The sequence below is a fragment of the Diabrotica virgifera genome, chromosome 6 (genome assembly GCF_917563875.1).
Source record: "Diabrotica virgifera virgifera chromosome 6, PGI_DIABVI_V3a".
Classification (NCBI taxonomy): domain Eukaryota; kingdom Metazoa; phylum Arthropoda; class Insecta; order Coleoptera; family Chrysomelidae; genus Diabrotica; species Diabrotica virgifera.
In genome coordinates, this window is record NC_065448.1 from 174,786,556 (window position 1) to 174,858,644 (window position 72,089).

At 32.9% G+C, this 72,089-nt stretch overlaps 1 protein-coding gene across 3 annotated transcripts; it reads right to left on the bottom strand.

Annotated features, from left to right (window-relative positions):
* Window positions 1-2,258: 2,258 nt before the first annotated feature.
* On the bottom strand, window positions 2,259-44,882 carry LOC114329912 (zinc finger protein 883-like). Of its 3 annotated transcripts, none has more exons than XM_028279188.2 (4): window positions 44,358-44,872; window positions 14,058-14,417; window positions 9,769-9,935; window positions 2,259-2,482 (listed from the first exon to the last, which is right to left on the bottom strand). In XM_028279188.2, the coding sequence occupies exons 1-4, from the start codon at window positions 44,584-44,586 to the stop codon at window positions 2,318-2,320; spliced, it is 921 nt and encodes a 306-aa protein (XP_028134989.1). In that variant the 5' UTR covers window positions 44,587-44,872; the 3' UTR covers window positions 2,259-2,317. The 3 variants fall into 3 exon arrangements, with proteins under 3 accessions (XP_028134989.1, XP_028134990.1, XP_028134987.2); XM_028279189.2 differs by lacking the exon at window positions 44,358-44,872 and adding an exon at window positions 18,977-19,119; XM_028279186.2 differs by lacking the exons at window positions 2,259-2,482; window positions 9,769-9,935; window positions 14,058-14,417 and adding an exon at window positions 28,051-35,235 and having other exon boundaries at window positions 44,358-44,657; window positions 44,715-44,882.
* Between the last annotated feature and the right edge of the window lie 27,207 nt (window positions 44,883-72,089).

A 72,089-nucleotide genomic window follows, 5' to 3' on the forward strand; every position in this document is an offset into this window, starting at 1 on the left:
AACCACGTTTTTAGACGGATTTTCCCAAATAACTCAAAAACTAATTATTTTATTGAAAAAAATATTGTTATCAAAAATGTAGCGTATAAAAAAACAAAAAATTGTAAATTCATGAAGTCTATAGACCTAGTAAAAGCAAAATTGAAGCTCCTGAAAAATACATTCTTATTCGTCAAATTCCAAATCTAATATGTCAACGTGAAATAACCAAAAAATGAAGCACTTTTCGGGGAAAACTCATTAAAACTTATTATGACTTCTAAAGATCAGTTTTTTGCCTTATTTCAAGAACCTACCTGAAATACCTACCTACCTTGCACACAGGCGCCAGTAGCCCTTACGGGGGCCCTGGGTAAGCCCATATTTCGAAGGCCTCTATTTGTTTCATTAATGCTGCGGTCATTGTCGTACCTACTCCATTCCATATAACAAAACCAGAAATACATAAGATTTGAGAAGTCGGATTTTGAGAGGTAGGGTGAGGCAATTAGAGGTAAAAATTTTCCTCATGCGAATGAAAACATATTAGGATGACTCTGGATGACTCGAAAGAAAAGTACTCAGGCGAATCTATGAAGCGATGAAAGACAATGGAGTGTGGAGAAGGCGATACGACTTCGAACTTTATGGAATATGCCAGGAATCAGATATCGTAAAATACATTAAGGTGAGACGTCTGAGGTGGGTAGAGCATGTAATGCGGATGTATCATTAGTAGATAATATCAATTAAATCATCAATCAAGCAGATAAATCATGAGCCAAATAAGAAAGAGGAAACAAAAAGATATACAAGGAAGCACAGAATAATGCAAAAGGTATGTCAAGGTTATCACGGGAAAAGTTTATTAGTTACATTGAAAATGATTTACTGTAAGTCAAACTTTTGCTTGCAAAATGATATTGCCGTCATTAAAATATTCTTTTATTGGGTTATGGTTTTTTAAAATCTTTAGTTAGCCGATGATAGGTGGAAATGTGCTCGAATAGACTCATGGTACACTACACTCATTAAAAACATTTATGCGAACAGGCCACATTCCACATCAAAATCAATGAAGACGAAAAAACCGAAAAAATACGCCTTGGTAAAGGTATTAGACAAGGTGGTACTATTTCACCAAAACTTTGGCATTGGAAAATGTATTCAAACACCTCGACTGGGACGAAAACGGTCTAAACATTGATGGTGTACGTTTGAGTCATTTGAGGTTTGCGGACGACATAGTATTATTCAGTACAGATATCAAGGAACTGGAGCAAATGATGAAGGAATTAAAGCAGCAGTCAAATAAAATAGGTCTCAAAATGAATCTTCAGAAAACAAAAATAATGAGTAATGTACAAACTAATCTTGTTATTGACAACGTCAGTCTTGAAAATGTAGACCACTATATATATCTTGGACATATCATTAAAATCGACAAAGAAAACCAAATAGCCGAAATAAAAAGACGCATACAATTGTCTTGGGCAGCTTTCGGCAAGTTAAGCTTTATCTTGAAGAATAAAGATATACCAATGTCACAGTATAAAGAGGGACAGTAGAACCACTCTCCGAAAAATTGGAAGTAAAATCTGTAGTTGCGCATGGCGACCGCGCAATTTTCTTAGTCGCTTTTGCCCCACTCTCGCATTGCTAGTCGCATAGAAACGTCCCGCATCCACCACTGGTGAATTATCAATTGCGTACTGCCGGTATTACTTCTTGAGATCAAAGTGCCGACAGAGAAGTGGTTTTACTGTCCCTCTTTATACTGTGCCAATGTGTCTAAAACGTAAAGTTTACGACAAATGTATCTTGCCTGTAACTACATATGGACTGGAGACCATGGTCTTTACAAGGAAAACCTTAGAGCAGCTTAGTATAACCCAAAGAGCGATGTAGAGGGCCATGCTAGGGATTATTTTGAGAGACAGAATTCGAAATATCGACATTCGTGAAGGAACAAAGATTACTGATGTCACAGAACGTATAGCAAGGCTCAAGTAGAAATGGGTCGGACATGTTGCCCGAGATAATCCCTAAAAATTGACACAGAGACTAACAAACTGGAGACCAAGAGAGAACAGGCGAGAAGTAGGCAGACCGCATAAGAGGTAGGCAGATGATATCAAATAAGTCGCGGGCAAGCAGTGGATGAGAATTGCCAAGAGTAGAAATCGATGGAAGCAAATGGAAGAGGCCTATGTCCAGCAGTGGACGAACACAGGCTGAAGAAGAGGGCGGAAATGGTAAGGTTAAAATATTTAACAATGTTGCTCGGTTATTAACTGTTTAATATGTAAAATATTGCTTTTACGTTTTAAGACATGAGTCAATTAAAATCAGGAAAAGTATCAATATATGTTAAAATTCTAGCAGTTTCTTCGTTAAATGATTCTTCGCGTTTTTTCCTATTTAACAAAATGAGAGTTGGAGCTACTGTAGTTGTAGTGGTTGTAGACATCATGTATTTTGTTTTTAATGCTTGTACCAGTTTCTAAAACAAAGACTTAGGTAAGTATAAAATATTGTAAGATTACTGTTGAGGATTTAGCACATTTCGATAATTTAAAGTAATATCAGTGCACAGGGAATAACCACAAGGCATTATTAAACATTAAAAAACTCAAAAAAATGTGTTGAATATCTTTAGACACATTCCAATCAAAAAACAACATTCGAGACCTAGACATAGCAGGAGCGTAAATCTACGGCAAATCTGACAATGACAGTCTCAAGTTTTAATTCCCTAATTACTTAAAGTAAGTAAAATATATGTTTAAAAACAAAAAATGTAGATCTTTGAAACACACTCAGTGATCAAAAGATCCAAGGTTAATGGTTTAACGACCACTCGTACGAAATCAAACAGGTGAAATAGAGAATGTGGAAAAATCCTGCCCCCCTACAACTCTCAACGACAATATCAAGTAGTGTTTGCAGATCTTCTTGCGTAGAAGCTAGGAGTACTGTATCGTCCGCATATCGCAAATTATTGATGACTTCACCGTTCACAAGTATTCCTTCTTGTTTTTTAGAAAGTGTATTTCTGAAAATTCTTTCGAAGTAAACGTTGAAAAGCAGGGATGACAAGAGGCATCCCTGCCGTACTCCTCTTTTAATATTAAGAGCCTGTGATTCCACACCATCTACTAAAACTGATGTTGTTTGATTCCAATATAAATTTGCAATTATTCGAACATCTCTGCCGTCCAATTAGAACATTGGCTTGGACGGCAGAGATGTATGGCAGAGATGATTACTTCTTAGTAAGAATAAATTTTGTAGTAAGAAGAAGGGGAAAATAAGAACAAGTTTAGACATCAAGAAAAAGCATTTTGAAACATGAGATCATCAAAGAAAAGGATGAACACTTTTTAGCCTTCTATCGTTCATTTTTGGACATAGACCCCTACCAACTACTTTCATCGGTATCTATCCTGAGCAACATACTTCCAATTTGTTCTGGTTATTCTGTTTAAGTCATCTAGCAATCTCATCTGTGATCTTTCTCTTGGGCGTCTGCCTTTGTAAGATCTCCAATGTTGTATTGTGGCTTTCCAGAGTTATAAAATGTAAGTATTTTACCGTAAAATATGTTCTGAAGACTCTGAAAAGAAGAAACCTAGGTCAGCCGAGGGTGGTGGCCCCCGAATCGAATTAATTCTAATATCTGTCTTTTTTTATTTTATTTTACTCATATTTGAGTACTAAGGATGCAGAATTCTGTTGGAATTTTATTTAGATAAGCTGGCAGGTGATGAATGTATATTGTAGATTCTCCCATTGTCCGCTATTTATCGGCCGGTATACTTTATAAATTTTAAAAAGCTCAGGCTTAAAAATGGTCACCCAGGAGTCTGCATTCCGATAGAGAATTTTCACTTTCTCTACAAAAATTAAATGTATGGACTGATATTTTTGATGATCGTCTCCGTCTGGTGGGACAATGTTTTCACCTGCCCATCTGACTGGCGAAATGTATTTACAATTACTGGGAGATATATTATATTATTGAAAATTATTAATACTCTGGGCTAATTAGCGAAATACAAGGAAACGTTATTTACCAGCAATTTTATTGCTGGAATCGAATCTTATGATTGTATATATTAATAATATAGGTATGCAAAGTCCGCAGATAATGTGCTACTTTTTTTATAAACAAAATCGCGCCCGAAAATCGTGTTTTTTTTTCAATTTTTGCTCTATAACTCCAAAGATTTTAACTTTACACCAAAAACACTCAAATAAAAATTCACCGTAATTAAATTCTGCATAGAGAGGTGTTTTTCCCGATTTACTTCGACGAAAATTTTCCCCGGAAATTGCGGGGTTTTCCAACAAAATCTTTAATTTTCAACTAAAATTTTAGATAAGTAATTGTTTATCAATAATTAAATAACTTGGTAATATAAAAGCTCTTTTCGTATAGATAACAATTCCAGAAGCCGATGGAAATTGAATCAACAGTTTAGCAACAATTAAATTGTTAATTAAAAATTTACGGTCGCTATAAAAACTACAATAATTATGATACATAAGAATAACTATGATTTTTCTATAAAAAGAAACTGTACCTATCTAATGTACGTTACAGAATTGAAATTGGACTATTAAAGCGGCCTCAGGAATATTTTAAATTTATAAACAATTTTTTGGCATACAAACATTTAAAATATCTCGGGAAATATTAAATTAAGTTAAATCATGAAAACGGTATTGGAAAAAAAGCGGCAGGACGCTTCTTTAGAAAAAACGTTTAATTGTGATAAGTGGTTAATGAAATACAACCGGTCAAAATTGACCGGCATTTACGGTAAAGATATAAACAATAGGATCATAATTTTCGAACCATCACCTTTTTAGTTTTGGCCTCTTTCTCCACACCAATTTTCATATCTTTGAAATACTCATACCATATATTATTATCATAAAAACTATTAGGTCTGGATCCCGCGTATGAAAAAAAAGTTGATTAATAGCAAGCTGAAAATTTGTTAATAGCTAAGGGTGTCTAGTCGGAGAAACTTTGATATATGGGAACACTGAAACAGGGGCAGTTTTAATTGTGGAACAGGTTAAAAATTTGGAACGGTCACACCACGAAAACGGCACATTTATTTTGTCCGACAGAACAGACTTAAACTCTCCGAACAGAGATTAAACTCTCATGCAAAAATCAGACTGCTATTTATCACCTGTCATAATTCCTGTCATTTGACATATTCTACATGTTCCACTCATTAAAACGCCCATTTGCAGGGCCCCCGTTACCATATGTGCAAAGTGTGCAATTCACACGGGCGCCATCGTTTAGGGGCGCCAAAACCCAGGGTCAAAAATTGAAAAAAAATTGCAAAAAAAAATTAAGTTTAAAACAAAAGTTAAGAAATCAAATAGAATTAGGTATAAATACACACGAAACATATTTAAATTAAGTGACAGCGATCTTTTAAAACGTTGTTTTGTTCTTCAAGAACGACTGACAGAGCAGGATAATAAGGATATATACTTCAATCATTTGTTTTGAAATAGGGGTTTTTCAACGCTTCTCATTTGTTTCGAGCTTGTGTCGTATGTTGTATACTAATATTATACACGGATTACACGACATATGACAGAAGCTTGAAACAAATGAAAAGCGTTGAAAACTACTAAGCGTTAAAGTTATTTTCATTACTTAATTATACTGACCACCTAAAAATTTTACAATATATAATATTGTATATAGTATTTGCAGACAATTTAATCTCCAGCCTTTCAAACGTATGCATTTCACTAAGAATTCTTTTGACATTGCTTGTATCTGTATGCTTCAAGATCAATGCTTCAAGAAATATTGCCTGGGCTAGCAATATTAACAATTGAACAAGAAATTTTTGATGGTATAAATTTTAGCGATGTAATTAATGAATTTTCAACAGCAAAGTGTCGGAAAATATCGCTACTACAATAATTAATATTAATAGCTATTTTTTATTGTTCTATATAGTAATAAATTATTATAATATAATATATTACTATATAGGTATTTATAATATTATAATATATAATAGCCCAGTATATGAACGTGGAATACGGCGATACCGTGTAATTTTCAGGGTCACCACCGAATTGCATGAAAATTTGGATTTAGGTTGTACTTCCCTTCACTTCAAAGTTGTACTTGTGTCGTGGGCGTGGGTTGCCTTTGCTTGAGGGAAAAAGTTTCCCCTTCCCGGGGCTTAAAAAATATAGGTTTAAAATAAGCCCGGAAATGGATAAATTGACTAATTTTAAGTAACTTTTGCTCTATAGAGTTTTGTAACTACATCAATATTTTTCAAGTTATTTGCAAGTAAAAATGTTTATTTTGCAACAAAAAAAGCACGTTTTTAGACCGTTTTTCGCAAATAACTCAAAAACTAAGTATTTTATCGAAAAACATGTAGCTCATAGAAAAAACGAAGAAAATGGTATATTCATGAAGTCTATGGACCTAGTAAAACCAAAATTTAAGCTCATGAAAAATACGGTCTTATTCGTCAAATTCCAAATCGAATATTTCTAGGTAAAATATCCTAAAAATGAAGCACTTTTCGAGGAAAACTCATTAAAACTTATTATGAGTTCTAAAGTTCAGTTTGTTGTCTTATTTCAAGCTCCTACCAAGATACCTACCTACCTTCAAAGAAATAAATAAATAAACATGAACCAAAATGCCTTAAGGGGTGCCAAAATCCTTTTTGCACACAGGCGCCAGTAGCCCTTACGGGGGCTCTGCCCATTTGGTGATAAATAGCAGTCTGATTTTTGCATGAGAGTTTAATATTTGTTCGAAGAATTTAAGTCTGTTCTGTCGGACAAAATACAAGTGCCGTTTTCGTGGTCTGGCCGTTCCAAATTTTTAACCTGTTCCACAATTAAAACTTCCCCTGTTCCAGTGTTCCCATATATCAAAGTTTGTCCGACTAGACACCCTTAAGCTATTAACAAATTTTCAGCTTACTATTAATCAACTTTTTTTTCATACGCGGGATCCAGACCTATATCGATATTACGAGTGAAAATTGCCAAAAATAGCAAAATTTCAATCAAAAATTAGGTTAAAGAAAATGTAATCTCAAAGTTCAAAATCGGTATACGATAAAAACATGCATTTTCTCGGCTTCCCATGGAGCAATTTTCTTCATTTTTTTTGTTCCCAAGTAACTCGAGTAGGGCCATCTAAGTAACGAATTATTAAATGTCAAACTTGCTTTTGTTTTGTTATAATAGATTAATTTATTTATAAGAAAAGAAAACTACATATTTTTTCCAGTTGTAGCCATTTTTAGGTAAACTTACTACATGTGTACCTTTTACCGTTAAAAACACAAATATTCTCATTTCAAAGCTGTAAAATTATTTAAAAAATCTTTATTTAAACAAATTAAAATTTTTTGTTATAATCAATAAATTAATTTATTACAAGAAAATAAAAGCAAGTTTGACATTTAATAATGCGTTAGTTATATGGCTCTACTCGAGTTACTTGGGAACAAAAAAAGAATGAAGAGAATTGCTCCATGGGAAGCCGAGAAAATGCATTTTTTTATCGTATACCGATTTTGAACTTTGAGATTACATTTTCTTTAACCTAATTTTTTATTGAAATTTTGCTATTTTTGGCAATTTTCACTCGTAATATCGATAGTTTTTATGATAATAATATATGTTATGAGTATTTCAAGGATATGGAAATTGGTGTGGAGAAAGAGGCCAAAACTAAAAAGGTGATGGTTCGAAAATTATGATCCTATTGTTTATATCTTTGCCGTAAATGCCGGTCAACTTTGACCGGTTGTATCTCAGGAACCACTTATCACAATTAAACGTTTTTTCTTTTAAAAGAAGCGTTCTGCCGTTTTTTTCAATACCGTTTTTATGATTTAATTTAATTTAATATTTCCCGAGATATTTTAATTGTTTATATGCCAAAAAATTGTTTATAATTTTAAAATATTCCTGAGGCCGCTTAAATAGTCCAATTTCAATTCTATAAAGTACATTAGATAGACACAGTGTCTTTTTATACAAAAATCACAGTTATTATGTGTCATAATTATGGTGGTTATTAAAGCGACCGTAAATTTTTATTTAACAATTTAATTGTTGCTAAACTGTTAATTCAATTTCCATCGGCTTCTGGAATTTTTATCTATACGAAAAGAGCTTTTATATTACCAAGTTATTTAATTATTGATAAACAATTACTTATCTAAAATTTTGGTTGAAAATTAAAGATTTGTTGGAAAAACCCGCAATTTCCGGGGAAAATTTTCGTCGAAGTAAATCGAGAAAAACATGTCTCTATGCAGAATTTTATTACGGTGAATTTTTATTTAAGTGTTTTTGGTGTAAAGTTAAAATCTTTGGAGTTATAGAGCAAAAATTGAAAAAACACGATTTACGGACATACAACACACTATCTGCGGACTTTGCATACCTATATTATTAATATACAGGGTGTCCAGAAACTCTACCGACAAACGAATACAGGAGATTCCTCAGATAATTTTAAGACAATTTAACCCAACTCACTTTTTGAACTCACTATTTGAAGATGGCGTCTGGTAATTAGTTTTTCTTAAATATCTCCGGAACGCTTTTATTTAGAAAAACAAAAATTGGTATGCTTATTTATCTTCCAGAGATAAATCGATTCCATCCATTGCGAATTTCTAGTACCGGTCATAGGCGTCCGTTTTGGGTAGGGCAACGGTTACTTTATCGCATAACTTTTTTGTCTTTAACTTTTAAGTATTTTTGACTCTGGATTATTAAATTGTGAGGTATTCTTGTACTAAAAGCTACTCATGTTTTAAGTCGATAGGACACATCGTTTTCTAGAAAAATCGATTTGAAAATTTTTCGTTTTTTAAAATTAAAAAAAAAAACTATTTAGAAAAACGAAAACTTGCACGTTTAATTATATTCCAGAGATGAATCGATTTCATTAATTGCGAATTTCTAGTATCGGTCGTATGCGTCGGTTTTGGGTAGGTCAACCGTTATTTTATCTCATAAGCATTTTTGACACTAGATTATTAAGGTTGAGGTATTCTAGTAGTAAAAGTAGCTCTTGATTTAATTTGGTAAAATACACCGTTTTTTTTAATTTTTTTTCATTTTTTTTCATTTTTTTTCAAATTCAAGAGACGAAAAATTTTCAAATCGATTTTTCTAGAAAACAGTGTGTCCTACCGACTTAAATCAAGAGTACCTTTTAGTACTATAATACCTCACAATTTAATAATCCAAAGTGAAAAATGCTTAAAATTTAAAGACAAAAAAGTTATGCGATAAAATAATCGTTAACCTACCCAAAACGGACGCGTATGACCGGTACTATAAATTCGCAATATATGGAATCGATTTATCTCTGGAAGATAAATATGTGTACCAATTTTTTTCTAACTAGAAGCATTCTGGGGGTATTTAAGAAAAACTAATTACCAGACGCCATCTTCAAATAGCTCTAGCTCCCTTAAGAAGCATTTTCGGACCAGGTGAATTTGGTTAAATTGTCTTAAAATTAGCTAAGGAATCCCCTGTCTTCCTTTGTCGGTAAAGTTTCTGGACACCCTCTATACAATCATAAGATTCGATTCCAGCAATAAAATTGCTGGTAAATAACTTTTCCCAAAAATGGCCTATTCTCCGATAATCTGCCCAGACTATAACAATATGTAACGTTTACGATTAAAAGAACCAAGATTATATTCTGGCGTTGATTTTATAGGCTGAAAAAATACTTACAATAACCAACTTGATTAAAAACACCGCAAAAGTGAGAAAGCTAATAGTCATCAGTGCCCCTTCGTTGGAAGGAAATTCCATTTCGTGGTCATCTTTATATCCCCTGGCTTGTCGATCAGTCTGCGGTCTATTATTCCGCGGTTTCCATAATTTTGTAATTTGGTAGTCTAAAAATATCAACAAGAAACACAATCATTATTTGAATTAAATGTTTTACCAACTGAAAATAAATAAATCTAATGAAAGACAGTTAATATAGTCGAACCCGCTTATTACAGTACCGGTTATAGGAATATCCCGGTTTATGGAATATAAATTCGATGTCCCGAAACGTTTCCATTTACCCTTTAATAAATTTATCCGTTTATTGGAATATTGTTTAGTAAACTAATACCGCATAATAGAATAATTTTTTCAGGTCAACGAATAAATTTTTACTTACAATTTCCTAAAAATTTAAAATTTGCTTGGTATAATGGTTTGTCGATAAGAGCTTCGAAAGCCTGCTGCTTTGTATATTATTGCGGTTTGTCAGGAACCTAATAAACACTTTATTACTGTGTTATGAGTAAACGCTCCTTTCCCACAGAAAATTTAATCGTTCGCCGACAAGGTCATAAACTAATTTCAGTTGTCTACAAATTTCTATAGGGACATATTGTCACCCACTTGGCTGTTTTTAGAAACAGCATTTTTCTATAAGATTATTTATTACCAATAGTTGACCGTTTGTTCGAAAGTCTTTTCTAAAACTCAATTCCAATTTATTTTCTAATCGTTTCGTAATTATTTTAGTAAATAGATCATAAATTTTTATTGACATAAAAAGACCTAAAACCATATTATGCATATACATATTGACGTAGTATGTACTGTTATAACGTATTATTTCAGCTTGCCACCAATGATCGGTTATTAGAATATCCCGGTTATAAGAATATTTTTGCTTGGCACGAAGGCTATTCCAATAAGCGGGTTCGACTGTATTTCATTCTGTTTCATTCTTTTGAGATCTTCAGAGAGGCCTATGGTCTGCCCTGAATCAAATAGAAAACGAACTGTTTTACTAAGCAAAACTAGAGACAATAATTTGCTTTTATACTGTGTGGTCTAATCTAATAAAAACAACTAGAAGTTTTAGATCTGAAAATGTAAAGACTTCTACTTTAAAACCAAGTTCTGGTGACAACAAAAATTCGTGCCTTGTAAAATTTGCAACTTAAACGAACTTTACGAACGAATAAAAGCAGACTAGGGGGAATCTAAGATTGCATTTCACAGCCCGTCTATTTATCTAGGTAAAATTCCATCGAATCTTGCTTCCTTGTACTCAGACAGGAGTAAAACTAATAGAAAATGAAAGACAGCTAAAATTTCATTGTTTCACAGGCGACCATCATCCTCTTACGTACGTTTCACTCTTTTTAATTCTTCAGAAAGGCCTATGGTCTGCTCTGAATTAAAAAGAAAACTGTCTTACTAACAAAATTATAAACAATAATTTGCTTTTAGACGCTGCGTAGCGACTTCTAATTATTAAAACATTTATTTATAAGTTTTATAGTCCATTAAAATGTTAAATATTTTCGGCCATACCTTGCATTTGTTAGAGGAGTCAATTTTATTTTTTTAATGTGTAGGGGGGATCAGTAGAAGCTTAAGTTCAAGTTTTTGGGGTCGCCACCCTTGTCCCCCGGCCGCCATATTGGGAAACGGGTGGAAAGGGGTTTCGCACTATATCTCATAAACTACCAACCCTACGAAAAATCTAATAAAACATAAAATGTAGCAAATTAAATTTTCTACAATTTTGTTTCTTTTTTATCGTCAAGGGACCAACAAAGAAGATATAAACAAAAATAAGTAAAACTTTTTTAACAAGTTTCCTTTTGGAGGTTATAACTTTTTTTCAGTTTATTTTACAATAAAATAACATTTTAGCAATTTTGTAGAGGGTTTTTCAGTAAACAATTTCCACTATAAAGGTGTCTAATTCTATTTATTTATCTAGGTTTTAGAGCGCTCCAAACTTGACCAGATTCTCGAATGCTCATAAGGATACAACAACAACAAAATGTTAGGCTTACTTTTTTATCTATATCTATGTTTTTTTATTTATACAATGTATTATGATTTTAACATTCCTATGCTATTATTAATCTATTTTTGACCTTTCTCCCCACTATAAAACTCAAAACCATAAGCATAAATAGAAAAGGCTCAAGAAGTTGTTTGAGGACAAATTCGCTGGTACAGAAGAAGAATGACGCAACCGCAAAATGCAAAATTCTTCAAAAAAACGATTTTTAAATATTTAAAATAGGGATTAAATAAAGAGTAATCGTCCAGGAGCATCGGTATAGCGTTTGTTTTTTGACAACGATGGCTTTTATTTTCATCGATATTGGTTCGAATTGCATTATCTTAATTTAATCGCCCCATTTTCAACCCTATCTACAGTTGCGTCATTATGCATCTTCAACAAGGTCTAACATAGCGCGTATTTCAGTAACGACGCAACTATCCTATAGTGGCTCAGCACATTTCTACAGTTTGGTCTTTTTGTATCATCTTTACATAGTATTTTAGAAGTTAATTGCGCAATAAACAGGAATTGACAAAATTTGCAATTACATCAATTTTCTTCCGTACCGGACTGAATATCTGCCTTCTATTACTTTTATTATTATAATTTATCCTAGGTGGCACAGCAGTCGGTTCCCTCTACTTAACTTATCCTTACAGTTGTGCTACCTATTTGGCCACGTGCAGTCGTATTAAAAATTGTGAAAAGTATTTTGAGTTTTGAAGATAATACTATCGAGAGTCTTGTGGGTGAAATTTATATTTTTGTGATTAGATAAGTATTTTGTGTTTTTTGTAAGAGCGCATCATGTGTGGTGGTTATTTTATTTGTAAGAAACCTCTGGGAAAAATTATTTGTCAGTGGGAAAGTCGAACCATCTTTACTCACTGTTGTCGGCGAACGTTTTTCGTCTATATGGCGGAAATAAAGACGATTCTCTGGAAACCCTGAGATACAAACGATTCGCTAAAACAGTGACAAAAATGCATTTAATCTCTTCTCATTTCCTCCAACACAAGATGCAGTCCGTTTCCAGACTCCGAGTGTATCACCAGATTCAGTCATGGCTCGGTAAACATTGTAATCCAGAAAATTGGGGCTGGAAAAAGCATGGAAAATTTTGGATACCAATCCAAACTTCCAAGCCTCCAGTACCCCCGAGCTTATGAAATTCATCTTTAGCAGATGCAATGGAAACTGGAAGTGCATGTGGTTGCCGCAAAGCAGAGTTCAAATATTCAGCAGTGTGCCTCTATTATGGTGGTGAAAGTTGCAGCAACATCGTGGACATATCAACATTAATTATTGAAGAAAATTAATTGGTAGATGAATTACCGACAATGACGCCAACTCTAACTCTCATTATACCTCAAAAATTCACCTCGGATACTGATTCAGATCTTGACTTGCAGCCTGGACCATCGAAAAAAATGAAAAAAATAGTAACTACGATAGATCTTTTCAACATATAATAATAAATAATACTATTTTGTCTAGGGATTAGGTCTGTGGATTAAGCCTTTTGGTGATGCCACACAAAAAACGCGCCTCCAGACTCTACCTCATAGGTGGCCGGGAAAAAGGTCAAAAATAGCCTAATAATAGCATAATAATGTTAAAATCATAATAAATAAATAGATAGAAAAGTAAGCCAAAGGTTTTGTTTTTATTGTATTCCTATGAGAATTTGAGAATCTGGTCAAGTTTGGAGCGCTGTAAAACCAAATTAAAAATAAAATTAAACAACTTTATAGTGGAAATTATTCGTTGAAAAATTCTCTACAAAATCGGTATGATGTTATTTTATTGTAAAATGAACGAAAAAAAGTTATAAACTCCAAAAAGAAACGTCTTACAAAATTTTTCTCTTATTTTTGTTTATAACTTTTTTGTTGGTCACTTAACGATAAAAAGTAATACATATAAAATTGTAGAAAATTTAATTTTCTACATTTTATGTATAATTAAATTTTCTGTATGGTTGCTAGTTTAGGAGATACAGTGCGAAAGCCCTTTGCACCCATTTTTCCAAGATGGCGGCCGGGGGACAAGGGCGGCGACTCCAAAAACTTGAACTTAAGCTTCTACTGAATCCCCCTACACATTAAAAAAATAAAATTGACTTCTCTAAGAAATGCAACCCTAAATGTAACATTTCAATGGGCTATTAATAAAAATAAATAAATAAATAAATGTAACTTACATAAATTACTTAATAAAGTGTTCCTTAAATGTTTTAGAACACTCATTTTGCTTTCACGTGCAGTCAGTTTTAGCAAATTCTTCTGAGTCATTTGCAGAAATGTGAAAAATCCATTGTAAGGTATTTCGTTTATTGGTTCTTCGTTATATCTAATTTTATCATCACTGACATCAATGTCTGCATCGATGAAAGAACTGTTAGGGTATATATCTAAACCTTCAAAATAATTGTTGTCCTCGACAAATTCTTTTCTCTTCATCTCATGGTATGCAGGTGTTGTAGTTGGGTACGATTTTGAAAATGGAGTTCTCATTACTGCTTCCATACTTGATGGAGTAGTAGTTTTATACAATTTGTGCTCTAAAATAATTTATAATATTTTTATTAAATAATGATGGTGTAGCTAATACGCATTTAAAAGGGATGAACTACCTTTTCTGCCATGAAAAGAGTTTGTACTCCTCTGGCAGTATGACATTTTTGGTGTGTTTGTTGCTCATCAGATACTAATATGCCGAAGACAAACGCAAATATGTATATACCTTGGATGGAATAACAGAGAAACTACAAGTTAACATTACACTAAAAAAATTTATAAGATATGAAGAACTGAACAACCGAGGTAAAACATGTAATAAATCTATCTAGGTATATCCTGTTAATAACAATCAATAACAACAAATACGCGGACGACACAATGATGGTACACTTGAGTCCGCGAATCTTTACCCTTGCGTCATCATTTAAAACATACGAAATAAGTCAGAAATTTACTAAACGCAACAGCAAGTGACAGAAAGTGGGTATTACACAATTTATAAAAAAATTCAATAGCATATTTTCTTTTTGTTATTTTATTCACTTTGGCGGAACATTATACACAAGCATTCCTTGACTGAGTCAATGAAGTTAGCTTTGTACGTTGTCAAAATTAATCGTAAAATAACATAAATTTACCATAAAATTTCAAAGTCCAATATAAAATTAGTTGTGAAAACAACTGTTTGTATACTATAAAAAACTTCAAAATGCAAAAATTCAACAAAATAACAGCAAAAATTCAACAAACTAACAGCCACAAAAGTAAACAAACCAAAACGTCAGAAATTGCACTTAAAATATGTAAAATCAATCGTCTTTTCTTATACCTATCTCTTTTCAATTTACTGAGTCTAGATCGTTCATAAAAATAACATGTGCTTTTACTGAATAACAGCGTTAGCTGGTTTGTGATTTTGTCATTAGTTTCATGCATGGAAGAGAATGATGCTAGACAAAAAGTATGTGTTTTATCTCGCCAGGTATTAATGACGCACGGGTAAAGACTCGTGGACTCAACTGTACTGTACTGTTGAGTCCACGAGTCTTTACCCGTGCGTCATTAATACCTGGCGAGATAAAACACATAATTTTTATCTAGCATCATTCTCTTTCACGCATGAAACTAATGACAAACCAGCTGTCGCCTGTTATTAAGTAAAAACACATTTTTATGAACGATCTAGACTCAGTGCATTGAAAAGAGATAGGTACAAAGAAAGACGATTTTAATTTTTCTTTTAATATGTTTTAAGTGCAATTTCTGACGTTTTGGTTTGTTTACTTTTGTGGCTATCAGTTTGTTGAATTTTTTGCTGATATTTTGTCGAATTTTTGCATTTTGAAGATTTTTATAGCATACCTACAAACAGTTGTTTTCACAACTAATTTTATATTGGAGTTAGAATTTTTATGATAAGTTTATGTTATTTTACGACAAATTTTGACAACGTACAATACTTGACACAGTTAAGGAATGCTTGTGTTTAATGTTCCGCCAAAGTGAATAAAATAACAAAAAGAAAATATGTTATTAGTTTTTTTTTATAAATTGTTTATTTATTTATTATTCAATGATAATAAAAGAATTTATTAAGCTACTTCAAACGCAGCTGTAATTATGCACCAAAATTTTAAATCAAAACTTAAATTTGACATTCTATTTATTTGATAACGTCAAATTTTATACTAAGTATAACCCGTAATCGGAATAATACCCACTTTCTGTCACTTTCGTATGTTTTAAATGACGACGCACGGGCAAAGACTCGTGGACTCAACTGTATACACTGACTGTTATGAAGCCCCCCAGAAGTAAATAAATAGGATCACAGAAGTAAGGAATAGATGGAGACTTTCACTAAATATAGAGAAAGTACGATCTGCATTTCAAAAAATGGCTAATCTATTCAAATGTCATAATTTATCAATAGCCATAAAAATCAGGTTACTACGATCTTCCCTATACTGTTTTAGGGAGTTGAGTCCTGGATAGACGTTACATATGTACAAAAAAATTTAGGCTTTCAGCTAGTGGCGTTATCGTCGAATCCTGAAGATATATTATACCGACCACGTTAATAATCAAAACGTCTTATTAAGAATGCCAAAAAAGCTGTTAACCACGATAAAAACAGCCAAAATCGAATACCTCGGTCACAGCATGAGGAAAATATGGATTGCTGTAACTAATTTTACAGGGAAAAGTAGGTATAGAAAAAAACGATGACAACCACAAATATTTTCAGAGCAGCATTGTGCAAAATTCAGATTGCCATGATGGTCGCCAACATCCGAAACGGATAGGCACTACAAGCAGAAGAATTCAGGTATTCAATAAAAGCAAATAAATCAGTAAAACAATAAATTAAGTTAATAACAAATTAATTTAAATAACAAAACTCTATGATACACTTAAGGATTACCACCCAATAAAAATTTGTCGAATCCTTGCTATAAAACAGTAAATTCTGTCACGCTTGAAGGAGATAAGAGTCGATATACAAGACAAAATAATCAGTGGCGGCTTGTCCTATGAGGCAGTGCCTCACCAGTAGGTATATCAATCGACTATTTACGTTATTTCGTTATTTCATAATCAGTTTTTTAAATATAATTTAGCTTTTTGAAATTTCCTAAATAACTTTATCGGTCCGGCCCTGACTCTTTATCTTTGTTCCATCTTCCATTTGCCAGTATTATATGCATCATGCATCTCATTCCAACTTTCTCAAATCATTACAGACGAGGCATGCTTCATAAACCTCCTTGTCTAGCATACTACCATTTCTTAAAATGGGACAGTAAAAGCGGCAAAATTTGAAAAATGTGCCACCAATTCTGGGAACGAAATTCATCTATCCATGAGGCATGCTTCAAACATGTGTGTTTTTAGTTACATATGAAGTTAGGTACTTGACCTTGCTTCCCTTATTTGCTATGGACGCTTGTATTGTAGTATTGTAAAGTAGTTTTAGATATAGTTTTATATTAGTTTAGAAGTTTAGATTATGTTTAGAAGATTTTATCAATGTCATAGGTACTGGCTGTGTGGCATTTATCAATGCCAGTTAAATCAATAAATAAAAAAATTAGAAATCATGCTTTCTTTTATAATGATTTATTTTCTTATAAGCACGCTTTTTATAAAAAAAAAAACATAAAATAAAATACCAAAAAAACGATGTTTAACCCGTAGTTTACTTAACATAAAAATCAATCTTATAATGTAACAGTAATTTGCTTACTTGCTTGTTTGTATTTCCCTATATTCAATACATTTACAATATAAGATTGGTTCTAAAATGAAATTATCACGTGTTTATGGGTATATTGTTTGCGTACAATAATTTCATTTTGGCAACTGATTAATATTAACAGAATCAGTTGTCCGTTTGTTGTCATGTAGTATGTAATGTAAAGTTTTCTTAATATGGCTGTACAACGCTGATGAGACCAAGGAAGGGCGAAACATCTGATTCATATTGGTTTGATATGTGGTATTATAGTAATTATTTTTAGCTAAAAAACAGCTCCTATGAGTGTAAACCTGTTGTAGGCTTAGAGCTTTCGTTGCTATTCTTTTGCGAATAAAATTTTTATTTAATATTTTAATATCGTTTGCAAGCATTGAATAAAATAAAAACGGCGCCGTTCTGTAGACACCCTAGCGAGGGTTCGGCAAATAATCCCCGGACAAAAAATCCCCACAAAAATCCCCGGACAAATAATCCCCGGACAAAAAATCCCCACAAAAAATCCCGGACAAATAATCTCCACAAATTTTTTTGGACAATGGCAATGTTTTGAACATAGTTATTCAAATCAGAGTGTGCAAAAGATTTAAGCAAATAATATTGGAACATGATTCTCACAGCATTACCTCATTCCCCATATCTTCCACGATTTTTTAAAAAACTCTCTTTTGTTACGAAAAATTTGAAGTTTTTGATATGGAATTGGAATTCAAAATAACTCTATACACTGAGGCTGAAAGCATCTGATTCGATCGCATTCACGGGAAAACTTTTAGAGAACTAATCGGCAGCCAATATTTCTTAAGGATTTTCTGTCCGGAATTTTTTGTGGGGATATTTTGTCTAAATAATTAGTGGAGATTATTTGCCCGGAATTTTTTTGTGGGGATTTTTTGTCCGGAGATTATTTGTCCGGCGATTTTTTGTCCGCGGATTATTTGTCTGGGGATTTTTGTCCAGGGATAATTTGTGGGGATTTTTTGTCCGGGATTATTTGTCCTAGCTTCGTCCTAGCGTTATGACGTCACAAAATCGACCTTCCGGTCATTAAAGAAAAGCTAATCATCATAATAAAATTCCTCAGGTATAGTGTACCTCACCACCTTCTACTGTCACTAGCCGCCCCTGAAAATAATGATATTACCCAGGATAACAGCCTGTCCCCGACCGCTTAATCTATACGCTATCACTTGTGTATATGTCGATGTTCATTTTGAAAAATGTCATTTAAAAAAATTAATAAATTCTTAAAATATTTACGATTATTAACCATGATAACAAAAGAAGAAACCTACATTGTTGATTTTTAGAATTTTCAATGAAAATATAACAATTTAAACTTACGTGAATGATTACGTTTTGAAGCAATTGACGAAATCTCCACCCACTCCCCCTTCGCAGAATTTAGCAAAAATAAAACAAGAAACCGAAGCATTGTCAACTGCATCTGAACACATTACTGCATCTGAACACATTACTGCGTATACGATCTGAATTTAGATAAAAAATAAATTACGAATCCAGTTACAAAGAGGCAGAGCAGAAAAAACTGACGGAACTAATTTGTGTGATTTCAATTAACTGGGGAACATTATCGTGATGACACTTAAATATAAAATAAAAGGTATATGTATGATGTTGATATACTTACCTACTATTTTCAAATGGTATTTTAAACAATTGAAAAGCAACTGATAGTCCATGGACTCACAGTTTGCTTCGTATTTTGTTTTGTCTTCATTTATTTTTAGACCGATGTTTAATGTAGCTTCTTCAAAGCTCGAGAAAATATCCTTAACTTCTAATGTTGATTTGTCACTGCATCTAAGTCCTCGGCAAAAGCGAGTATGATTTTTGCTCCCCGATTAGTTATGTCTGGTTTGATTTTTAGATACATTTTTCGCATGACATATTCTAAGGCCAGGTTAAACGACAATGGGGACAACGGATTTCCGTGTCACAGCCCAGAATTTACGCAGAAAGCATTTGATATTTTCCGCCCTATTCTAACTTGTGCTAAGGAGTTACACACATTTGTGTTACCGCAGTTAATTTCTTGGTTACGCCGAGCTCGATCATTGCCTTCCATAATGTTGCACGATTAATTGAATCATAAGCCTGTTTGAAATCTATAACGATCTGATGCAGGTCCTGATTATACTCCAATATAGACGAAGAGCTAGAGCCGAAAAATCATCGTCATAAGTAATATGGAGTTTTTCCTGTGAAATGTGTCCATTGTATATTGACAATTATGACCCCTTTCAGGCTGACACCTCAGTGGATACAGGAAGTAGCAATAAGGGATGAAAGAGGAAAGTGCAGTCATTAAAGGTTTTCACCTCCTATTTTGTTAAACCTCCATCGATTTGCATGAAAATTGGTGACTAGTTAGAGCATACCTCAAGTAATAAAACTGATTTGGTGCCAACTTACACTTTTACCCTGGTAATGAATACCACCCCTTCCCGCGGGTGAAAACAATTTTATTAAAAATAACCCCACAAATCGATAGAGGGACAAATTTTAAGTAAAATTGGTTATATCATGTTATTAAAATAAATCAATACTTTTTGAGTTATTAAAGATCAAAGATTTGTCTATTTAAGAGCATATGCGTGAAGTTGCGGATGATAAAAAGAACATATTAATTAATTGTATGTTAGTAAAATATTATTTTTATATTATTTCTATATTTAATTGAATTTTTTTTATCAATATAAACTGAATACGTCCAGAAACTGGGGGTGTCCAATAATGGGTACATTTGACTTATTCGAATACACTTTTCCTAAATTTATAATATCGAAATAATATAAAAATAATATTTTAGTAACATACAATTAATTAATATGTTCTTTTTATAATCCGTAACTTCACGCATGTGCTCTTAAACAGACAAATCTTTGATCTTTAATAACTCAAAAAGTATTGATTTATTTTAATAACATGATATAACAAATTTTATTTATAATTTGTCCCTCTATCGATTTGTGGGGTTATTTTTAATAAAATAGTTTTCACCCCCGAGAAGGGGTGGTATCCACCCCCAGGGTAAAAGGGTAAGTTGGCATCAAATCATTTTTATTTCTTGGGGTATGCTCTAACTAGTCACCAATTTTCATGCAAATCGATGGAGGTTTAACAAAATAGGAGATGAAAACCTTTAAAGACTACACTAACTTTCCCCTTTCATCCCTTATTGCTACTTCCTGTATCCACTGAGGTGTCAGCCTGAAAGGGGTCATAATTATCAATACACAATAGGCACATTTCACATGCCAAACTCCATATTACTTATGACGATGATTTTTCGGCTGTAGCTCTTAGACTAATACTTTTCAAGCATTTGTGTTATTGTAAATATTTGATCAATGGTCGATCTTCCATGCCTGAAACCACACTGGTAGTCACCAACTATTTCTTCGGCGTATGGTAATAATCTTTTTAATACCGAAGCCAATATTTTATAGGTAGTGTTGATCAGTGAGATCTCTCTGTAATTCATGCATGATTCCTTTTTTTCTTTCTTGTGTAGGTACAATAATACTACCTACCACACTAAAACGAGTTAACCCCAAAGATGTCACTTTTGAGAAAGGGGCAAAACGGTGGTTGCTTCATATTAAGATATTTAATATTTAAAAGTGCAAATTATTGAGCAGAAATCTTGAGATCTCAAAAAATCTCCAAGGGACTCAATTATTATTTTGAAAATGGATTTTATCTGTTTTGCCTCCAAAAGTTCGATTTTTTACATTTTGCCTCTCAGTTTATGGAGTTTATCCGTTTTGCTTTAATTTGAAAGTAATATCAACTAGTTAAGAATAAGTGAGTTAAAAAATATATTGTATGATGATTTCTGTTACGTAGGGACGTCCACGAGTTACTTCACGCAAAGATCCCTGGTTCGAAATCAAATTAAAGAAAATAACTTTCGTTTACAGAAAGTTACCCCTATTAAAAATACGCAAGTGTAGCTTAAAATAAAGTTTTTATTTGGATGTTATCCGAAGAATGTTACAAACTCGACTGACTTAAAAACATAATATCCAATATCTACACATTCCTTAAAACTGCAATACATTCTTATCGTTTCAATCTCAAGTGGGCAGGCTAGTAAGCCCATCATCCCTTCACCTTAAAACAACGAAAAACAAACCATATGGCTCGCCGTATGTATAAAGCAGAAATATCTTTTAAACACGGACACTGCCATATTTTATAATGACTCGACATTCTCCCACCTTGGGGAATTTGACAAAATTTCTCAAAAAATACAGAGTCACGAAAAATTACAATAAAATATCAAATAAAGTAAAAAGTAAAATATATCAAAAACAAACAGAGTCATGAAAAAATCAAGTCAAGAAAATGTCACTTGAATCTTACAGGAGTTTTAACTACCCGGCCACTTCGCGTACATCTTTCATTTAGATCGGGTGCTCTGCTTTTTGTCACTCCCGCACTTATTTCACTTGATTCTTCCTCAGCCTGGAGCTGACAACCGTTCTCTTGAGGCACTGTCTTTGGAGCCGCATCCCGTAGGGTAATGCCCTGGATATTCTCGCCAGCAGTAACTGCCTCCACGACTTCCACTGGGTAAAGCCTTTGCAACGGTCTCAGAAGTTGGCCTTGTGCTGTCGCAAGACGAACTAACCGCACCTGATTATCTCTACCGGGTAAAAGTCCAATAACTTTTCCTAAAGGCCACTGAAGACGCTTGATGTTTTCGTTGCCTACTAAAACGACATCCCCGATAGACACTTTAGACACTTTCGTCTTCTTCGTTCCCGCTTTGAGTTGAGCCAGATATTCAGCACGAAATCTTTTTCGCAAATGACTTCTCAACTCTTGCAAACGGCGTATTTTGCGTGTGAGAGAATTCTGCTCTAGCAAATCACAATCCGGCAACTCGTAACTGACTTGCTCACGTAAAAACATACCTGGCGTCAACGCGGCTAACTCAGTAGGATCATCCGAAATATACGTCAATGGCCGCGAGTTGACTATACTCTCACAATCACACAACAATGTCAATAAGTCTTCATAATTGAGAGACGCTCGACCCAAAACTTTTCGCAAAAGTCCTTTCACAATACCTATTAATCGCTCCCAAAATCCACCCCACCATGCAGCTGTAGGGGGGTTGAAACGCCACTTAATACGTTGTGTAGAACTATATTCCGCGATCATGTTCCAGTCCAATTGCTTAAGCGCGTTCTCAAGTCCCGTAAAATTCGTTCCATTGTCACTATAAACCGTTCTCGGGCGTCCACGCCTGGCAACAAAGCGACGGAAAGCTTGAATAAATGCATTTGTTGACAAGGAGGTAACGAGTTCCAGATGAACTGCGCGATAAACGGCACAAGTGAACAAACAAATCCATGCCTTCTCGCCCGATTTCAAGTAAAGAGGCCCAGCTAAGTCCACCCCGGAAATCTCAAACACTGCAGCATCTCGAACTCTATCGGCCGGCAATGAAGGCGTTTGTACTTCGAACGATTTCCCATCTTGTCTCTTGCACACACCACATTCTTTTAAAATGGACCGCACAATCCGTCTACCCCCCAAAGTCCAATATTTTTCGCGGAGCAAACTAAGCAGTCCCTGTGTACCAACGTGACAAGAGTTTTTGTGTAAGCTCAAAATCAACTTGCGCACTATAAAATGTTCACCCGGAAGTAAGATAGGCAGACGAAAATCTTCCGTGTCAATTCTCTCGGTAACGCGAGTTTTTAAACGTATAAGTCCAAATTCATCGACAAACGTGTTTAGCGAGGAAATTCGTTTCGTATCTGAACCGAACGCTTCTTTCTGCACTAACTTCAACACAAACATTTCGGCTTTGTCGATTTCCTCCGCTACCAATTCGCCTGTAAGTTTTCCATTTGAATTTCTCGTATTGTAACAAAATCGTAGCGTCCAAGCCATCATTCTTAACAGTTTTGTGTACTGAGAAAAGTAACGCAGGTGCCAATCGTCGGACGTCATATTCAATAGTGACGAAATGGCTTTTTTCTTTTTCTCAGTGCCGACTTCTTCTTCATCAACCTCTACTTTTTGTTGGGGCCAATAATTTTCGTTTCTGTACAACCATTCCGGGCCCTCCCACCATCGAGATTCGAACAATTGCCGAACACCACAGCCTCTTGATGGAAGATCGGCAGGGTTGAGAGAACCAGGCACATATTTCCAACACTCAGCATTGGCTAAATTTCTAATCTCCTGAACTCTATTAAAAACAAAAACAGACCAGTCATCCTTACGTTGAATCCAAGAAAGAACCGTAGTGGAATCACTCCAAAAATAAGACTCAACATGCTGAGAAAATTGTCTTTTGACTGACTGATAAAGTCTAGCACCAATAGTGGCTGCCAACAGTTCCAATCTAGGTATAGAAATCTTCTTCAAAGGAGCCACACGACTCTTAGCTGCTATAAGAAAAATCGAAACACCATCATTCCGAAGAACTCTCAAAAACACTACGGCTGCATAAGCTTTCTTACTTGCATCTGAAAAGGTGTGCAAACTCCAATGGTCAGCTTCAATGGGCCCAGCCTGGATCCAACGTGGAATCTCAATACTCGACAGTTCAGGAAGATGAGTAACCCATTGACAAAATTCCTCAGCCATGTCATTCTCGACTGGTGCATCCCATCCCAGGCGCTTTTCCCAAAGTTTCTGCAGCAACAGTTTAGGGAACAGAGATACTGGACATGTAAAACCAATAGGGTCAAATATACTCTGAGCTACAGAAAGCATCAGTCTCTTAGTTATGGGTTCTTTTCCGACCACTCCCTGAAAAATTTCACCATTGATTTTTAGTGTGTCTCTTGAGGAGTCCCAGAGAAGACCAAGAACAGGGACAACTGTTTTTGTACTACCAGAAGACTTCCACCCTCTCAAATCCATCTTAGCTTCCTCCATGATGGCAGTTGCTTCTGATACGAACTTTCTCAACTCATTCTCATCAGTAACACTAGTCACACAATTATTCTCTTCGGGATTATTTACTATTTCGATCACACCCTCGTTCAACCACTCATTGAATATTAAATTATACGATTCAAACAAATTTGACTTTTTCAACTTATTTAAAGTAGTATCTAACCTTCTTCTAGCGACAACTAAATTATCTGAAATTAAAGGATGCTTGTTCAACCAAGGTAACATAACCTCATACCTACCTTCGTTGTCACATCGGATAGTCTCATAGAAAAAATTCTTAGCCTCCTTGGCCGCTACCTCTCGTGTCAATTTTTCTACAGGATCGGTTATCCCAATAATATCAAGCTCCCAGAGTTTCGCCACAGAAGAACTATCAACAAACAACGCAATCGACATCATAGATGTGCTGAAATTAGAAGCAACTGCCGGCACCTTGCCCATAAGAGTCCAACCTAACAAAGTTTCAACTGCTACAAGACCACACTGTAACTGATATTTCCTTCCTGTATACAATTTGCCTACAACATCAGCTCCTAACAAAATCTCAATTGGTGCTATATGTCCGACATCGCTGAGCGAAATATTCATGTCACTAAGTTCCTCAACCCAAGGGCCGTGATAAACAGGAGAGACATCTGCACAAATTTTTGGTTGATCTAAGGCATCAAATGAACAAGAGTAAGCTCCTTCACTCGCAGTTACCTTGTATAATTTATGTCGTTGTTCAGAAGTACTTTTACCGCCAAATAACGTATGTACGATATTTTCCGTTCCTTTAGCAGAAAAACCCATTTCTTGTGCGGTACGCTGTAAAATATATGTTCTCTGCGATCCAGTGTCAATAAGTGCCCTTACTTGTTTAGTACCATGTGCACTTCTTATGTTTACTCGCAGAGTTTGTAAAAAAACCTGTGTATTATTCAAATTCGCAAGCGTCTGATCCTCAGTCCTATTTTCTTCCGAGCGGCTGATACTTGAGGTCGATGTATCAATTTTGTTAACAGGTAAATCAGGACACATCAAAACAACATGGGATTTACAACACAAAATACAATTCAAACGTGCTCTACAGTTCTTCGAAGAATGTCGCACCTTCAAACATCGAAAACAGGCTTTCTTCTCTGACAATGTTCGTCGTTTCTGTTCCATAGACAATTTTTGTGCTTTAAAACAATTGATACTGTCATGCTGTCCTTCGCAAAAAATACACCTGTCAACCTCATAATTTACCAACCCAGCCGCGGTCGCTGATGGCTGATCAGTTCCTTGCTTTGGTAATTTTATATTCTTCTTTTCAACCAGGTTATTGGATTTACATTTATTTTCAGTCGATAAACCAAAACCTTCCATTGCTAAATTAATTTTTTGTTCATTTTGAACTTCATTTTGTAGAAAACTCATTAGCCCACTTAATCTTGTCTCCAAAGTTGAAACTTCTGCATATTCTTCGACATTGTGCATGGATACGGAACCAGAAGGCCTTAAAAACTGTGAAGATCTATGCCATAGTCTGATCATATCCTCCGGTAAACATGACTCAATAAGGGGATACAATATTGCCGCATATTTGTCAGCAGTTATGCCTAAGGTCTCAAGTGAACGAAGTTGACTCTCTATCATATCATATAGTGCAGAAACATTACAAGAACTACTAGAAACTCGACTCAAAATTAACTTTAAGAGTTCCCTAATATATACTTCAATCTGGAGATCCTCTCTGCCAAACCTAGACTTCAAACTCTTTATAATTTTTGAGTAATTATCGGCTACTGCAGGAAAACTCTCCACTAAACGTCTGGCCTTACTACCGTCTACAGTGGCTTGTCTCAAATAAGCTATTTTGTCGTTTAAATCAATCGATGGATCATCATGCACTACTCTGAACTGCGACCAAAATGGAAGCCAATCTATCAAGTCCCCAGAATATTTCTTGAATTCGATTGGAGGTAATTTAAAACTGCGCTTACCTTTTAGTGATGACTCTGAACTTACTAAACTGGGTCTGTCTTCAAATTTGTACTTCAGTTCATAGTAGCGTGTGCTGTATCTATCCTTTGCCTCCATCTCACTGATTAATTCTGCTTCGGAAGCCTTTTCGACCATAGCTTCAAATACCGCACTTTCCACGACACAAAGCTCATTGTACTTAACTTGTAAAAGTTCCCACTGTACTTACACTAGTTTGTTGCCAGGGTCGAGTGTCCACCGTTTCAGATAACAAATTGTCCAAAACATTAGCAGCTGTCGTAAAAACAGTACGAAGCACTGTTCGGCGTTTTGTTTCTAATTCTAATGCCATATTTCTCGCTTACAAGGGTAAAAACTTCGGCCGAGCCTCACGACAAACGAATTTATTCGCCGGAAAAAAGTTTACACTAAATAAGCGGAAACAACTAACTTTTAAGCACACCCGTATATATTTAAGTCCTTATCGCGGTCGCCAAAATGTTACGTAGGGATGTCCACGAGTTACTTCACGCAAAGATCCCTGGTTCGAAATCAAATTAAAGAAAATAACTTTCGTTTACAGAAAGTTACCCCTATTAAAAATACGCAAGTGTAGCTTAAAATAAAGTTTTTATTTGGATGTTATCCGAAGAATGTTACAAACTCGACTGACTTAAAAACATAATATCCAATATCTACACATTCCTTAAAACTGCAATACATTCTTATCGTTTCAATCTCAAGTGGGCAGGCTAGTAAGCCCATCATCCCTTCACCTTAAAACAACGAAAAACAAACCATATGGCTCGCCGTATGTATAAAGCAGAAATATCTTTTAAACACGGACACTGCCATATTTTATAATGACTCGACAATTTCATTACATTCTTAATAAAAATAGAAAAAAAAACATTTTAGACACAATTCTGGCGCTTCTTCAGTTATACCACATAAATCTGCTTCCACTTCTACACAAATTTCACTACGTTCTTCACAAGAAGCAAAAAATTTGACGAAAAACTTTAAGCATGGATTAGATTGCCAATCAGACCCAAAATGCAATTCAATAAGCCTTTTAACATCAGATAATTTTTTCTTGTTTACTAAGGTAGAATTAGCCATTTTTGAAGGATTAATGTTTGAAAGGTTTTCTTTCCTTTGCATAATGGATCTGAAATTACCAATGGAGTGGTAATAAAACTCTTCTGCTTGGATGAGAATCGTGTGCTGGGATTTTGCTACTCGCTTGAATTCGAACTTTTTTGCAGGCTGAAATTTAAAGTGCCATTAATAAATAGGTTTAAAATGATCTACAGTCGGAAAAATGAAAGAATACCCATGAACGAACATATAAAACACGCTGTATTTTTCTGTCACCGTGTCACAAAGAAAATAATAATTATTACATGTACCTTCTTGCGCTGGCCAATTATTTGTATGACACGGTGACAGGAAAATACAGCGTGTTTTATATGTTCGTTCATGGGTATTATTTCATTTCTCCTACTGTACTGCCTCCTGCTTCCAATCAAAAATATCTATATCAATACCTAGTCGTTTTATTGTAGCATACCTTTCAATTATTTTAATATAGCCATCTGGAGTCTCGATAATTTCTCTTTTCTTGAACTCTCTTTCGCAAAGACCGAATAAATGGTCTGGTAGTACAAAAGAATGGCCTCGTACTGAAAATATCAATTCTATCTCTTCAACGTTCTTAGGAGCGAATAGCCGCCATATGCATAGCATAGCAATCATAGTTTTCAGTACAACTTCAGTCCATACATAGCTAAAGCAATTATTAATTTGGAGACATTTTGCAATGAGAACTACCAACAATAGAAAAATTGAAAAGGTAAAGTTGACGTCGACAGTAAGTCTCCTGTTCTGGAATTTTGGGACTGAGCAAACTTTTCTGGTAATCGAATGAGAGCGTAAGAGTTTCCTTGTCTTCTACTTTTAGTAAGACAAAAAAGCTTTAGCTCTTTTTTGTGAATAGCTTGGGTGTTGGGTAGCTTCTAAAGATGCGGTTTGCCGAGGATCGGTCGTTTGCTTTATTTTTTCTGAAATTTCCAGACACGTCGAGCATACATCGACCCTATAGGTCAGTGTTTTTCAATCTGTGGGTCGCGACCCCTAGGGGGGTCGCCGACTGAAAGAAAAAGTTGAGGTTCTTACCCAAAAAAAAAAAAACACAATTTAAGTGGGAAGGATGTGCGTGTTTATTTTTCAAAAGTTTATCAAATAATTGTGGTGCTATTTTTGAAACGTTAAATAATATAATAATTTTTTAATAAGTCTATTTCTCTTTTTAGTTTTATTGTCTGCCATTGATGAAAATGTCCGTTCACACAAATATGAAGTGGCGAATTTCACTAATAATTTAAGAGCTTCCCTTACCAGCCTGTTGCCGGAGCAAATTGGTGTTTCACATTTCATTTAAAAAGGTTGACACTTTTACGTTAATCACGCGAATAAAATTTCATTTTAAGCATTCATTCATTAATCTAGATTTAGCATCAGCAGCTAAATCTAGAGGACCTTCTTTCATTTTTGTTGTACAATCAGTCTTTTCAGTTTAAAATACATCTACGCCTATTGTCAGCTTTAGAGTGCAAGTCTGAAAAGTATGTCAAAAGTTGTTCTTGTAAATTATGCAATCTCTGTATCATGCAAGGGATGTGAGCTGATACGGCAAAACTTTGGTCTGTTGCATTATCTTCAACAATCTTCTGAACACATAAAAAAGATTCAAACATTTTGTTTTGCAGAAAGGTTGACCACAAACAAAGTTTTACGTGAAGTTATTTTACTTTATCTTTAGCTGTTAAAATATTTCCGTTCCTTGGAGGTTCTTGTTCAAATTGTTCAGGTTGTTAAAAAGATCTGCCAGAAATGCTAATTTCAAGAGCCAATAGGGTCAGAAAAACGATAAATCTTGTAAGAACATTAACAATTCAGCTCTCAGTTCCAGAACTCTTGTCAATATCTTTCTTTTGGATAGCCACATGAACTTTGTGTGATAAACGAGATTTTGATGAATCGAGCCCATATCTTCACAAACAATTCTGAATAGCGGGGTAATTTTTTCTACCTTCTTGAGTACGTCATTTAAATCAGAAAGTACTACCTTAGCAGCTAGAGCCTGTCGATGAAGAAAGCATTGTGTCGAGGTGTGTTGGCATTATCGATTTTATTTTGCAAGGAACCCGCTATTTTTGTACTCGTAGCTTTAGCGCCATCGCTACAAATAGCGATACATTTTTGCCAATTAATATTGTAGTCGCAAGTGCTTTCTAAAAACATATCGTACAAACACTGGCCAGTAATATTTGCAGGAAGTGCTTTGCAAAGTAAGATTTTTTCCGTGATAGTCATCTGAGTCAAAGCGCACAAATACTACAAACTGTGCACAGTCAAACTGCAATGCAAAATGTTGGCTGTTCATTAATTTTTGGCCCTCGTAAATAATGGACAAATGTTGTTCTAAAGCTATTTCCTTGTGGCATTTTTGTAATCAACTACTCTGAATTACAGGTATAAATGTACCAAAATAGGAAAAAATCATTACCTAACGTATGTACTTTTAATTAAATTATTTCTTTGGCTTTCTATGGACACCAGGGGGTCGCCAGAATATTTCAACCTGTACCAATATTACCAGGTAATAAAGGGGTCGCGAAATTAAAAAGATTGAAAGACACTGCTATAGGTGAACCAAAGCCCAAATTAAACTTATGCACAAATATTTGGCGAAAGTAAAAATTTTTCACTTTCAAATTCTCGTCGGCTTAAACGTTGTACCTACATATTTGCTAACTTTTCTATATTCGAATCAAAGGAAAGGTAACTTCGACGAGTAATGCTACCGACAATATTGCGAATCTAAACCCTTTATTAAATAGCTGATGTATTTTATAACACCTTGTTGTCTCTCATTGAATTAGTTAGAAATACAGTCACCACCTTTTTTTTCCTGAGCAACATTTTGATTGTTCCAATCAATAAAGTTATTAATATTGACCGCAAAACACCTCTCAGCACTTGGTTAGAAAAAATTTGTAAAGAAATCGACTGTATTCTCTATATTAAAATAGAATACTAACTACTGGCTGATATATACTTCCATAGTAACGCCACCTCACATGGGTCGAAAGCATGCTTGTGATTCGTTGCGGTGGACTTTACCTGTTTTGGTCTTTAAGCGGGCGGGATTTATCTGATATGTTTCCAAAGTAACTTTTAGTTGATTGAAATTTATTGGAATAAATTTGTTTTGACGGTAAATAAAGTGTTGTACCTATCGAATGGACTATGGGAAATTAGTTAAGCTCAATATCTCATTTTCGACGAAAAGTGGATTTACCGCGTTTTGCTTCTAAGCTCCTTACTTATAAGGTTCTCCTCAGTAAGCATTCTCAAATGCTTCGATGATATACTCTTATCGCGACGAGATTCGGTACGCTGTTGCAGGGTTCCTTCCACACTTAACTTCGCGATGAGGTTCGATACAGCATTCAGAAAGGTCTGTATGCACCTTAATGAATCTCAGGACTACCTATATACAACGTTTTTCCCCAGTGTGTATTTTCATATGCTTTTTCAAATTACTTTTCTCAGAACACTGCTTAACTGCTTAAGACAAATTTCGCACTTATAAGGTTCTTCCCCAGTATGGATTCTCGAATGCCTTGTCAAACTTTCTGCTGTAGTAAACCTCTTAAAACAAATTTCACACTCATGAGGTTTTTCTCCAGGGTATAATTTTACAAGTGTCTTCAAATTACTTTTCTCAGAAAACTGCTTAAGACAAATTTCACACTTACAAGGTTTTTTTCCAGTATGCGTTTTCAAATTAGTTGCTATAGTAAATCGCTTAAAACAAATTCACAACCATAAGGTTTTTCTCCAGTGTGTAATTTTACGCGCGTTTTCCAATAACTTCGCTCAGAAAACTTATTATTTAATATGCTCTACAGACCTTGTAGGCCTAGGGCTTTACAATTTTACAATTACAATTGTATCTACAATTTTACATATTAGACGTGACAGTATATACTAATGTTTATACATAATTTTATTGATTATGTAAAAATTGCTGCACTGTGGTTCTCCACTATCCTATTTTTCGCCTTATCTTTCCAGTCTATAATTTTCGTAGGTCCTATATCTTCCTGAAACTTTTCGTGCCATATTTTTCTTGGTCTACCTCGTCTCCTTGTCCCTATTGGTCTTCTTAGCAGTACCTTCTTTGGCATTCTTACCCTATCCATTCTCTCGATATGACCTGCCCACCTGATTCTTTGTGCCTTTATGTATCTTGTTATACTTGGTTCCTTGTAAAGCATCCTTAATTCTTGATTGGTTCTTCTTTGCCAAGTCTTCCGTGTTTTTACCCCCGAAAATAGCTCTCAGTACCTTTCGTTCCCACATCTCTATCATTTCTTCTTGTTTTATTTAGCACCCTGGTCTCACATCCATAGGTGGCTATTGCCTTTATTACGGTTTGGTATATTCTGGTTTTCGTCTTTCTCGATACGTAGGTACTTAATAATTTTCTTAAACTGCCGATTTTTCGGTTACTTGTTGCTATCCTGTGCTTTAGTTCATTTTGCTCGTGTCCTGTTTCGTCTATTATGACACACATATGTAAGTGCTTTAATATTTTAAATGTATACTCCTTTCCATCAAATGCTATTAACTTTAACATATCTTCAGGTTCTCTTTCTGTGTTTCCTAGCAACATATATTTCGTTTTTTTTTTCATTTATTTCTAGGACGAATTTTTTGGCTCCTCTCACTAATCTTCTCATAATTTTCTTTAATTCGTTATTTGTTTTTGCTAGCAGCGTAAGGTCGTCGGCGTAGGTCATGCAATGATGCTCGTTACAATAGATCGTTTCGTTCGTTTCTATTCTACTGTTCCTTACAATAACTTCCAAAACCAGATAAAATAACACTGTCGATAGAGGGCAACCTTGTCTAAGTCCCTTTTTAACCACAAACTCTTCCGATTTGTGACTATTCCGCACTACTTCGTTGCTTGTCATATTTAAGGTAATTCTTATTAGCTTGATTAGTTTTTCTGGTATTTTCAGTTGTCTTACTGTTTCATGTATTTTTTCTATCAATTTTATCATAAATCTGTTTAAAATCTATAAATAGAGCATACAAAACCATTTTATGTTCGTAGCAAGTTGTTTGGATTTCTTTATTTCGTAGCAAGTTTCGTTATTTCTAAAGCCTGCTTTGTATTCTCCTATTAGTTTCTCTGCGTATACCTCTAATCTTTCTCTCACAATACTAGCAAATATCTTATTCGCTGTGAGCCGATGAGTAGAGAGGATTAAATTGTTTTCGCCAGCGTTGTTAGTGGCAGTTTTATGCATGTAACTTAAACAATTTTAGCAGAAAAGTACAAGTTTCAAACCACGAGAGAGCGCTACCAGCGACACTAATAGCCAATAAAAACAAAGGTAACCTTTAAATAATTCACATAAACATCTTTTTCCCTATGGCCTCTTGCGTAAGCAGTCATCCAGTCGCAGTAACTTATATATTAAATATTATACTTAATTATAATGAATAAAATAAAAAAGCTTAATTACTTTTACCATTAATTCTGTGTATTCGTTCAGTAATCAATTTACAATAATATTTCAGTTCATAATTTGTGTTTTTCTACATAAATATCTATTTTTCTCGTTTTGTCGTATTTCACATACCTACACCAATTTTACCAGTAAAATATAAATTTGAAACCGCGAGAGAGCGCTACCAGCAAAACTCATAGCGAATAGCACACGTCCAGCAGAGCAATACCCCTGTAATTTTTTACCATCGTTGTATCCCCTTTTTTATGTAATGGGATTATCCAATCTCTGGTCCACTCTTCAGGAAGCTTTTCTTCTATCCATATAAGTTCTATCAGTTCATACACCTTTTCCTGTAGTTTTCTTCCCCCTGCTTTTAGCATTATTCCATCTTTTTCTGGCCGAATACTTTTGTCACTGCGCACTCTAAGTTCCGCCTTTTCACGAGAACTATCATAGTTCCAACCATGATACTATAAATAACAGTTATTTATAGTATCATGGTTCCAAAATAATGTTGGACAGTACATACCTTTTAGAATTTCAGGGGCTATATACAAGGTTTTCAACCAGTGTGTATTTTCATATGCTTTTTTAAATTACTTTTCTCAGAACACGTCTTAAGACAAATTTCGCACTTATAAGGTTTTTCCCCAGTATGCATTCTCAAATGCCTTGTCAAACTTTCTGCTGCAGTAAACCTCTTAAAACAAATGTCACACTTGTGAGGCTTTTCCCCAGTATGCGTTCTCAAATGCCTTTTCAAATTATTTGCTGCAGCAAACCTCTTAAAACAAATTTCGCACTCATGAGGTTTTTCTCCAGAGTGTAATTTTACATGCGTTTTCAAATGACTCCGCTCAGAAAACTGCTTAAGACAAATTTCACACTTGTAAGGTTTTTCTCCAGTATGCGTTTTCAAATGCCTTTTCAAGATTTCTACTACAGTAAACTGCTTGAAACAAATTTCACACTCATAAGGTGTTTCTCCAGTGTGTAATTTTATGTGGATTTTCAAATGACTTTGCTCAGAAAACTGTTTAAGACATATTTCACACTTATACGGTTTTTCTCCAGTATGCGTTTTCAAATGCCTTTTTAGATTAGTTACTATAGTAAAGCGCTTAAAACAAATTTCACAACCGTAAGGTTTTTCTCCAGTGTGTAATTTTACGTGCGTTTTCAAATGACTCCGCTCGGAAAATTGCTTAAGACAAATTTTGCACTTATAAGGTTTTTCTCCAGTATGCATTCTCAAATGCCTTTTCAAACTGTCTGCTTCAGCAAACAGCTTAAAACAAATTTCACACTCATACGGTTTTTCTCCTGCGTGTAATTTTACATGCTTTTTTAAATTACTTTGCTCAGAAAACGGCTTTAGACAAATTTTACACTTATAAGGTTTTTCCCCAGTATGCATTCTCAAATGCTTTTTCAAACTCTCTGCTACAGTAAACTGCTTAGAACAAATTTCACACCCGTAGGGTTTTTCCCCAGTGTGTATTTTTAAATGCTTTTTCAAGTAGCTTTGCTGAGTAAACTGTCTGAGACAAATTTTACACTTATAAGGCTTTTCTCCAGTGTGTATTTTTACATGCATTTTCAAAGAGCTTTGATACGCAAACTGCAAGAGACAAATTTCACACTTATAAGGTTTTGCTCCAGTATGCGTTGTCAAATGCCGTTTCAAATTATTTGGTATAGCAAACCACTTAAAACAAATTTCACACCCGTAAGATTTTTCTCCAGTGTGTAATTTTATATGTGTTTTCAAATGACTTCGCTCAGAAAACTGCCTATGACAAATTTCACACTTATAAGGTTTTACTCCGGTATGCGTTTTCAAATGCCTTTTCATATTAGCTGCTACAGTAAAGCGCTTAAAACAAATTTCACACTCATGCTGTTTTTCCCCAGTGTGTGTTCCTAAATGTATTTCCAAAGAACATGCTTCAATAAATGGCTTAAAACAAATATCACAGTTGTAATGTCCTTGTCCAATCTGAGGTTGGTTTAATGTTTGTTCAGGTTGTCGACTCACATGTTCTTCATAGCACGAATGGTCAGGTGATGCATTCATAGTTTCCATTCTATTCTCCCTCTGGAGAAAATCTACAATATAAAGAAATCCATAAAAATTTGTTTCTACTGCAAGTAAATAGTTATTTTCCTAACTAGTGCGGAAACTGATACTTTCACGCACGACACTGCCGTTGACCTGAACGACGCGACAGAGGAGTTCGGGCAAGCAGTCGAGTGCGGGGAAGACACTTTCCGCATGAGTTAGGAACAATATTTTTTCTAGAGCCGTAGGTTTGAAAAAAAGCCACAAAAATAGAGTTGTATCAATTTTTATTTAGAAGTGAAAATACACAAATTAATTCTTTGACAAGGTTGTCAAAACCAAACTTTAAATATAATGGGTTACCACGACGACGATATTGGTTTCCATGACGACGATTCAAAACCATTGTACAGTCCGTCTAATTTACTTACCGTTGCACAATATTATCTACGTTAGAGATCTAAGTTGACATTGTTGCCCAATTGCAAAAAATTGTTGAATTCATTTTAAATCAAATACATCACACAATTTTTGCGGAAGTGGATTATACAGCAAAACAAATTAATATTCAATGTAAATAAATAAAAACTTTAGAAATAGAAAACAAGAATTAAGTTATAATCTTACGTTAAAGTACATAATAAAAACAGTAAATATAATGAAACAAATACTTATAGTAAATAATATAAACAAATATGAAGTGTCATCACCGCAACTGTCAAATAAATGTTACCAATTTATGCCAAAATATCACCTTCGTTCGATTATAGTTACAGTGTATTCCGAACAAATGTGCTTCATAAAAACGCTTTATTATTGTGTATTTCTTTAAGTTAACATTAATAGAAATCTTTAAATATTATTTCTACGCGTATATAATATATGTCTAGTGGCTGTAATGCCAGTGTACTCGGCAAAGCGATTCTAAAATAAAACCTACCGCCTAAATATTTCGTGTTGGTATCATGTGATGTCACTGGCTATGACGCGGATGACGTGCAACAGTGAATAAATTAGATGGAGTATAATTGTCTACTGATCTGACTTTTAAATATTATGTCAACATAATTTTATTTAATCGAATTATCAGTAGTAATTGCACAAGATCTCTAAAATTATTGAATTTTTCCCGAGTGACACTTTGACAGTTTTACGTCAAAGCGTCAGAAATTACGTCAAAGTGTCACGAGGGCAAAAATTAGATATTAATTTTAGAGATCGAGTGCAGTTTGTTGCGATTATTTCATGAATAAAACTGTTGAAAACCAAAATTTAATTGTAATTTATTTATGTAAGTACAAATTAGTACAATTAAACACACAGTACATCACTTTTATAATTTTTAAAACATTAATTGTCATTAATGTCACTGAATGTATTTTTTCGTAGCAACCAAGGGCATCTGACGTAATATACTTGACGCCAGAACATTATCAAAAATTATCAGTTTAATTTTTATTTCTGTAGCTTTCTATTGGTCAGAATCTCCTATGAATGAAATAATCGCGCTAATTTCATTAAAACATGAACACAATAAGATAAATTTGAAATAAATTAGTAAATAATATTTAAATATTAGTTTATTGCATGTATTATAATATATTATAATGCCATATTACAAGGTATTTTACCTGCCCGCACGCCGTGCGGGAAAATTTACTTTCACGCACGCCGTGCGGGAAAGTGCAACTTTCGGAAACGAAATGCGTGCGTGAAAGTGGCTCTTTTAGCACGGCCGTAGATAAAAATAATTTAGAAACTACAAAACAGAATAAAAAGTAAAAAAGTAAATCAATGTTATGGTTTAATCTGAAAATGCTACGAAATGACTAATAAATATATCGGATAACTATTTTCTCAAATAAGCAGTATTTTTTAACCAAATTTAGTTTTTGAGTTCACTATTTTGAATGTCAGGTTAGTATAAATCATCATTAAGTTATCAGAGGTAAGATCGTATCTCAATGATCTAATAACATTATTGATTATTCGTCAGACAACGAAGTTTAACTACTGTATTATACATATTTTCATAATTTTAGAGAGTTGAATATAACAAAAACAGCAAACCTCAAAAGTGCACACAAAACTCGATTCCTTTTTTAAATCAGGATTACCCAAGTGTGTAGATATATATCAAACAGCAATGTCACTTCACTATGAATGTCCGGAGACAATTAAATAGAATTTTGTATTTTTCATTTATATCTAAATACATTGTAGGATATATTTTTAAAAGAAAGTTTTTTGATTTATTTGAAACCTATTTTTATACAGGGTGTCTGCGTAACTTGGAACCATATGGGAAACTTGTTTAGTATCAATTTTACGAAAAAAAGTCATTCTTTATAAAGTGCTCTGCATAGTCTAAAACCTAAGATGCAATCATCAGATATCAAATTTTGTCAACAGTATACACGGTATGTCAAAAAATATGAATTTCGCTCAAGAGCAAAGTACCTTTATATTTCAAAATATCAAAAAATTTTATTATGAAAAGTTATTTGTAATTAAAAACCATATTCAAATGTGCAATAACAGCCTTCTACTTGAAAAAAAAAATCTGAAATTTTCCTAAATTACCAATTTCGAACATAATTTTTATTTATTAGACATTAATAACTCCTTTACTAATAATTTTAGGAAAAAAAGTTATTCTTCATAAAAATCTGTGCATGGTCTAAACCTCAAGATGCAACCATCAGTTATCCAAGTTTGTTAATTTTATACGAGGTGTGTCAAATAATATGAATTTAGAAAGAATTTCTAGACCATGCAGAGATTTTTATGAAGAATAACTTTTTTTCCTAAAATTATTAATAAAAGAGTTATTACCTGTCTAATAAATAAAAATGATGTTCGGAATGGGTAATTTAGGAAAATTTCAGAATTTTTTTTTCAAGTAGAAGGCTGTTATTGCATATTTGAATATGGTTTTTAATTACAAATAACTTTTCATAATAAAATTTTTTGATATTTTGAAATATAAAGGTAGTTTGCTCTTGAGCGAAATTCATATTTTTTGACATACCTCGTATACTGTTGACAAAATTTAATATCTGATGATTGTATCTTAGGTTTTAGACTATGCAGAGCGCTTTATAAAGAATGCTGTTTTTTCGTAAAATTGATATTAAAAAAGTTTCCCATATGGTTCCAAGTTACGCAGACACCCGACCCCCAATTAGTCCGTTATATCGAGGTTTTATTGTACTAAATTTTTTCTATAACTACATCGACGATTGCAGGAGAGCAAAAAAACTTGCTGCTTAGTACATGTTTTTACTTTCTCAGTATATATTTAATTACTACTTTGCTAATATGCCAAAATATACTTTTCAACAGAAAAGAAAGAAGAGAAATAAAAAACATGTACGAAGCAGTAAAGTTTTTTCCCTCTCCCGAAAATCGTAGATTTTGACTTATGAGGATTCAATATTTAACGGTCAATATATACTTAACTGCTCAATTCATGGAAAACTATAAGGGCCCCAAGCAGCTTTAGTCTCAAATCAATCCATAAACAAACATATAAAATCTGTTTTATCACCCTATAACTTTTACTTGGTAAAACATGTCGATGGCTTAAAGCAGGGGTTGGCAACCTTTTTTGGATGGCGGGCCCTGTTCAAAATAAAATTTATTATAATATTCAAATGTACCCTAAATAGTCTTGGACAAAGGCCTCCCCATGAGTTCTCCACTTCCCTCTGTTTTGTGCTATTTAGTGCCAGTTTCTCCTCTGTGCTCGTGTTGTCTCCAACTTATAATGTTTCTCGTCCACATTTCGTTGTTTTGTCATGCCACGTGTCCTACACGTCCCGTCAGCGCAATTTTTCCAATTACATCTTCCACGTTCGTCCTGTTTCACACGTTCTTATTTTCAACTATGTTCTTTCAGAGATACTCCTAACATAGCTCGTTTGAAGGACCTCTAATCTATATTCTATACAACTATTTTCATTTTTCATCTGTTTTAAGGCATTTATAACCTCCTGGTTAGTAATTTTGGTAGTGTTTTTGATCCTACATTTATTATTTCCATACTGTGGTTTCCATATCTGCTTTTGCTACGCTGGACGAGTATAATTCTTTATAAATAGTAATCTTCAACAATATTTATATCTTATTTTTGTCGTTAATAGTGATTACACTTTTATCATTTCTCTGGTGTAGGTATTTGTTGTCAGTCATTACTATTTAGTGTTTTTAACCTTTCCATACTCTTGTTTTTCTCTATATTTTCGATTTGTTTGGTATTGTTGTCTCAGATGTCTTGTTTTATTCTTTTTATTAAGTTCCTTATATTCTAGTATTAGTATTATTCAATTTAGAGTCAGATGGTACCCTGGGCATAATGTAATATCTTGTGCATACTTGTTTAATTGAATAATTATGGTCAATGTTTCCATGACTGATTAAGTTTAAAGGGCTTTTACTCAAATATTTTCATTTTGGTGGTTAGCATGTCAGCATCTTGTCAGCACTGTTGATGATCTGTTATCAGATTGAAAACTAGTTCTGCTTGTGATGTAGCCCTTTTTAGGGAATTTAAAAAATATAACTTATATAAAGGATTTTACTTCTTTTTTGTAATATATGGTATACAGTCAGCTACAGGAAAACCTTTTTCCTTGTGGATTTATTTTTAATGGCTAAAAGGGAAACATTAGAGAGTCGATCTTGCCCTGCCGAATTTCGCAAGTAATTTTTTAGTCGTTTTAGAGTTGAAAAACTACTTTCTACAGAGGCACTACCTCCAAATAAGCTTTGTTCAAAGAAGTTGTTTTTAAAAACATTAGTAACTCACTGGCCTTATTTTTTGTGTCAATATCCTTAGTCTCATATAAAGCTGTTAGTTCCGAAAGTAATGAATTAAGTCCAAATATTGTCCATAAAGACGCATCAAAGATTTTGTTTGTTTTTCAGGAAAATGTGTTTTTTTTTAATGTCTTAAAATTGCACAGCTGAAGAAAGTCTCTGTCATCAAAATTCTTAAACCTATTTTCCATTTGCTAGCATATTTGATATAAAATCTGATAGTATACTCGGCAGTAGCACGATTCGACTATTCAACATCTTCAACAGTATCAGTGCATATGCGTTTCCTTTTAGGCTCAAAACTTCTTGCCACCATGTTATTCCAGCATTTTTCAAAGGCATCTCTCTCTTTTTGTTAATAACATCTTTAAATTCGCTATTTTTTTACACCGAAACCAATTTGGTTTATCTTGCATTGCAATACATTAAATAAATTATCTTAGAATAGAAATATTTCTGAAAAAAGCAAAGTGAAAAAATTAAAATTAAAATAATAGTATCCCACTTTTCACATATTCACCATTCTCCAAAACACTAATACATATTTATAATATATTTATATAAATATTTAGTACAGTGGAACCCCGATAACCCGGAAGTCCGGCTAACCTGGACCGATTTACATCAGACAAAACAAACATTTTTTCACTTTGACTGAGTCTTTTACCAAGAAATAAACAATTAATACTGTAGGTATACAACTGTATGTAATTTAGATGTACTGTGCATATGTATTTCATGTTTTTGCAATTAAAAGTAATGTGTATTTGTTTATTATTTATATGTATTTTACTAATTTTTACCCTATTCTCCGGCTAACCCAGGTTTTTGGATAAACCGGATCGGCCACGGTTCAGTATTAATCTGATTTATCGAGGTTCCACTGTATTTATGTTATAACACAAATAATTCTATATATTTATTTATACAAATAATTCAATAAAATCAATTTTCATAACTCCACAAAATCAGTCGACAAATGCTGTCATTGGCAAATGCTGGTAAATCCCATTTAAATTCACGAAAACATCTTCATGTATGCAATTGACAAAACTGCTTATAAGCGATAGATATGCTTGAAATTTGAACTCGCCATTCAGCATGTAACCCCGGTGATTTTTACATAGGCTGGAGAGAAGCAAAATTGAAATCAGATTATATGCTGACTTAACTCCGAATACCACCATAGAAATACGATCATTATCATGGGTCTGCGTATGGAAGGAAAGCTAGATAATATGCAGCATGCAGCCCTGCTTACTAGTATTTCATTGCTTTATTATAGGCACCTATTTACTTACTGTATGACAAAAATAGAGTAACATACGTTTGTCTATTCTTATTACTTGTCCTTTTTTTAATAATCTCAATTACTCAGTTGGTACAGTACAGAGGCGTAGCTACCGCCGTATCAGCCGTATCAATTATACGGGGCCTCCGACATTCAGGGGCCCCAGCGCGGCATGTCGAAACAAAATTCCATTTACAAAAATTGAACAAAGTGTTCTACAATTATTTCACTATTAAAACGCTTTGAAACACTGGTTTATGTTGTTTGGATATCAACATTTTGGTGTAGTGGATTCTTTATCTACTCGTGTACCTCTATAAATCTTATTTATCTATTACCTATTCTCTGCCCATAAGAACAGAGCTTTTTTGTTTTCAAGCTACCTTTCATTGTCAATTTCGTTGACTGTGTGTGAGTTATTGTATAATGTACAATGTATTTGCAATTTTTGTAATCGCTTTATCTTTGAATATTTGAAACAGTATGTATTGTTTGGGTATATTTTCGTATAATCTGTTTTTTATCTATAATTGTATTTATGTATATTTACACTTCTCCAAGAAATTAACGCACCACCTTAAAAATTGGTCATTCGTAATGTCTCATATTTCCTAAACCTGTTTTCCGATTTAAGTAATTTTTTAATATTAGGTCTGGATCCCGCGTATGAAAAAAAAGTTGATTAATAGCAAGCTGAAAATTTGTTAATAACTTAAGGGTGTCTAGTCCGACAAACTTTGATATATGGTAACACTGGAACAGGGGAAGTTTTAATTGTGGAACAGGTTAAAAATTTGGAACGGCCACACCACGAAAACGGCACATGTATTTTGTCCGACAGAACAGACTTAAACTCTTCGAACAGAGATTAAACTCTCATGCAAAAATCAGACTGCTATTTATCACCAAATGGGCGTTTTAATGAGTGGAACATGTAGAATATGTCAAATGACAGGAATTATGACAGGTGATAAATAGCAGTCTGATTTTTGCATGAGAGTTTAATCTCTGTTCGGAAAGTTTAAGTCTGTTCTGTCGGACAAAATAAATGTGCCGTTTTCGTGGTGTGACCGTTCCAAAATTTTAACCTGTTCCACAATTAAAACTTCCCCTGTTCCAGTGTTACCATATATCAAAGTTTGTCGGACTAGACACCCTTAAGTTATTAACAAATTTTCAGCTTGCTATTAATCAACTTTTTTTTCATACGCGGGATCCAGACCTAATATTAAAAAATTACTTACATCGGAAAACAGGTTTAGGAAATATGAGACATTACGAATGACCAATTTTTAAGGTGGTACGTTATTAATTTCTTGGAGAAGTGTAAATATACATAAATACAATTATAGATAAAAAACAGATTATACGAAAATATACCCAAACAATACATACTGTTTCAAATATTCAAAGATAAAGCGATTACAAAAATTGCAAATACATTGTACATTATACAATAACTCACACACAGTCAACGAAATTGACAATGAAAGGTAGCTTGAAAACAAAAAAGCTCTGTTCTTATGGGCAGAGAATAGGTAATAGATAAATAAGATTTATAGAGGTACACGAGTAGATAAAGAATCCACTACACCAAAATGTTGATATCCAAACAACATAAACCAGTGTTTCAAAGCGTTTTAATTAATAGTGAAATAATTGTAGAACACTTTGTTCAATTTTTGTAAATGGAATTTTGTTTCGACATGCCGCGCTGGGGCCCCTGAATGTCGCTTGAAAAAATTATGCAATAATCATTTTTGTTCGAACTGACTTGCTCGTCGAACAAAACTGTCGAGCAAGAACGCAATTTATGGGCCGCTTTAGAGTTTGCCATACTTATTTAAAAACACCCTGTATTGACGAAAAACAAGACTAGTTGTTAAAGTACCTAACTTTTTTATTATCCAACATAAGAATGAATAAATCAAAAGCGAATCAACCAAAAAACAGAATATTAATAAAACATGAGTTTATAATTATGTAGTTGGGTTTTAATTTCAGTATTTTATAAATGCTAAAATATTCCACAGGTTAACGTGAACTTTGAGAGAGAAAATCAAAGTTTGATTGGTACACCCCGTATTCAATAACAATTTACCTGTCTAGCAACAATATTATTACAGCGATATTGTTAAAGAATAATACATTAAAAAAATCATTTAAATCTAACAACAGGTTTAGGAAATTCGAGACATCAAAATGGCCCATTTTTAAGTTGATGCTCTAAATTTCTTGGATAAGTGTATTTTCCCGCCACTCGCCTTTATACCATAAGAACAGAGTGTCTTTGTTTAAGCTCATTTTCAATATCCATTGATCCTTAGATTGAAAAAACTGAATCTGTTTTCAAACAATGAGTCTCGACAATTATTAAAATCTATTTTTCTACTTTGGTTTATTAGAGTTTCTTCGGTTTATTATTATCTATATTTGGGTGCTATACGCAGAACTTATTAGTTCCTACGGTTGCATTATGTAGTGGGCAATTTATTTAAATTTTGCAATATATTTTTTTGTTTTAGGTATTTCATTATCTTTTACTTATTTTCTGTATTTGTTTTTTTTTCGAATTTTTCGAATAAAACATATTTCTATTCTATTCTATACAAGCGTTTTTGCTTCTTTTGTCGCGGGGAAAAGGGCCCCGCGACAAATTTTGATATGGGGCCTCCGTGGGGCCAGCTACGCCACTGGTACAGTATTACTATGGAAATCAAGGGACACAATGCTTCCATGTACCGCACGCCCCTGCCAGAAAAGCACCATACATTTTAACGGTTTGGCATGGCCACTAATAAGAGCAGACTTATGCAGATTTCATATGGTTGTCAAAATTAATGGACTTAATTACTGGACAAAATTAATGGATACAGATTTCATTTTCACAATTTTAGCAAAATCTAGTTCACTATAAAAGAGAGCTGTACATAGCTTTTGTATAATGATAAATTGAATCTTTTGGACCTATGTATTTTTCATATTAAGCTGATATATAGTTAATAAAAAGGTTTTTAGTTGGAAAAATTACTTTAGTTATTTTATCTACCTACTCACTTTTTTTATCTAGGTGTATTGGTTCAAATGATATAACTGTATCTTCATCTTGTCCTGTTTCAGTTTTTACAGGATGGTCAGTAAATTCTAAAGGATCATATGTATCATTTTTACTTTCTCCTTTGGGTTCTTTCACAAACTCAGTGTTAAAGATATCCAGAATAACATCACTATCACTTATCTCATTATTTTCTATTTCTATTTTACAGCTCTTCTCGTCAACTTCCATTTTTTGTTCAATGGAATCACTAGGGTGTTAGGGGTGAAGTTTATTATTACATAGTCCAGGTAAATGGCCACCTTAAATTTAAGATGAAATTAGAAACATTTATCATGTATGACTAGTATTCTAGTCACTTTAACATGCTGTAAAAATCACTGCATTTCAATGTATATCTTTTGTATAATTCTCATTTAAAATTTCCTGTTTTGGTGTTTTGACATTATTATATTTTTTTGATCTTTAAATTTTAAATCCATATCCATATTGTATTGTCACTGTCACCTGTCACTCTGTCACATCACACGTCACTGTCTTTAAACGTCATGTCACTTCTCTATCCATGTTGCCAGATTTTCAAAAAATATTGTTTCTTGAAAAATTTTGTAAAAATATAAAGTATGTCCCTAGTTGGAAGCATATGGAAAACTTTTTTTAATATTAGTTTTACGAAAAAAAGTTAATCTTCATAAAAATCTCTGCATGGTCTATAACCTAAGATTCAATCATCCGATATCAAATTTTATGAATATTATACGAGGTATGTAATAAAATATGAATTTCACTCAAGACTAAAGTTTTTTTTGTGTGACAGTGGGAATCGTCTAAAGACCGTAAACAAGAACCTGTCGGCTCCATTGATCAGGGGACAGAAATATCGGTCGGAAAATGATAGGGGTAATACTTCACACTATACTAAGAAAAGTAATGAGGAATTCATTCAAAACAGTAGGAAATTTGAGTTGCACTGAGAAACAAAGTAATAATTAAAACTATAGCGTTTTTAAGTTGATCTATTTATAGTCCAGTAAAATAAAATTTCACTACATGTAAATCAAAATGTAAATTCGTACAGGTTGAAACAAATTTTATATCAAAGTTTAGGTGGGTACAAAAGATATTTTCAAAAAAGTATCCAAATCACACAAGGGGATCATTGTTTAACCTTTAACTACCCGCGCATCAAGTTATGACATAACTACACGCGTGGCGTACTTTATACGCCACAAGAAAATACACAATAACAGCGGATTTGTTTATTTTTTTTTTTTTTTAAAAAATACACTTAGTTGTTTGTTATTATAAACCTTATTTGGCATCAGTGAAGAGTTCCTTCTCAGTAAGCCAATTGGGATTTATAACTGGAATTACGGAATAACTGGATTCCATGATAAATAAAATTGCTAATAAAAAATTTTTTGAAATGTGATTTTTTACGGGAGAAAAAGTATTGTTTATAAAGAAAAATATATTTTGTGCCATAATGACTAAAAAACAATTGAAATATGTACTTACATTACTACTATTACTACTTATATTACTACTACTATATGTACTTATATTAATATAATCGTGGCGCATATTGTGCACCACCGGAAACAACAAATAATAAACTGTAAATTACGATCTTCCCAGAACGCCGATTATAACGAAACTAAAACCAAATTGTAAAGCACATTCCACTGATAGGTTAGAGACATAAACAAGGTCAAAAATTAAATTTTTAAATATGTTTGCAGTAGAATTCTTATATCTGGCGTACAAAATACGCCAGCGCGTGTAGTTAAAGGTTAAATAATTAAAAAGGGGTCATTTTTGCAAAAAAATTACTTTTTTAACTGCTGAGGTCATTCAATTACTGATGAAGGTCTATAGGATTGTTTTCTGCAAAGTTGAAGGATCAATCTATCACATAAGACTTACTAAATTAAATTTGACCTCCTATTTATTTAAATAATTATACATAAAACTTTAAAAACAAATATTAAAAAATTATTTTTAGCGTTTTAAATAAGCACTATAAAATATCTTATTTTACAGAAGAAGTTGCGCTATGTTATGAGTATTAATCAAAAAAAATTGGTCCAAAAATATTTAATATTTTTTGAGATATTGAATTTGTTTATTAAATGTTACTCTATTTTCAATTGCAAAAACGCGGTTATTGCCAAAGAAATATTCACCTGTATTAAATCTTATTATTTTTATTTTTATGTATATTTTCGATAAATGTAGTGATTAATTCAAATTTCAATTAAACTTCCCCCTAAAATGGCATTTGAAAATTATTCAAATTTGTTTATAATTTGTTTTTTTTTTAATAACTTCGCGAGGATTAAATATTTTGAAACGCCGTTTCGATAATTGGGTTCCTGGGAATTTTTCACTAATTAACAAAATTTTTTGTCTTTTTTTCCTCTTCTTTTTTTTTTCTTGGAGTTACATTACTACGGGCCCTTTTAGGGTTAAGTTTTATTAAGAATGTCGAATCTCTAAGTTGTAGATTCTAGACCTAAAAATATTAAGATTGGTCTAAAATCACTTAACCCGCCATTACACGCGCTATGAGGGAATACCTCACCATATTTGTTTATAACCAATAAAATCGTCTTAACTAATACTATACCCTTGAGCACCCAGGAATGCCTTTAGCATCCTTCATGAGAGGGTATGAAAAAGTTATAGAATATTTCAGGCGGTCAGTGTGCTCTGTGATACTTGAAAGAAGTGACATCCCTCTTCAAGTTAGGGAATTCCTCACTGCGCGTGCAATCACGGTGAAATCACGTTTCTGTTATCTCAAAGAAACTTTTAGGTTTTTGTTTAATATTTGGGTAGGTTTAATTAAAATATTATTGTTTAGGTTAGGTTAGGAACAGTGCCTCACCGAGGGCGTGGGTTTGGGGGGTTAAAATCCCTCCCAGAGCATATAGAAATATATATATATATATATATATATATATAAAAGAAAGTAGGAAAATGTAACTTGTCTTTCACAAATAATACAAAAAAACTTTCGGTACCCAAGCCAACCCCCCCAGAGGATAATTCTAGGGGCGCCACTGGTTAAGAACCCATTTTTAAATTTACCTATTCTAATTGAGAAATAAGCCACAATTTAACTTTAAAAATTGATTTTATTGACGTTTCGAAATCCACCTCGGACGTCGTTACCAAAATACAAAATATTAATAGTTAATCACATAAATGCCACAAAGAAATAGCTTCAGAACAGTTGTTAATTTTAATTTGTACTTTTAGTAAAATGAATTCGCGTAAAGAACGTCAATTACTTCAGTGGCTTCCTGAAATTGAAAATAAGGAAAACTTGCTTTTGATCTATATTATTTTTACTTTTGTTTTGTTAAATTAATAAAAAAAAGGTTTACGAGTCCTTCTTTAATATGTGAGTACAACCCATTTTACAGTTATACATGTTGACATTCATTCTTCCTCGAAATATGTCGAATTGATGTAGGTGAGGGCGACGCTCATACGCGTGCAACCACGTCACAATTGAAGACGCGTGTAACGGCGGGTTAAATAAAATGTGGCTGCTTACTGAGTTACATGGTGTTTTATTTAAAAATTTAAAAATTATTTTTACCAAGTACTTTCAAACTATTTGACGTATCCTTATTTTACTTGGCAGAAAGTGTGGGTACTATACAGTCTACTAAATTGTGATAAATAAAAGTTTCTAGCTACTACCAGAGGCGTACGACAGGGGATAGTTAATGGTTGACCCTTCCCAAATTCTACGGCACTGATTACTATTTTAGTGAAATTTTTCGATTTTCCAATACTTTCTATGTAAATAATATACTCTTTACTGGTAACGATTAAGTCATTAGTTTGCGAGATATTGGACGTTCAAAATGAAACGGCATAGTTATTTTGATTCATTCATTCATTCATTTTAAACTTCCAATATCTCTCAAACTGATGACTTTATCGATACCAATAAAGTTATTTACACACAAAGTATTGGATAATCGAAAAATTTCGCTAAAATAGTAATTCACTCAGTGGCGTAGAATTTGGGAAGGGTCAATCATTCGCTATCCCCTATCGTACGCCTCTGGCACTAGCTAGAAACGTTTATTAATCACAATTTAGTAGGGTGTATAATAGCCACACTTTCTGCCAAGTATGATAAGGATACGTTAAATAGTTTTAAAGTACTCGGTAACAATAATTTTTAAATTTTTAAATAAAACACCCTGTAACTCAGTAAGTAGCCACATTTTATTTAAGAGATTTTAGTTAAATCTTAATATTTTTAGGTCTAGAATCTACATTTCAGAGATTCGACCTTAATAAAATTTAACCCTAAAAGGGCCCGTAGTAATATAACTCCAACGAAAAAAAGAAGAAAAACGACAAAAAAATTTTGTTAGTTAGTAAAAAAATATCAGGCACTCAATTATCGGAACGGCATTTTAAAATACTTAATCCCCGCGACGTTATTAAAAAAAACAAATTATAAACAAATTTGAATAATTTTCAAATGCCATTTTAGGGGGGAGTTTAATTGAAATTTGAATTTATCAATACATTTACCGAAAACATACATAAAAATAAAAATAATGAGATCTTAAGCAGGTGAATATTTCTTTGGCAACAACCGCGTTTTTGCAATTGAAAATATAGTAACATTTAATAAACAAATTCAATATCTCAAAAACTATTAAATATTTTTTGACCAATTTTTTTTTTGCTTAATACTGGTAACATAGCGCAACTTAGTCTGTAAAATAAGATATTTTATAGTACTTATTTGAAACGCTAAAAATAATTTTTTGCAAATTTGTTTTTTAAGTTTTATATACAATTATTTAAATAAATAGGGGGTCAAATTTAATTTAGTAAGTCTTATGTGAAATATTTACCCTTCACCTTTGCAGAAAAAAATCCCATATACCTTTAATAAGAAGTGAATTATCTCAGCAGTTAAATAAGTATTTTTTTTGCAAAAATGACCCCTTTTTAATTATTTAAACAATGATCCCCTTGTATGATTTGGAAACTTTCTTGAAAATATCTTTTGTACCCACCTAAACTTTGATATAAAATTTGTTTTAACCTGTACGAATTTACATTTTGACTTTTTTTTTATTTTATTAGGCTATTAATATGAATTGTATTTTTTTCTGTAAAATTTAATATAACCATATATCAATTTTGTACTCCTAAGTAAAAAGGTTTTAAGTTAAAAATATCGATTTTGACTAAGTTTTGTAAACTTATGTAAACGTGATGGTTTTCTAATGCTTAGTTAAATTTAATAGTTAATTTCAAAATAGAGCTGAAAATTTCTATCGATTTCTATTACTTTTTTTTCGTACTTGTCAATATATATCGACCCAAGACCGTTGTACCTGATTTTTAACCCAAGACCTTTTTACTTAGTACATAATTATACTTTCAAATTTTCTATTAACTTTGTCTTAGGTTGATAACTTTTTTCGTTTCCTTTTGAGAAATTTCTTTGAATGTCTATTGACCTCCAACTCTGCGGCTGAGGCTAGAATGACTTTATTCACCTTCGCTTCGATTTCTGTCTGTGCGCATCTGAGGTTTCTGGAAACTCTGGTTGTACTGTACCAAATTCAATTCGCCTGGATATATAACAATTATCCTATCACATCTAGCATCTAATACCAGTGAATTAATTTATAAGCTGACAACAATATCGAAGAAGAGGTAAGAGAACAAATATAAAGCCAGTAGAGCGGCCGGATGCCTAAACGACACAATTTGCAAAAACAAACACGTAAGAGTGCAAACAAAAGGCCCGAATATATAAGTTAGTTATTAGGACAGTTATGACTTATACGGCCGAAACAAGACCAGATACAAGCAAAACATAAAAACATCTGGAGACCAACGAAATGAAGATCTTAAGAAAGATTGCTGGAAAAGGAATACAGCACAGGGTAAGACGTGAAGAAGTCAGACGCATATGTGGGGTAGACAATATAAATACCTTTGTAAAGAACAGAAAAGAAGAGTGGAATCAACATATAAGCAGGATGTTTGAATTAAGGATAGTAAGAATAGCCAGGGACAAGTCACCGTTAGGCAGAAGTATAAGACGCCCAAGGAAAAGCTGGAATGACAATTTAGGGAAAGAATGAAATGCACCGTTGAAGAAAAACAGGCAGTGCTGCCTGTATAAAAGAAAGAAGACATCAGATCTAGCATCTAGCCACCTTAACCTGTTTCTTATTTTGTTTCCAATAGGATCCACACCCAATTTTTTCGTATATACTCATTCCTAACATTATCTTTTCTAGTAATTCGCTAGTTCTAGTTATTAATAACTACGGGTTTAACACGGAACTTAACCTAACCCTAATGAAGCTCTGCTTTCGCACAAAATTTTCCAGTTTCAGCTGCATTCGCTCTCTCTAATTGTTACCGTCTGATACATCTCTTGTACCACTCTGACATATTCAGCCGGCAGCACTCCTTTCCTACTTAGTACCAATAGGTTTCTGGTAACTTTGCTATATACCTTCTCAAGATTAATAAACACTATATGTGCAAGTCTTTCTCTTCCACTCATAAGTTTTTCCCTCAGCTGTCATAAAAAAAATTATGTTGTGGACCTGCCTTGCATAAATTCAAAATGACTTTTATTTCTAGAACCGTACACTAAATTTTGTTAGATTTCAAATGTACGATAACAAAAACATATTTTGAATAGGGTGCTAATACAAATACTTAATGATCTGAACAAAATTAAGCAAATGTTTGTTTACTGGAAATACAAAAATACTATTGCAAATTAAATAAAACACTAAATAGCTATGTTTAAATTGTCTTTATTATTTATTAAAAATCTGGGAAGAAATAATTTTAATAGATGTACGTATTTAATCGAATCACATAAATGTTTGAATATGAATGAAAATGAATCACATAGTGTTTAAAAAGAACTTCTCTCCTTATCCTCCGAGCGTTTAGCTGCTACGATTTATCGGTACTAAAAAGAGAATTATTTGTTATTTGTTCACGATCTAGTGGGACATCCTAGTACGAACCACACACAGCACACCCCACACAGCATACGCCATATGGCGGTAAATTCAAAAGGGCTGTAAAATTAACTTGGATTGGGAACTCATTTTAATGTAACCTTAAAACCAATATAACCTTAAAATAACAAAAGAAAACAAAATCCTTATCCTATATGATAATACTTATTATATCGTTGATTGATAAAAGTATATCTGTATGTATTTATCAATCAACGTTTATAATAATTCGTATACTATTTGGATTTTCTTGTGATATTTTGAGGTTATATTTATTTTCCATTACATTAAAATGCCAAAGTGGTTAAAAAATTAAACAATAAAACATAAAATACAATCTTTATTTATAAAAATGTTTATATGTATGTTTATAAAATATGTTTGTTATCAATTATCAATGTAAAAACTTAAACACAACTACCTTATTACACATATATTTACACAATATTATTATTTATTCATCAGTTTAAACCACACCAAAATTGAATACATTTGGAATAAAACACAACTGCTGTAATTCACTTTACACTTTTTGTTGCTGGATGCACTATTTTGCACTATTTAACGCTATTTATGAAAAAATAAAACAAATATGGTGTCGTATTTTTCTCAAGGAAATGAAAACTGACAAAGAAAGTGACAGAATACTGAACGAACGACGTGCAGAAACCTGCAGAAATGAGACTAGTGGTGCCATCCCGTGCAAGGGCGCAAACTAGCAAACGTGCGTTGACCTTGAATATCCCTGTTGCATTGCTATGTGGGGTCTGCTGTGGAACCACACAAGAAAATCCACCTTTGCGTGGAGCCATCACAATGAGAGTTTATTTTAACAATACATAGATATGTTTAATAGTATTATCCTTTTTTCTACAATTAGAAAAGACTAAACAACACAATAATTTTACAAATACATTCACATTATTTGTTAGGTTCAACAAACAGTTGTTAGGGGTTAGGTTGAGAAATAAGAAAGGTACATGAAACATGGCGGATCGTACATGCGCAAAGAAATTTGGATCGTGAAATAGTCGATGCTTTCGCTTCTTGTACCGTACCAGCAGGTGAATCGTACCTGGCTGGCGTGTGTTGGATTCAGAGTAAACGGAGTGCTTCCGAACGCAGTTCCCCTTCTGGGGGCTCTGCCTCCTGATGCATCCGTATTACAATGCCTACCAACCAAACCCACTCTCGGCTTACGCGCGTGACACGTCTTACCAGACCGTTCTCTCGCGCGCGCGGCGTCCCTTTTTCTACTCTTTTTTTTCTCTCTGTTGCTTATATTGCTTTTATTTAAGCTGTTGTCTCTCTCTCTTTCTATGGTCTCTTTTCTTTTAATGATTTTTGTCACAGCCTCTATCACTTCTTTAAACTACCTTTCCACCCTTGTCACTATGGCCATAAAATTGTTTGCTCCTAAAGGCCCCGTCTCACCAAGGTTCATAAATAGACAGGTTGCATGGTAACTTTCCACCAATCAGCGTCGAGAATCTAATGGCGGGAGTGACGTCACCCAGAATGCTGCATTCAAATTCATTCTCTTCACTCATTGAAATGAACTCGGAAAGTAGGAATGTATTGAAAATGTGTATATTTAAAAAAAAATACGTTTGGATTTTTAATGACTACATATTTATTTCATATATTCTTTAAAAAATGTGGTAGATACCTGTGTAGAGTTACAAAAATCATAGAATATAATTGCAATTAAATATATGAAGTAGAATATTCTTGTTCTCATGATCATTTTTCAGTGCGTCACAGTTTTTCGATTTCTCTCTAATGCATTAAGTTAGATGAGACGGAAAAAGCGGTAGCTCCGTGATTAAACACAAAAATAATGCAGCATTACAATGGTTATATACATAAGATGTCTATTCCTAACCTACGTTTGATTCGTTGATATTTAGAATGCGCGTTTTTTCTAGCCAATCAAATACACGTATTACGAACATTTGACGAAAACTTCGTCCATTTTGGCCATTTTTTAGAAGTGTCAAAGAGTCAAGTGACGGTTATTATTCAGGTCAGTATTTTGTGTACCTGTCATTTTGAAATCTCGAATTCGACTTCACTTGTGTTTCACAACGTCTTTGTGCATTATTTTGTATTTTGGTTTAGAATTTAGTTCGTTAAAAGTTAGTCATTGACGTGAGGAGACTAGAGACATTCGAGATGTACCGAAGAGTGCTAAATATCTCATGAGTAGATAGAATAGCCAACGTGGAGGTAATGAGACTTACGCATAAGGAACGAGAACTAACAAATAAGAAGAAAACTGAGATATATGGGACATGTGATGAGAGATGTATATCTAATACTCCAGGTCATTATGCAAGAAAAATGTATGTCCAGGTATGGTTTGGATGTAATAACAATGAATTATTTAGAGCCGCTGTTTCAGAAATAAAGATCTCTCTGATGATTGCTAACTTTTGAAGCGGAGACAGCACCTAGAGAAGAAGATAAAAACACAGTTTATGGATAGTTTTGTGTCATTTTTTAATGTTTCCATATTTATAAATTTAATTAACAATATTGTTTACTTTTTAATTCTATTCCCCTTTATAAAAAATACCTACATGTTAACATATTGTGTAAAAATCAAATCTACTAAATTACTAATTCCACAAGCTTTTCACCTATGGCTAAGTACGATTGTGGCATCTGTCAGATTCGTCAATAATTACATGAAATAAGTCTCGACACAGCCAATACAGTATATGACGTAATAATTAATGACGCACTGAAAAATGATCATGAGAACAAGAATAGCATTACTACTTAATTAAAGCAGAAGGAGATTCTTTCTCGTGTATATATGGGACTAAATCATTCAAATATCCTAGGTATATTAATAATGGGTTGAATACAATTTACTTTTTTAAATGATTTTGAGTAGGTATATAATAATTTTGAATTGGGGATAATGCATGTAGTACATTATTATAAATTCTTCCTAACATGTATACCATGGTGAAAAAGAGATTCAACTAAAGATTTATGTATCAAAATTAGTAGTTTTTCCCTTAAGTTTAACATAGGAGCATCTGATTACGTTAGGTACTGGATTATAATATCTAAAATTATTAAAACATGATTCCATTCAATAGGTACCTGTGAAGTTTTACATTAACAGTAAATTATAAAAAAAATACAATTTCAGTGCAATAAAGGGAATTTTTCCCATTTTATATAGGTATTCATTTAGTTTATAATTGTTTATTCAAACGATCTTCAGATGGCTGCAATATTGGTTATAATTTGATATGAAACAATTACATATAATAGATCTATTATCTATAGACTTAATTAGATATATTGTTCAATAAGTCTAAGCAGATTGTAGCCTACATAGATGATGTAAACTTGATGTGAAGAACCGCAAGAGACATTACAGAACTGTAATGTCTCTATACAAGAATGTCCTTTACTATACAATACAGCAGAAAGAAAATCCAGTAAGTAAGTAGGTACTTAATACAACCACATTAAAATGTATCTTAACACTTGTAAAAGAGTTTTGGGTGTAAGTTATTATACTAAAAACACTTAATGATATCTATAGATACATTATATCTCAAGATATAAACACAAATTAAAACACTAACGATATTTAATAACAAAATATAGCCTCCAAACCACGTACCCTATTATGTTTACAAACAATTCGTAAAATTGATCGTCTGGGTGACGTCACGATGACAATATTTCATTTGTCAATGTCAAAGTTACCATACAACCTATGGTATAGGGACCTTGCCGTCTCACCATCAAATAATTGACAGTTATTTGATCAAACTTGACAGTTAGTGACACAAACTATACATACTAACTGTCACTTTGTGTCACTAACTGTCAAGTTTGATCAAATAACTGTCAATTATTTGATGGTGAGACGGGGCCTTAAGATGCCTACTTTTGCGTATAGCTCCGCTCTTTCGTCATTAAACTTTCTGCATTCAAACACGCAGTGTTCTGCTGTGTCGCTTACTCCACAATCTACGCAACTATCATCTTTTGCCTTGCCTATCCTCTCAACTTATGCTCTAAACTCTAAACGATCCGTGTCCTGTAAGGAATTGCGTGAAGAAATAGTTCGTACTTTTATATTTGCACTTCACCCACTCCTTCACGTCAGGGATCAGAGTCCTTGTCCATGCAGCCCCCCGCTCGCTTTCTGCCACTTTGTAATGGTTTCTCTCCTTTCTTCTGTCTTCTCTTCGTTAGTCTTGCCGTATGTTTTGGCTCTCTCTTTTACCTGCAGGTGTATTGGTGGTACCCCAGTTATACCTTGTAGGGCTACCGTCGAGGTCGTTCTGTAGGCACACACGACCCTTATTAGGGCTTTTCTTTGGGCTTTCTCAAGATGTTTTTGTACTTTTTTTTTGTTTATTACTTGATGCCACGCCGGTGCCGCATATAGGATTGTGGAATGTACCACTTCCATTAGGACCCTTCTTTTCCCCGTACCTGGGCCTCTTATATTTAGGCATGATTATTTACTCAAGAGTAAAGTAGCTTTATTTTTCACAATATTGAAAATTATTATTATGAAAAGTTGTTTGGAATTAAGAACTATATTCTAATATGCAATTTCATCCTTCTAATTGAAAAAAGAATTTGAAAATTGTTCTTTAATTATGGATAAAAAATATTATAGCCTTCGTGCCAAGAAAAAGTAATCTTATAACCAGGATATTCTAATAACCGATCATTTGTGGCTAGTAGAAACATTTCGGGACCTCAAATTTCTATTCCTTAAACCAGGATATTCCTACAACCGGTATTCTAATAAGCGGGCCCGACTCTATTTTCAGTTATTTCAATTATGATAAGTCTTTTATTATTAATTTTACGAAAAACAGTTATTCTTTATAAAATGTTCTGCATGGTCTAAAACCTCAAATACAACCATCTTATATACCGAGAGAAAAAAATTCTTGACATAAAGAAACTTTATTAATATTTAAGAAAGATCGACTTGGCATATTGCCTAAGAAATATATCTTTGTATGTAAGTATCTTTGTATAATTTTCTAAAATATTTCAAATAAATTCTACTATAGCCAAAGAAATATATCTTAAACATGATTGAACTATCACTTTCTGGCAAACTTCAAACCCATTTATCAGAAAGAAATTACACTTGATGTTAATTAATTTTATTAATCATAAAAATATATTTTCTACACATTACAAAACTATTCTTTCTGAGCAATAATATTTCTTAGTAAGGAATATTATTATTTTACTAATAATAATTAATGTGTTTAATGTTAAGAAATATATTTCGCAGAGATAAACGTATATTTAGAGTTAAGTTATAATATTTCTTGAAAATAAAGTGATATTACATACGGCAAAATAAATCATTGTGTTAAGGTAAAATCATTATTTATTAATAAAACAAGATATAAAATGTTATTATTACATACAAATATTTTCTCCACTCTTAAACCACTGGGTTCTACCAACAATAAAAGGATGGAGAGGCAAATCCAACTTCCTCAAATTTTCCTTCTTTTTTTAATAGCACTTTGTATATCAACAATTCACTAAAACAAAATCGTTATATAGAAAGAGTAAACTTACTTTAATAAAAATTTTTTTATAAAGATATATATATTTATTTTGACAAATTTAGGAAATACAAAAAAAACAAATACACGGCCGCACATAAGAACTATTAATACTAATAATAATCAATCATATTTAGTTCAAACATGGCATTATTTAACCTACACATCTTTGTTTATTTTTTTCTTTTTGTTAATGAAATATTAATTATTTATCTGTATAATATTAAGTCACACAATAAACATTGTTTAGCTAAAACAAGAGGGAAAATACAACCAATTTAAAACATTGAAGCAGACATAATAATATGTAATTTCCTTAATTTTTATAATCTAAAAGAGACAGCATACCTAATCATTAAGAAATTTTATTACGGGAAAGTATTATTAGTTTACATCTAAGTCATTTAATACATATTAACTAATTCACGGTTTTCGGCAATAAAATTTCTTAACCATAGACTAATTGATTTCTTGATCTCAAATAAATTAATAGAAAACATCCTCAGCGTTGCACCCGCCATGTTTGATATAGCGTTGTATTGTATATTTTTATAGAAGACGATACATTCAAGAAACCTATTATAGTTGATACATAAGTACAGTAGAGCGTCGATAATCCGAACTAATTGGTACAGGAGTAGTTCGGATTATCAAATTGTTCGGATTATCGAACATATGTTCAAAATACATACAAAGCTCATAAACATAGTACATAATATGTACATATATACATATTATGTACATACGTTTTAGTTACAAGGAATAAAACACCTGCATAATAAGCAAATATATTGTATGTATTTCTGCATAAACAAAACAAAAAACCGCTGTCATATTTTGCCTATATTGTCATATTAAATCAAAAAATTCGTCCGCGATTGTTTGATTACTAATAGCAGGTACTGTACGAGACAATTATTAAAAACAAAAACAAGCAATAAAACTAATTACAACACCTGCTTATAAAATTTATTCCTTCTGATAGCTTCTATTGGTGAGATGAATGGAAATTCTCCAAAGGCGCAATACAATGTACACAAATTTAAATTGGGTTGTTGCTAAATAATTCAAAATACAATAAAGGATAATAAAGGTAATTAAATTCAGGTTAAGCTTACCCCATCTGGTTGGAGACACAACGATCGAAAAACCAAACCAACGACTTGACGTCTTTACACTCGAGTGGTTGGGATGCATATCTCATCCTCATCTCGTAGGGGAAGAATTTTTGGATTTCAAGTGGTTGAAAGTCCATTTCTTCGCGACACATGTGAATTTCGATAACATGCGAACAAGGAACAACACAGGCGTCGACAAGGAAAAAAAGGGATATGATTTCGAATTATTTAAGCAACCAAATCAATTTTATGGGATTTCCAACAGCGATCATATTTTTCAATTTTATTTTTTTTGCGTTCGGATTACCAGGGTTCGGATTATCGACGCTCTACTGTATACACATTTTTAAAAAGGTACTTACATGTATGAAGTTCTACCATTTCTGGAAGGCCCCGCAGTTGGTTAATAACTCCTTTCTTAATATTGTTCTGAAGTTATATATATTATATCATTCTATCCCAGCTTTAAATTGTGGCATATTTCCCAGTTAGAATAATAAGCTCCTTTATTTCAGAGTCGTCCATCAGTATACCTAAAAAGCATATAATGATACTATATGTTTCGTTTTTAACCATTCGGATACGCAACAATATTATTATTACATCTTAAATTACTCAATTTACTTTTATTTAATACCTAATATATGTACGTACCTTCAAAATATCCGTTAATTTTTAAAATAACACCAATAACTCCAAAATCCATCTCTATGAACATGAACATATCACGCCATCTTGACAAACACTGACGACTAAATCATAAATAGTTAATCTGCGCAATTCTTTTGTGGAAGAAAATCTCTTTGCAAGTAACATTTCGGCATTAATGACAAAGTTTTTATTTTATAACCACAGTTACTACAGAGGGTATTTCTGAAGAATTATTTCTTGTGGTTTAAAATATTTATTTGATTGCAAGAAAATTTCTTGTTCACAAATATAAATATGGATTAACTTAACATTATATTTCTTATACTGCAAAATATTTGTAGTTTTCAATTTAAAAAATAAAAACTTTAGGATAAGAAAATTAAATGTAACCATTAATGCATTTCTTAGTATTGAAGAAATTATCTGAAAGAAATTATTGAGTTGTGTTTAAAAAACTCATTTGTTTATATGTGAACCGGTATGTTTAAGTTAATAGGATATGTTAACTTTTAAGAAATATTTCTCAAAGAAATCGGTGTTTTAGGAGAAAAGAAATTGTTCTCTCGGTGTATCAAACTTTATCAATTTTATACAAGGTATGTAAAAAAATATGAATTGGCTCAAGAGTAAATAAAATACCGTTATTTTTCACAATATTGAAAATTGTGATTATGTAAAGTTGTTTAGAATTAAAACCCGCATGTTCCAATATGTAATTATATCATTATTATTGAAATATTTTGATCTATAAAGGTACTTTATTCTGGATCAAAATTCATCTTTTTGACATACCTACTTTGTAGAAAATTGATCAAATTTGATATAAGATGGTTGTATTTAAGGTTTTAGACCATGCAGAACATTTTACAAAGAATAACTTTTTTTCGTAAAATAATAATAAAAGAGTTATCATAATTGAAATAACTGAAAATAATGTTGGTTGTCCACAATTTAAGAAAAAGTTTCAAATTTTTTTTCCACAACACAAAAATTGTAATACATGTATTTACTAAAACACCAGTATATTTTTTTCACACTTTATTTGCACTTGCACTAATACATAGGTGCGTAACTTGAAAGATTTAGTATCTAACTTCATACTGTCTCTGTGCGCCTAGTCCATAAGTACCGTCGTTTTTATATAAAAATTCACTCTTAACATTCCCGATTGCGCCTAAAGAAGTATAACTTAAAAAAATATAATTTTGTAAAAAAATAAACATTTTGTTTTTATTTTGTCTTTCATCAATGTTCATATTAGTTTCGATTAAGTTATGTTAGGTTTGGTCATGTTACGTTTTAGTCACTATAAAGAATGTTGAGAAAGTAAAGTATTTATAAAGTCAGTTGAAACTTGAAACACCCAAATAAATTGGTTGACGGCAAATATTAAAAGAATATAAATATCATATTACGAGATCTGGGCGCATCATTTATTTTTCTACGGCCGTGCTAAAACAACCACTTTCCCGCACGCATTTCGTTTCCGAAAGTTGCACTTTCCCACACCAGTGCGGGAAAGTAAATTTTTCCGCACTGGTACATATCGGCTAAGACGATCTAGTTAATCTAGTATAATAGTACGTGAGAACGATTGAGGATGTCACTACGTCGGTTTTGGTAAAAATAGATCACAAAAGAATATTTTTGATGAAGAAAATGCGTGACTTGGTAATAGGTATATGTATATCCACAGGGTGAGATGGCTTACTAGGGCGTAGTAGGCCATCTCATCCAATGGACGATGCTGGGAGTTTCAGTAAGTCTAAGATCTAACAGGCTGTATGTTGTTTATTATTTACAACGTACTTTATACATTTTTGAAGTTAGTTCATATTTTTAGCAGAATGATTAGTTTGTGGTTTAGAAATGATGCCATACATTCGAAAAGCAGCAAAGCGAAGTTGGGAAGACAACAATATGAGAGGCGCAATTGAAGCGCAAAAAGGAGAAACGAGGGTATTGAATTAGGTGGTATATAACAAAGCTACATTTAACAAAGAACTGGAACAACAAATAATCGAACATTTACAATTGGTAGTGCGTTTTTTTTGCAATGACTAGAACGGATTTGAGAAAACTTGCTTACCAAATAGCTGTTGCTAAGAAACTTAATAATAAATTTTCTTTTGAAAAAAATGAAACTTTTTTCTGATTCGCTTTTTTTGTGAAACTTTGTGACTCACCCATTTCCTAACGCCCTACACTGTTCTGGATGCACTTATTAACATACCTTATCTTAATCTGATGATTTCGAGTTATTATAAGAATAGACTTTATTGGTACCCCCCTTAACGAATTCACCTGTATTAAGAGTCCATTATATGGTAGGGGTACATTTACAGGGTACAAGGTTTCTCCCCATGTAATTTTCTGACGCGCTCTAGTAACTGCAAAAATCCCCGCTTGGTTTCCCCTACCATAATGTCTGTGATGCAATAAAAAATCGGCTATAATTATTTATTTGCAAGTAAAATCGTGTCTTCAATTTATTATGCCATCTTTTCGACAGGGTTTGGGTGAGATAAATTTTCAAGAACTTTTAAAATTAAATTATTTTTCAAAGAAAAAAATGTGTTAGGCCAGCGTTTCCCAAATGGTGGGTCGCGACCCGGTACCGGGCCACGGACGCAAAATGCCGGGTCGCCTCGCCGTGTCACATCTTGCTTTTTAATACCGCGCTCTGACTGACGCACGCTTTTCCGAGGATCAAAGCTGTAGCACCAGAATGTATTTGGGTGCATTGTAGCACCCACAGAGGCATTAGTTGTCAAAAAAATGCCACTGTTTTTAACCAAATCTATGCAATAGTGTGTAAAACTTATCTTCATAAAATCTTGCCCACTGACCTCTCTGTGTATTCTCTGCTTTGTGCAAAGAAATGGGAAGTGAACATGAACATCTTCCTTTACACTGCGAAGTGCGTTGACTATAAAAAAAATGTTTTTAAAAGACTTATTGAATTGAATGAAGAAATTTCAATGTTTTTATAACAACATCCACCAACGGCTAGGGATGCAATATTTCAATAATTTAAAAACAGTTTTCATGATGACAATAGTTAATCAAGGCAGCCTATCTTTGTGATATGTTTCACCTCTTGAACAATTTAAAAATGACCTTACTAGGTAGCAATGTAACAGTATTTAAAGTACAAGAGAAGGTGGAAGCTGTAACAAAAAAAAAAACTTAATTTGTGGACACGCCGAGCGGAAGCAGAAAATTAGAAAGCTACAAAAAGAGTATAACCTGAATTCATTGCCGAGTGATATTCCAGCGGCTTTCAAGGAACACCTGCTAGAACTGGAGGCAAATCTGAAGGAATATTTTCCCCCCATCCACAGCAACAAAGCATGTATAAGAAATACATTTATAGTAGACGTAGAATCCGAAACAGGACTTCCAGATTTAGCTATTGAGTCAGTAATTGAACTATCGTGTGATTAGGGCACTCAAAGACATATTTGACAAAATACCACTGATAGGTTTTTGGCTGTCTTTATAAAATATATGTTTTTAAAAGCGATAAAGTTTCTAATTCCTTTTGTTACGACCTATAAGGATGAAGCAGGGTTTTCAACACTAGTTTTCCTCAAAAATAAATATAGGAACCGTTTGGAAGTGGAACCGGACCTGAGGATAAAATTAACATCTTTTCCTCCAAACGTGAAGTTTTTAGTTAACCAGAAAAACTGCATACTTCTCAAAAGTAAAAGGGGTATGCAAAAAAATAGTGGGACATGAAGGATAAGCACAAAAATAAACGGGTCAGGGAAAAATAAGTTTGGGAAACACTGCGTTAGGCTGTTTAGATAATCGCTTTTACTATGCTAATAAATCACTATTTGATACAAAATTTGACCACATTCCTCTAGTACAGTCTTTCATTTCCTCCACAATGTGTACCTATTTGCATAATTTTAAGTACAGTTTAAGAATAAGTTGTCTTATAAGTACAGTATGAAAATCTTACAATCGTGAGAACGTCACATGGCGATTGCAAGATTTTCAAACTTGTTCCTATGTTTGGCAAACTGTAAGTAGGAGGACCAATGTCATCTTAATCGATAATATGTAAATCGATATAATAAAATGTTAACGAATAGACAATGAAAATTAAAATATTTATATGATCCTATGACAACTATGTTTATAGCCCAGTAAATCAACGGGAAATATGGCGATACCGTGTAAGTTTCAGGGTCAACTCCGAATGGCATGAAAATTTGGATTTAGGTTCTATACTTACTGTCCACTTCAAAGTTGAATTTGGGTTGTTGGTTGCTCTTACTTGGGGGTGACAGTTATCCCTAGTGGATGGTGAAAACCGGGGGGTTTTAAAATAAGTTCGTAAATGGATAAATTTACTAGTTCTAAGCAACTTTCGTTCTATAGAATTTTTTAACTTAGTCAATACTTTTTGAGTTATTTGCGATTGGAAATGTTTATTTTTCGACAAAAAACGCGTTTCCCGAAGTTTTCGTGCGGATTTTCACAAATAACTCAAAAAGTATTTTATCAAAAAAATATTCTTAGCAAAAATGTAGCATATAAAAAAAATGAAAAATATTTCGGAATTAGTGAAAGTCTATAGACCCAGCAAAACCATAGCTATAGCTTATGAAAAATACGTACTTATTCGTCAAATTCCAAATCGAATATTTCAACGTGAAATAACCAAAATATGAAGCACTTTTCGGGAAACCTCCAATAAAATCTTTTTTAAAGTGCTTAAAAAAGCTTTATTTTTATTTTTTTTAAGCGAGTTACGCTCAAAATAAAGTTGACCCCTTTTTTTGGATTTTTTTTTTTAATCTTCCCCCATTTAGCACCACAAATGAAATTAATCGTTACCGCTTTAAAAACAATTTACTCTACCTATTTATTTATTTTTTAAATGATCTGTAAGTTACACCGGTTTAAAGGGCTTATTTTTGAAAGGGCCTGAATGAGAACAGAGAAAAGAGGACATAGAACCAATTCTATCCATACACTGAGAGACAATCAAGGCCTTATAATAATCGACGATAAAGAACTAACAGAAGAATGGAAAGGGTATTTCAGGGACCTTCTAAACATCATACAGGAAGAACAGCACAAAGAAGAGATCTATATAACAGCAGACATGCCCGTCGAAAATCCCGCTTTTGAAGAAACCCGAAAGGCCTTAAATAAGCTGAAAAATCACAAAGCGACGGGTACGGACGAGATGATATACCAGCAGAATTTCTGAAATATGGTGGAGAAACGCTACATCGCCAAATCCACCAATTAATAACACAGATATGGTTAGAAGAAAGGATACCAGCAAGATGGAAGGAAAACATCATAGTGCCCATCCACAAAAAATGGGACAAAACAAAATGCGCGAATTACAGAGGAATTTCACTCTTAAACACGGGATATAAAATCCTCTCAAACATCATTCTTAGTATACTAGCCCCTTATGCTGAAAATGTCCTAGGAGAATATCAAGCCGGTTTTAGGGCAAACAGATCCCCAATAGATCAACTATTCACGCTGAGACAGCTTCTAGAAAAGGGATGGGAGTATAACAGACCCATACACAATCTCTTCATAGACTTTCGACAGCCATATGACAGCGTAGAAAGAAGCCAAGTATGAAATGCCATGACGGAGTTCTCAATACCAAAGAAACTCATTCGGATGACTAAAGTCTGTATGGAGGGTGGAATATCAAACGTACGTGTAAATAATAAACTGTCTGACAGCTTCGAAATCAACAGTGGACTTAAACAGGGTGATGCGTTATCTCCACTACTTTTTAACCTTGTATTAGAGAAAGCCATGAGGTCGGCCGAAATAAAAACAGAACTGCTATCGGTTTAAGGTCCCAAGTTATTACTAGCATACGCAGATGACATTGATCTTGTTGGAGACTCCATCCTATCCACAAAAGCCATTTTCAACAAGGTGGAAGGAGCAACAAGCGAAGTAGGGCTGAGGATTAATGAAGAGAAGACGAAATATATGTGTATAAATTTCGAAACACCTTCAATTTCGAAAGAGTACAACGTTTTAAGTATCTGGGGGCCGTAATCACAGCTGACAACGATGTTACTGAAGAGATAAAAGACAGAATCCAATCAGCAAATAGCTGTCTATTCGCACTGGATAAGCTTATAAAATCAAACAATCTTACAAGAAATTCCAAGATCAAAATCTATAAATCCATCGTCAGACCTGTACTAACATATGGTTGCGAAACTTGGACCATGACCAAATCAAACGAAGAAAAGCTCAGACGTTTTGAACGAAAAATACTTAGACAAATTTTCGGACCTCACCACGACATTAACAGAAACCAGTATAGGATCAGAACCAACTTCGAATTAAAAGCACTCTACAATGACACCGATATTGTCCAAGAAATTAAATCACAGCGACTAAGATGGGCAGGCCACGTGCACAGACTGCATAACGAGAGACTTGTTAGACTGGTATGGGAGGAGATTCCTACAGGCAAAAGACCACTCGGACGTCCCAGAATGCGATGGAGAGATAACATCCAATCAGACCTCCGAAAAATGAACATTCCATTTGACCCTAGTTTGATGGAAGACTGAACAAATTGGAAGAAAGTTGTATAGTCAGCCAGGACCCACCCAGGGTTCTAGCGCTACGAGATGATGATGATGAGTCACTAATTACAAGTGTACCTATGCAAAATATGAACAACCATATCTTAACCAATTTTTGTCTTACAGAAAAACCAAAAACTAGTTTATTGAAGCAAAACCTACATTTTTCCAATATTTTGGAAACTTATTTCCTTTTTAATATAAAACCAATGTTTTTCAAAAATAAGCACTTCCAACCGGTTAAACTCACATATCGTACAAACAATACACAATATAAAGTAAAATGGTAATGCAGTAATGATTAATTTTAATTAGGGTGCTAAATAGGGGGAGATTTTCGTGATTTTTTTTACAAAAAAAAATGAACCAACTTTCTTTTGAGCGTAACTCGCTTAGTTTTAATGCTAGAGACTTTTATGAAAAACAAAATTAAGCTTTTTTTAAACACTTTTAAAAAATTTTAATAATTTTTTCCCGAAAATTGCTTCATTTTTTGGTTATTTCACATTGAAATATTCGATTTGGAATTTGAAGAATAAGAACGCATTTTTCATGATGAGCTACAACCTTGCTTTTACTGGGTCTATTATAGACTGCCTGAACACACATTTTTTTTTTGGTTTTTTTATAAGCTATATTTTTGCTAAGAATATTTTTTCGGTAAAATACTTACTTCTTGAACTATTTGCGAAAAACAACCCGAGAAAAAGTGTTTTTTTTTTGTCGACAAATAAACACTTTCAATCGCAAATAACTCGAAAAGTATTGACTTGGTTAAAAAACTCTATAGAACAAAAGTTGTTTAGAATTAGTTATTTTATCCATTTCCGGATTTATTTTAAACGTATATTTTTTCACACCCGATGAGAGGTAACTGTTACCCCCTGCTACCCCGCGCTGGTAAAAGCAATCAATGACGTTCATTTCGTTCAAAACGTTCATTTAATTACTGAGCTAATATAGTAGAAGATAATTTAATTTTTAAATCTATCATGCATATTTTGTTGAACATCAATTAAAATATTATCCAAATGTTTTAACTGTTTACATATCCTTGACCTTTCATATTCACATAATTTAGTAATTGCTGTCTATGCTATAAACAAGTTTTGTTTGATTAAAAAAAAAAGAATCACTTACTTAAAAAACACACTAAGGGAAAACTTATATTGTTTGATTGCCAAAAGATGAAATAAAACAATAAAAATATAATTACATAACAAAATAAAGCTGAAGGGCGCCTATGCTAGTCTAGTTTTGCAGGTGGGCACCCTATACTTACTTCAGAATTGGGACGGGACTGATGAAAACTGATGTTTATGAAAGAGAACAATTTGTGACTTTTCCACATTTAGATATTAGACCACTCATCAGCGGTGAAAAACTGTAAAACCGTGGAATTTTGAGAATCAACACCGATTTTAATGAAAATTTGGGTTTAAGCTCTGTTGACACTCTTCTTCAAAATCTACCCTATGCCGAACTGCGCTTTTGCCCTGGGGGTGAAAGTGAAAACAACCCCTTCTAGGAATGACAATTTTTTAATCAAAATAACTATGGAAATCGCTAGAGTGATCAATTCTGAGTAAATATTGTTCTATAATTTTTTTTGTAAAATTGACACTTTCCTAGTTATTTACGATTGAAGATAGGTATGCATTTTTCATTGAAAAAACTCACGTTTTATAACAGTTTTTCATGAATAACTTAAACAAATTTAATTTTATAGAAAAAATCAATAAAAATGAAATTGTGGCTAATAAAAAAACAAAGAAATTCGCGTCTGAAAGATCTATGTAAACCCAATAGCAACTGAGTTATTGCTCTTTAAAGGATGGTTATTTTCGAAGAACATCGAAATGGAGAACCTTTAATCTCAAAAAACTCGAATGTGGTGCAATTTTTTGGGAAAACTTAAGAGACATCTTTTAAAGTTCAATAAAAAATCTTTGAAATAAGCTCTGATAAAAGTTTTTTGCATAAGAACTGACTGACTTATGACGAAAATAAAGTCGCTCTCTGCTTTTTTCTTTTTGAAATGTAAAAATTAAACCCTCGTCGTTACAATTCTAATAGAAATGAATAGTTTCCCACTTGAAATTCACTTTATTTAAGTATAGTTGATACGCTCTATGTGATTCGACCGGTTTGGAATTCTTATTTAGAAAAAAAATAGTTGATTAAATCGTAAACGACATTATTTTAATTAAAAAAAGTGCATTTTTCTTAAATAAACCTAAAAGTATTCATGATACAAAAACAAAAAAAAAACAAAATTTTCAGTAAAAAAAATTCTATAATTAATATTTGAAAAAATTTTTCATAATATCATGAACACTATTAGATTTATTTAAGAAAAATGCACTTTTTTAATTATAAAAATGTCATTTTCGATTTAATCAACTATTTTATCTAAACAAAGCATTCCAAACCGGCCAAATCACATGGATCGTATCAATTATAGCTAAATAAAGTTAATTTCAAGTGGGAAGCTATTCATTTCTATTAGGATTGTAACGAGGAGGGTTTAATTTTTACATTTAAAAAAGAAAAAAGCAGAGAGCGACTTTATTTTCGTCATAAGTCAGTCAGTTCTTATGTATACCCTATTCCACGAACATACGCCTGTTTTGGATTACTTCGACAACGAATATTTTACTGTGCAAAATAAGAAGAACGAAAGTAAATTGCAAATTACATTGTTGTTTATTGGAATAATTATTAGCGCCATTTACTTTCGTACTTCTTATGTTGCACAGTAAAATATTCATTGTCGAAGTAATCCAAAACAGGCGTATGTTCGTGGAATGGCCCATAAACAACTTTTATTAGAGCTTATTTGAAAGGTTTTTTTAATGAACTTTAAAATATGTCTCCTAAGTTTTCCCAAAAAATTGCACCACATTCGAGTTATTTGAGATTAAAAGTTCTCTATTTTGATGTTCTTCGAAAATAACCATCCTTTAAAGTTATTGGATTTACATAGTTCTTTCAGACGCGAATCTCTTTGGTTTTTTATTAGCTACAATTTTATTCTTAATGATTTTTTCTATAAAATTAAATTTTTTTAAGTTATTCATGAAAAACAGTTATAAAACGTGAGTTTTTTCAATGAAAAATGCATAGTTTCAATCGCAAATAACTAGGAAAGTGTCAATTTTACAAAAAAAAATTATGGAACAAAATTTACTCAGAATTGGTCCCTGTCCCTCTATCGATATCCATAGTTATTTTGATTAAAAAAATTTCATCCCCTAGATGGGGTTGTTTTCACCCCCAGGGCAAAAGTGCAGTACGGCATAAGGTAGATTTTAACAAAGGTTATAATTACTATCTACCTAAATCCAAATTTTCAAGGAAATCGACCTTGATTCTCAAAATTCCATGAAAAAATGGCTGTTGATTGGACTAATATGTTGTCAAACCAAGAACACAACAATAACAAACAACATAAAGAATTTAAACTTATCTTTACCATTTTTTGCTTCAGAAGTCAAATGTTGTAAGTCACATTCTTCCTAAAAATGACTATGAGATGTAACACAAATTGTTATACAGGGTGGGCCAAAAATAGTCCATCTCGATATTTGGCAGTAGTTATTAGATTTTAAGGAAATGCCGAAACAGGTCGATTGTTATTTTTACATTGCAATTTTTGGCATATATTTCATACTAGTGAAGTCATCCATCAGAGCGTGATGATGTAATCGATGATTTTTTTAATGGGAATAGAGGTAGTGTGGTAGCTCATTTGAAAGGATGTTCAATTCTCTATTAAGTAAAATAAACATTAATATCATTATTTATCATTGATCAAAAAAATATTTTTTAAATTAAATTAATTGACGCAAAACGAAGAATGTATGTAATTTATTTAACTCAAAATACATTGTACTGCTGTCAGAAAATGGAAAAGAAATGTTTATTTCACAAATAAACATTTCTTTTGGCTTAAATATTAAATCACAAACAGCCTACCACCTACCTCTTGGCAGTTTAAACATTTAATTAAGCGAAAAGCAATGTTTATTTGCCAAATAAATATTTTTTTATTTAACAAATAAACATTTCTTTTCACTTAAATTAAATCACAAACAGCCTCCCACCTTTCTCTTGACAGTTTGAACATTTAATTTAAGCGAAAAGCAATGTTTATTTGCCAAATAAACAATTTTTTCTATTTTCTGACAGCAATAGAATGTATTTTGAGTTAAATAAATTATATAGGTACATTCTTCTTTTTACGTCAATTAATTTAATTCAAAAATTATTTTTTTGGCCACCCTGTATAAATAATGGAATCAATGTTTATATTACTGAATAGAGAATTGAACTTTTCAAATGAGCTACCCCACACGACCCCTATTCCCATTTAAAAACACATCATCGATTGCATCATCACGCCCAAATGGATGACATCACTAGTATGAAATTTGTATAAAAAAATTGTAATTTAAAAATAAAAATCTATCTGTTTCGGCATTTCCTTAAAATCTAATAACTACTGCCAAATATCGAGGTGGACTCTTTTCTTTGGCCCATCCTGTATATAATACTTTCCTTGTTTGTATTTATGTATACAGGGTGTCCAGAAACTCTACCGACAAACGAAGACAGGAGATTCCTTAGATAATTTTAAGACAATTTAACCCAATTCACCTAGTTCGAAAATGCTTCCTAAGGGAGCTACAGCTCTTTGAAGATGGCGTCTGATAATTAGTTTTCCTTAAATATCTCTAGAATGCTTCTATTTAGAAAAACGAAAATTGCTACACTTATTTATCTTCCAAAGATAAATCGATTCTTTCCATTGCAAATTTCTATTACCAGTCATAGGTGTCCGTTTTGGGTACGGCAATAGTTATATTATCTCGTAACTCTTTTGTTTTTAATTTTTAAGCATTTTTGAGTCTGGATTATTAAAACGTAAGGTATTATAGTACGAAAAGGTACTCTTTCTTTAAGTCGATAGGATACACCGTTTTCTAGAAAAATCGATTTGAAAATTTTTCGTTTTTTGAATATTAAAAAAAAATTTCCAAAAAAAACTATTTATAAAAACGAAAACTGGTACGTTTATTTATTTTTTAGAGATAAATCGATTTCATTAATTGCGAATTTCGAGTACCGGTCATATGCGTCCGTTTTGGGTAAGTCAACGGTTATTTTATCACATAAATTTTTTGTCTTTAATTTTTAAGAATTTTTGACACAAGATTATTAAATTATGAGGTATTCTAGCACTACAAGTTACTCTTGCTTTAAGTTAGTAAAATACACCGTTTTTTTAAACATTTTTTTTATTTTTTTTTTTCAAATTCAGGGAACGAACAATTTTCAAATTGATTTTTCTAGAAAACGGTGTGTTCTACCGATTTAAAGTAAGAGTACCTTTTAGTACTAGAATACCTCACAATTTAATAATCCAGTATCAAAAATGCTACAAAGTTAAACACAAAAAAGTTATGCTATAAAATAACCGTTGCCACACCCAAAACGGACGCCTATGACTGATACTAGAAATTCACAATGGATGGAATCGATTTAACCCTATATTGCATGCATTTTAAATATGCAAACTAAAAATGTTTTTTTCATTTTACATGGCTTTAATCATGAACATAAATGTTTCCTTAATTTAATTTTTGAGTCGGCCCCCCTTTTTTGGAAAATTCGTAATGTGTACTGTAAGCAACAATATGCAATTAAACTACATTAATCAGATAAAACAAAAATTTTGTATCCCCACTTTTTCGGGTTTTTTTGGATCACTGCTTCTTCCTTTGAAAGGAACAATTTGTTCATCTATTGACAAGAACTCTCCAAGGGGAATTGTAGAACATACTTCGTTCACTTTAGTGATCAACGATCTTATTTTCTATGAATATTCATAATGTGGAGATTATTTAGATGGTTCTCTAGTATTGTCGCTCATAGTAATTTTTTATAGCCTCAAATTGATTCACAGACATTATATCGGCTACTTGGGTAATCCTCGTTTTTGGATTCCAAAACATTGGTTGTTGCGGTAGTTTATATATAGGTAGACATGTAGCATGACATACCAATAAATTGTTCAATTTCATTTTTTGTTACACCGGTGGCTTATTTGGACTTTGTTGAATACTATATAAATTTGACTGCTCTATTAGAGTTCCAATCAACTCGTCATCAAAAAATTTAGTAAAGTATTCTATTGGTTTTTTTATTTCGTTTGTCGTAGGTACATTACCTTTCCACTTCGGAATAGGTAATGCAATTTTTGTTTTACAAAAATAGGTTTTGTACAAGCAGGATTTGTTTTACTGTCATCAGAATCATCTGGAAATGGTCTTATAACAACATTTTCATTTCTGTTACTCCGATTTCCACAGAATCGATTTACACTAACTTCAGATAGTTCCATGATTCAATTGCATAAAGTTGCCTCAAAGCAACACCTGTTTACAACTTGATTTGTGATTCTTATTTTATATTTACAATTATAAAATTACTAGGAATTACTTCCCTCACATAAGCTTATTACAAAAAGTAACCAATTTTACGTTCAAAAATGGTGTACAACAAGAAAACAAGTTAAAAGATCTTCTACCTCTCGCTTATAACACACGACTGGCAACGCCCGCGAACTTTTGGCGCGAAAACTTGTCTTGACATAATGACGTAGAAGTTTGCGCGATTACATAGATAGAATGTATCTTTCAGAACACAATATGCAGTTTAAATTCACTTAAT

Bases quoted from the DNA above. Each gene is read 5' to 3' on its own strand.
- LOC114329912 (XM_028279186.2), bottom strand. From the start codon at position 44,586: ATGGAAGTTGACGAGAAGAGCTGTAAAATAGAAATAGAAAATAATGAG. The intron at 35,236-44,357 runs GTGAGTAGGTAG...TTTATATTGTAG, and splicing joins AATACACCTAGATAAAAAAA to ATTTTCTCCAGAGGGAGAAT.